This window comes from Humulus lupulus, chromosome 9, assembly GCF_963169125.1.
Source record: "Humulus lupulus chromosome 9, drHumLupu1.1, whole genome shotgun sequence".
Classification (NCBI taxonomy): domain Eukaryota; kingdom Viridiplantae; phylum Streptophyta; class Magnoliopsida; order Rosales; family Cannabaceae; genus Humulus; species Humulus lupulus.
In genome coordinates this window covers 4,300,965-4,370,453 of record NC_084801.1, presented here as the reverse complement: position 1 = coordinate 4,370,453, position 69,489 = coordinate 4,300,965, and the positions used below count along the sequence as shown (strand labels likewise).

The 69,489-nt window shown below is 35.6% G+C and overlaps 5 protein-coding genes and 2 pseudogenes across 8 annotated transcripts; 4 read left to right on the top strand and 3 right to left on the bottom strand.

Annotated features, from left to right (window-relative positions):
• Nucleotides 1–13,730: 13,730 nt before the first annotated feature.
• LOC133801192 (dynamin-related protein 4C-like) lies at nucleotides 13,731–16,007 on the top strand. The gene has a single exon (XM_062239360.1). It carries the CDS (start codon nucleotides 13,782–13,784, stop codon nucleotides 15,924–15,926), a length of 2,145 nt encoding a protein of 714 aa, XP_062095344.1. The 5' UTR covers nucleotides 13,731–13,781; the 3' UTR covers nucleotides 15,927–16,007.
• Nucleotides 16,008–17,558: 1,551 nt separating this feature from the next.
• Nucleotides 17,559–22,040, bottom strand: LOC133800524 (protein WHAT'S THIS FACTOR 1 homolog, chloroplastic). 3 transcript variants are annotated; one of them, XM_062238517.1, is made up of 3 exons: nucleotides 21,889–22,040; nucleotides 19,874–20,161; nucleotides 17,559–19,079 (listed from the first exon to the last, which is right to left on the bottom strand). In XM_062238517.1, the coding sequence occupies exon 3, from the start codon at nucleotides 18,985–18,987 to the stop codon at nucleotides 17,812–17,814; it is 1,176 nt and encodes a 391-aa protein (XP_062094501.1). In that variant the 5' UTR covers nucleotides 18,988–19,079; nucleotides 19,874–20,161; nucleotides 21,889–22,040; the 3' UTR covers nucleotides 17,559–17,811. The 3 variants fall into 3 exon arrangements, with proteins under 3 accessions (XP_062094501.1, XP_062094500.1, XP_062094502.1); XM_062238516.1 differs by having other exon boundaries at nucleotides 17,559–19,065; XM_062238518.1 differs by having other exon boundaries at nucleotides 17,559–19,065; nucleotides 19,874–20,142; nucleotides 21,889–22,026.
• LOC133799297 (putative dynamin-related protein 4A) lies at nucleotides 19,860–25,502 on the bottom strand (annotated as a pseudogene).
• Nucleotides 25,503–26,758: 1,256 nt separating this feature from the next.
• On the bottom strand, nucleotides 26,759–28,984 carry LOC133801311 (dynamin-related protein 4C-like; annotated as a pseudogene).
• Nucleotides 28,985–33,025: 4,041 nt separating this feature from the next.
• Nucleotides 33,026–36,066, top strand: LOC133801581 (acyl-acyl carrier protein thioesterase TE1, chloroplastic-like). Its single transcript, XM_062239825.1, has 2 exons — nucleotides 33,026–33,370; nucleotides 35,991–36,066. Exons 1-2 carry the CDS (start codon nucleotides 33,031–33,033, stop codon nucleotides 36,032–36,034), a joined length of 384 nt encoding a protein of 127 aa, XP_062095809.1. The 5' UTR covers nucleotides 33,026–33,030; the 3' UTR covers nucleotides 36,035–36,066.
• A 2,335-nt stretch (nucleotides 36,067–38,401) lies between these two features.
• LOC133802448 (acyl-acyl carrier protein thioesterase TE1, chloroplastic) lies at nucleotides 38,402–43,544 on the top strand. Of its 2 annotated transcripts, none has more exons than XM_062240758.1 (4): nucleotides 38,402–38,775; nucleotides 42,069–42,178; nucleotides 43,159–43,254; nucleotides 43,364–43,544. In XM_062240758.1, the coding sequence occupies exons 1-4, from the start codon at nucleotides 38,436–38,438 to the stop codon at nucleotides 43,469–43,471; spliced, it is 654 nt and encodes a 217-aa protein (XP_062096742.1). In that variant the 5' UTR covers nucleotides 38,402–38,435; the 3' UTR covers nucleotides 43,472–43,544. The 2 variants fall into 2 exon arrangements, with proteins under 2 accessions (XP_062096742.1, XP_062096741.1); XM_062240757.1 differs by having other exon boundaries at nucleotides 43,361–43,544.
• A 4,339-nt stretch (nucleotides 43,545–47,883) lies between these two features.
• On the top strand, nucleotides 47,884–50,353 carry LOC133802447 (dynamin-related protein 4C-like). The gene has a single exon (XM_062240756.1). It carries the CDS (start codon nucleotides 48,077–48,079, stop codon nucleotides 50,117–50,119), a length of 2,043 nt encoding a protein of 680 aa, XP_062096740.1. The 5' UTR covers nucleotides 47,884–48,076; the 3' UTR covers nucleotides 50,120–50,353.
• The last annotated feature ends 19,136 nt before the right edge of the window (nucleotides 50,354–69,489 follow it).

Sequence of the window (69,489 nt, the reverse complement as noted above, 5' to 3'; positions counted from 1 at the left end):
CCAGCTTTCGAGGTCACAATTTTCATGGCTCGAAATCTAGGTATAACAGAAAGATTAAAGTGAAAATAATGGATTTGAAGATAATATAGCAATATTGGAAGCCTTGGAACCACATCAAAACTTGAAAATATTATACATCAAGAATTATATACCCTAGATGGCTATGTCATTGATTAAATTAAGAAGTGTATGTCTTATATATATTGCCAAAATTGTGAAGTCATACCTTGTTTTGGGAAATTGCCATACCTTGAATCAGGGCCTGGCCAAAATAAATGTGGGGCTAAGTAAAAATATAGATATGGGCCCTTTTTAAAAGAAATTATGATATTTTCAAACAAAAGTTTTTAAATTGTGTCATTTGTCTAATACACTTTTATTTTTTGGGGGGCTTTTTATATGGGAAATTCACAAAAATACCTAAGGTTTTAAAAAAAAAAATACTAAAAATACAAAATCTGTAAATAATTACAAATTTTGGCTTAATCGTAAATCCAGAGGCTTTTTTTTTAAATAAAGTTTACAAATTTGTAACAATATAGTTTTTTTGTAACTAAAGTTTACAAACTTGTAGCTAAAGTTTACAACTTTGTAATCATAAGTTACAATTTTATAAACAACATTGACAGACTAAATAGAAAATTGTAACAGATGATTCTAGAATTGTAACAAACTATTATCCATATTTTTGTAATTTTTGTAAAATTCCGTATATTTCATTTTTTAAAAAAAAAATTATAGTGCTATGTGTAATTTTTTTTTTTTTTTGAGAAAATTACATTTTATATGAGATCCTTAATTGAGTTTGCAAAAATAAGGCTTTTTTCAAGAAAAGTTATTCTATGGCTTTTTTCAAGAATATTCACTTTTATGGGTTTAGATTCCTATATTTTTGTATAAAAGTTGGTTTATGTCATAGTTTTATTCTTAATCAAGTTATTCTAGTAATTGTGTTTCACATCCTTTGTTTTTTTCTTTAATAATTTTTCACATACAAATTAGGAAAAATATAATCCTCATATTTTTGCACAATAATAGCATAAAAGCCATATTTTTTAAAAATTACAATTTTTTTATTGGGGACCCTAGACATAGGCCTAGCCCTGCCTATGCATAGGGTCGACTTTGCCTTGAGTCGTTGTGAGTACTTGACATGAAGAGTGTGAAAAAGGTGGGTCTTGAATTTTTGGGAATAATCAAGAAAAGGACCAAGATTATGGTAACACTGAGAATGACATACTTATAAATTCTCCTAAAATTATTTCATTTCCAAAATTGGAGCAATTAGAAAAGTGGGAAGGGAGCATTACATCAATAATTGATGTTGCTGCTAGTTCTATAATTATAATGCCATCCTCTTCATTTATTTTGTTAGGCATTAGAAGGAAAATTTATATTTATCTTCTTTCGTTATATTATATATATGAAGTTACTAGAGATCTTACTGCAAGAAAGAGTGATTGGTAAAAGTTTTCAATAAATATTTATATTCAAGGCTAATATAATTAAACTAATATCAAGGCTAGGAAGATGGGCAAAAGTTTTCAAAGTGAACATATTTGCATAATTTAACTAAGCATTGCTTACACACAAAAAAAAGTGTTTAATTTATGTTATCATTACCTTTCAAATTAGTGCTGTTTGATAAGAAATTTGTTATCATAAAATCTCTTATTTGGTGTTCAGGCATTTAGGGGTGTGCCATCCTCTAGTGGTGCTAATTTGATGAGTATCTCTGTCAATGAGGTTGTCTCTACAAAGAAGAAATTCAAGTAAAAAATCAATTGGTTTCTATTGGTCTTTTTCTCCTTATAAGTATTGGTATGACACTATATTTTATGGTTCTCTAACTAACTTTACTTAAGTCCGAAACTCCATCTCAAGATGGATATTATATGGTCTGCAATCCCATCTTGTTCTTCAAAAACTTGATCTGGTTTGGATACAAGGCCTTCGTAAACACATCTGCAATCTGCTCTTGAGATGTAACATGAGAAGTCTTGATTGAACCAGATTGTATTTTTTCCCTCACCAAATGACAATCTATTTCTATATGCTTTGTCCTTTCATGGAAAATCAAATTCGCAGCAATGTGTAAGGCAACTTGATTATCATAGTAAAGTTCTATAGGTTGTTCATGGACTTGCTTTAATTCCTTCAGCACAGAAACCGTAACCAGCAAAACAATCTCACAAGTTGCATTGCTATTGCCCTGTATTCAGCTTCAGTTGAGGACCTTGAAATGATTTGTTGCTTCTTACTCTTGCACGGTATTAATGAATCCCCAGGAAATACACAAAAACCAGTAGTTGGTTTTCTAGTGTCTTGACAAGATCCCCAATCTGAATTCGTATAAGCTTTGAGCTTGATTTCAGATTATGCTTAAAAGAAAATGTCTAAGCCTGGGCTTTCTTTGACATATTGCAGCAACTTTTAATTGGGGAACTCGTGGCGTAGTAAGAAATTGACTTAGTTTGTTGACTGAATAAGACAATAATAATTATTTTAAAATAATAAATAATTAAACGAATTAAAATATGATATTTTTGAGGTATTTTACAATGATAATTATTTAAAAGTAATAAAATCATATTTTTTACAACTTAAATAAAATTTAATTAAACTTAAACTTACTTATTATAATAATATCATATTAAACATATAATATAATCTACTATGAATTAGCAACAAATTGTTTTTTCTTTTAAAAACTAGCAAGAAACTTAAATTTAAAATCCACGTATAAGATTTAATATTACATTAAACATATAATATATAATCTCTTGTTGTCACTCCGAAATTAAAAAATTAAAACAAACATAAAATTAAATAAAAATAAATTATTTAATTGAAATAAGATATTTATTTCAAAATTTATATGATATTAATATAAATTTAAATAAAATAATTAATAAATTCTATAAATAAAACTAAGCACGTTATTTATATTTAGTATATATATATATACATGAAATGATAAATCATCATAATTCTAGCAATCCAAGGGAACACATATAATTTTTTTAATAAATATTGATAAAAAAAAACTTAAAAATTTAGAAATGTGGGTGTAATTATAATTATTTTTTAATAATATATATTTTGAGAAAAAACTTTCAATAATATTTAATAATACATACAACCAAAATAAAAGAGAATTATAGAGTCCCGTATTGTTTAAAAAGTGAAATTTCTTCTTAGTTATTTCTATATAAATGATTAAAATTATCAAATTTTGCAACCAGATAAATGATTGTTGAATTAAAATGAGGAGCTGGGTTAAAAGGTGTGCTTGTAGTATATTTTTAGAAAGGCCTCTAAGAAGAAGAAGTCGGTCTGTTTCGATTCCTCATTAATTTTCAACTTTGCAACATTCTAATAAAAAAATAAAAAATAAAACTTGATTATATAACAAACCCTTTGGTAGAAAATCTACTGCTATATTATATCAAGATCAAACCTTTGGTTTAGAAGAAGTTGAAGCAGCAACAGCAATGGTGGTACTTGAAGTTCTTCTGTAATTCAGTTGTAGCAAAATACAAAAATAACAAAAAAAATGTGGGCAAATCCAAAATAATAGCCAAATATAGTTAAATAATAAATCAAATTTATAACCATAAAAATATGAGTAAATCTACAATTAAAAGGGGAAATTGTTTTTTTTTTAATATATATATTTTTAATTAATTTTACAGTTTCAATATTTTTCTCAAAAGAGAAATTATGGTTTCATATGTTCTATTTTTTTGAGATATTATAAATTATTAGTAATATTCTAACATTTTTCTTAGGGTTGGTAATTTGTGTAAATGTGTCAGATTCGTGTTGATACGATTATGACACGACACGATTAAGGTAAATACAAATACGATACGATTATTATACGTGTCAAAAATTCAAACACGAACACGACACGATTATTAAACGTGTCGTGTTCATATTTACATTAATCGTGTCATGTCGTGACCCAAATTACCACCCTTAATTTTTCTGGTCAAAGTTGAAGTACTATGTCCTTATTTAAATTTAAATTATATAACAAAACTTTTTATTTTGCATATAATCTTTCAAAAATTCCCTCCAAAAAAGTTGTTAAGCAGATAATCACAAAGAAAAAATCTTGGGATCTCATAAACAAAACTCTTTTTACACTAGCTCGTTTCATTTTTTAATTTATAATTTCAAATATTTATTGATGGTTTTTCCTTTATTAAAATAAGTAAAAAACATAGATCCCGATCCTTTAAATTTCTTAGACCTTAGTTATGATTTTTAATAATTAGCTCTAATACTTGCCTCAGGAATTAAACATAAAATTTAAAAAAAAATCCCCAAAATATTTAAAAACAGCGTTTAAATATATGAGATTTTTTTTTAAAAAATATATTATTTTTGGTTTTTTTTACTTTTTTTATGGTTGCTGATTTTTTTTCTTCAAAAATACTACCTTAACTTTTCAGAAAATACGTTTGTAAAGTTTTATATTTACAAAAATACGGTATCAATAAAACAACTAAAAAACAACAACTAAACATTAATCCTATTTTTTTAAAAAAAATCAAAATATATCTGCAAACAACGAAACAACAAAACAACAGAACAATTATAAATAAACTTAAACAACTAAAACCAACATAAAAACAACTATACATAAAATCTAAACATCACAAAAACAACAATAAGACAATAACTAAACAATAATTTATTGCATACTACACACATTTAAAAACAACAAATGAAAAACAACTAGAAGTCAACCTATTGCATACTAACATATTTTTTTTTGTAAAAAAAATCAAAGTATATCTGAAACAAATAAACAACAATTATACATCAACACAACAACATAACAACTATGTATATACATAAATCTAAACAACGTGAAAACAACTATACATAAATCTAAACAACTAAAAAAACAACACAAAAACAACCCAACATATATTAAATATAAACTAAAATTACAAGTATACTTAAAAAACTTAAATTTCCTAACTCAAAAAATTAAATAATCAATATAAAAGGAAAAATGTGCTTTTGCCTTATGAAAAGTGGGTCACAATAGAGACCCTAAAGAAAAGTGGGTCCCAATAAAGACTTCCCTTTGGAATAAGACATATGAAAACTTGCTAGTGGAATTATAACAACATAGGCAATCTCGTTTCTACTAGTTTTCTTCTTCTTCTTCTTCTTATTATTATTATTATTATTATTATTATTATTATTATTATTATTATTATTATTATTATTATTATTCGTAGCATTATAGAAGAATAGAAACTATCTATTATACTCTACTTTTCCATTTGGTTTTATACATCTCCAGGAAATGCACATGGAAATAAAAGTTATGGTAAATTCATCTTAGTTTACTGTTGTACACTCACGCTTCTTCTCCATTCTGCCATTACCAACCCACCACTTCAACATTTCATTTTCTATCTCTACCCTAAATTTATCTCTCTAGGCGACTCGTCTCCGACCACAAGTTCACTGTCACATTCCTCATCCCTACTCATTTTCCGTCATCTCAGGCTGAGAAGTCAATACTCTAGTCCCTTCCTTCCCACTTTGTCGACCACATCTTTCTACCACCTGTCAACATGGACGACCTCCCTAGAGACTCCAAGTTCGTCACCCTCGCCGCCACTCGCTCTCTCCTTGCCGTTTGCGACATTTTCAAGTCCTTGGTGTAATGCCCCACGTCACTATGGCTGCTTCTTGGAATGACAATTGGCCCTACAAACCAACACGAGTCTTTCCAGTGTGCTTTGTCCTCACTCGCACTTAGTGATGGGCTACCGAAAAGGAGATGCATCTTGTTGGCATAGGTAGTACCCATCAATCCATTTAAGCCCTCTTCAACTGTGTAGTCCCATACCTACACAGTCTTAGAATCATCATACTTGACCTTCCCAGGCGGTGTGGGATTGCACAGCTTTACCCGATCTTTCCCCTTACGGATCACGGGATTTTGACTGTCACAATCACCCCCCTTTACGGGCCCAACGTCCCCGTCGGCCACACTTCCGGTTGGGTCAAGGCTCTGATACCATTTGTAACGACCCGACTTCACTATGGCTGCTTCCTGGAATGACGGTTGGCCCTACAAACCAACACGAGTCTTTCCAGTGTGCCTTGTCCTCACTCGCACACTTAACTTTGGAGTTCTCAAGTGATGGGCTACCGAAAAGGAGATGCATCTTGTTGGCATAGGTAGTACCCATCAATCCATTTAAGCCATCTTCAACTGTGTAGTCCCATACCTACACAGTCTTAGAATCATCATACTTGACCTTCCCAGGCGGTGTGGGATTGCACAGCTTTACCCAATCTTTCCCCTTACGAATCACGGGATTCTGACTGTCACACTTGGTCTCTTGTTTCAAGCTCATCAACCTCGCTGTCGACCTATTCGGCATTTACACCTTTGATATTGCACGAGAGTTTAAGGTCGTTGCCTACATCTTCTACACTTCCACTGCCATGCACTTGATTTGTTTATTCACATGCCTGACCTTGACCGAACGATGCCATGTGAGTACTGAGAGCTGACCAAGCCAGTACAGCTCCCAAGCTGTGTTCCGATCCCAGGTACAGAGTTGTTTGATCCACTCCAAGATCGAACAAACGATGTTTCGTTTGGCAGCGGCGGCACCCACTTGTCGGAGCAAAAGGAGATTGATGTAACGGTACCTGGGTGTAATGCCCCGAATTCTCCGATATGGTTTAATGGCGGGATTAGTAGGCCGGGAGGGCCATACTTGTTTAATTAAGCCATTAAATGATAATATGCATGTATATATGAATTATATTATGATATGATGTTATATTCATGCATGTGGGTCTACATTTGTGTTAATTGAACTGATTTGATAATTTGGCCCATTAAGGGTAAATTTGTGTATTTTGGTGCATGGTGTGATTTGTGAATGAGATTCCATTATTATGGAGATATATTCGAGCTATTCGGCATGAGATGGTTATATTTAGTGGATTTTTTGTCATAACAGGGTCAATTTTGGGGTAATAGGAATGTTTATTTGATGATAAATTGGGAATATTTGAGATCAGGGTGAAATTCTGGGAGTTTTGACTATAATGTCCGCGGGGATGTTTTCGGGACCCCGAGCACTAGGTTTTATTTGAGGTTACTTAAGCTTAAAGTAGCTTATCAGATAGAACGTACGATAGAAAACCTCTCGTTCTCCCTTTCCAAAGTCTGTTTTACCGTTTAAGCTTTTTCGAAGAAATCGTGAGTTCTAGGAGTCAGAATCGAGCGAGGATCGAGGCATAGCGATCCTAGGAAAGATTAGAAGCTTCTTAACCGAAGGATTTGACAGAAAACAACCTAATTGAAGGTAACCGCTAAAGGACTAAAAGCTAAACCGTTCTCAAGGGTCGTTCTTTTGTTCGTTCTAGCTCGAATCAGAGGTAAGAAAACTGCACCCCATATGCGACATGCATGGTCATTCATGAGGCATGTTGGTTGTGCAAATGTGGACATGGAATGATCATTGAATGCTTAGCAAATGTTGCTCACTTGTGCATGGTACTGACTCATTAGTCAGATTTGGCAAAGGTGCTAGTATCAACTGTGAAGCTGTGACTTATTAGTCAGGTTCGGCAGTGGTACTGAGCACTGGTCACATAGCGCTGACTCACTAGTCAAGACGGCCTTAGCGTGATTCACGCAAGCCAATAAAGATTAGATCTAATCGACTTTCTGCATTGAATGACTCAAAGAGCATTAATGCCGGACCGACCTCAAGTTCGATGAATATTATAAGCGCTTGTGTGGCTTACCCATCAGTCACTCACTTGTTAAAATAGAGACTTACCCATTAGTCTCTCATTTTTTGAAGGCTAGTGGCTTACCTAGCAGCCACTCTTCCATTTGAATTAGTGACCTGCTTGTCAGTCACTCAGTATAGTTTATCAGAACCTCAAGTGATATTCACTCACCTGTTTGAGAGCTATGAGCTATGTGTGATTATAATGATAATCATTTGATAACGTTTACATATAATGTTATGTTTTCTTGTTGGGCTTTGGCTCATGGGTGCTATGTGGTGCAGGTAAAGGGAAAGAAAAGCTCACCTAGCCTTGAGTGGAGAGCTTAGGTGGTGATGTGTACATATGCGGCCGCTTGACCACCACGGCCAAGGAGTTCTCAGAGGAACTAGGGGGTTTACCCTATTTTTGCCGCTTAGGTCGGCGGGTTTATAATTTTGGAACAGTAATGACCTTTTTGAGCTGTAAATAACTTGTAAATATTCTTGTGGGCCCATGAACAGTTTTATGCTTCAAATAAAACATATCATTTCCTTTTTATCGGTTTTCACCTTAGCCTGTTAATAATACTAAGAACACGTTTTTAACCAAAGGACTCAGGCAATGAGTCAAATTTCCGGTTCACCGTAACTGTTCTGGGGTAACCAGGGCGTTACACTGGGAGTCCGTAAAACTGAAAAAACAAAACATATACACTTTAATATTTATATTTATATAGAGAGAGAGAAAGAAGAAGAAGAAGATGAAGAAGAAGACTAAGAGAAATGGTGACTATAGAAAGATGAAGCTCACTGATATGGCTCATCCTAGGAACCAACCATGTTTGCACTAGATGTCTCTTTCCCTTTGTATTCCAACTTCATTCCTAGTCTTTGTCTTTCAAGCTCAAAGCATTTTTCTTCGATCATCCTCTTGCCAAAAAAATAATAGTCAAAAGCTCACTGCGCTCCTGTTCGTCATCAGCAGTGGAACGGCTACCTCGGCAACATGTTTGTAACTTTTGGTTTTTCTGCAACATGTTCGTTAACCTTGGCGAAATGTTTGGAGACTTTTGGATTGACCTTGGAGCTCTGCTTTGAGTCAATCGGCTGTTGTTCACGAAATATTAGCCATTGCCATGTCTGCCGTTGCCGAGAATTCAAGTGGGTTATGACTCTTTGCTGGTGAAAATGGCATCGTGGATAGCAGATTGAAGACAACGTAAAAAAGTAAAAATACAACAAATTCGTTAGTCCGTATAAATGATATTTTTTAAAGTAATATAGTGTATCTTGTAAATTTCTCTTTAAATTATTCTTATACTGACAAAATTCAAAGTTATGAAGGGATACATTTCATTCAATTTTAATTTGCCATGCACTTTGTTTTATGTGGATTAATAATTTAATATTCAGTCCTACCCCTTTATTATTCTTTTTAATAATATTATTATTGTTTCTAACTGATGAGAAAGACAAATTAAACCAAAATAATTATGAAAAAAAAACTGGTTAAAAATTGAACATTGCTATGAAATATTTGTAACGGTGAAGTGTTTAAAATTAGATAAATTTTTCCATATAAATTTTGAAAATCTCAGAACATAAATCATTCATCATGTATGATAACCAAACATAAATTTATAAAAAATTATGTTCATGTCGTTAACTGTAATTTTTGTCATTATACGAGGTTGGTGTCGTTTTTATGTCACGTTTCTTTAATTGATGTCGTTTTTATCGGAATATGTCGTTTTATATTTTCTTCTTTTAAAGCAAATGCAACGTCTTTGTTAAGGTTTGAGTGTGTGTATCGAGGAGAACTTCATACGAATGAACCATTTGCTCCGATACCAACTGTAATGACCCAACTACTCTAGACTTTTGGACCATTAACGAAAACTATACATAAACACTAATTCTTAATAACACTTACAAGTGATAAGATCATAACTTTATTAAAACTTTGAAAAAAAACAAAGGTCAAACTTACATAAAATTTAAGTTAAGGATATGGGATCCCATTGTTTTAAAACAAAAACATGACATAATGATAATTAAAAAGAGATTACATAATAAAATGCGAAAAAATACATATAAAAACCATAAGAACAAAAACTACATCCTCGAATCGAAACTCTCGGCTCTTTGAATCCATTCCGCCTCAATACACATTCCCCAAGCTGCCAAGAACCTTACCCGCCACTAAAACTATTTTCCCGCACATATAAACAAAAAGGAGTGAGCCTAATGCCCAGCAAGGAAAATCTAACATATAGCCATATACATAAAAATTCATAATGCAACATAAAACATACTATAACACTTATGTCACATACATACTATAATGGCCATTATTACTTGGGGTCCCATAAACTAAACAAGTCATATGCCCATTAGATTAGTGTGGTCTTGCTAGCTAAGCAAGTCATATGCCCACAATCTATTTGAGGCTTGTTAGTTGTATAGGTCATATGCCCAAGTCTACAAGCATACTTAACATAACATTTTACATAACACATATTCATAAGATAACATATAAAATCATATAGCATATAAATCCTATCCTATTTTCCTTACCAAAATAATCGGGATATGGGAACTGATTTGGGACCTTGGAACACTCCTAAAAACCATTTACTATATGGTGAGTATATTGAAGAAAAGGGGTGAAAGTGAAAAAGGGACTATGCTATCAAAATATACTTACCAAAAACCTTGTGTTTAAGAACTTGGATTTCCTAACCAAGAATAAGAATAAGGTTAGAATGAGTAGAAGACTATGAGAATTTTTAAAGAACATAATACAGAAATGGACTAGAGTTTGGAAATACCTTGAATACTTATATGACCAATCTAAACCTTGAACCGAAATGTGAATAAACCTTACTTCCCCAAGTGTTTGATAAGCTTATAATGGTCAAGCTTATAATTCCCAACCCAAGTGTTTACACTCTCACACTCACCTAGCAACTTGCAGCCTCTGAACTTAGAGTGATAGATGAATAAATGGCTGGGTACTAGGTCCTATTTATAGAGTTTAGGAATGAAAAGATCTTCATTTAACTTGAATAAAAATAATGGTTTTTTAAGTGAAAATAATTTGAATTATCGTTCAGCAGAGGCTGAAGACTCGTTCAAACAAATGTTGGACTCATCAAGAGGTTGAAGGTTTGAATGAAGAACGTTTTTGAAAACTTTCAAAATATGCTGAGAGGGGCGATATATCGCCCCCTGTAGACGATATATCGCCTGGGCCAGTATGTCCGAGGCAATCGTGCAACGTTTCGTGTTTTTCGTATCTTCGTGCTGCGATATATCGCCCCCTATAGCTGTGATATATCGACATACGCTGATTATTTAAACACGAAATTACACATTTTTAGCTTAATTTGAATTGAGTAAACAGCCTTGACTAAGCCCTCTAACGTTTTCAAAGCTGCTGACTGACCTTAGAGTATTCAAATTTTAACCTTAATAAATTTAATCATCAAAATACTTAATCATTAATAAACCCATACATAACATGTGCTATTATCTAATTGGTTCTTATCTAAACCTTATAGTATAATAAATATTATCCTCAATATCAGTCATATTAATCAAACCTTAGGTTAAAATTAATATTCTTAAACTATAGGTTAAACTTAGAAAATCTACAAGTACTACTATGAGTGTCCAAATAAATCCCGGTCTGAACCAAAAATCCACAGTCATAAAGATAATACTACTATTACTATTATACTACTATCTAACTTAGCTAAATAAAGTTCTTGGACTCTACAAACCCATACAGTCATCTGAGCACATTCAATACCATCATGCGAGCAAGCAGTGTTGGTTATGAGCTTCGATGCATGTTGTTCCCATCTACTCTGACAGGACTAGCAAAAATTGGTTCGAGAAGTTTAGAAGACATTCGATCTCGTCTTGGGATCAGTTAGCAAAGGAGTTTAAGAAAAAATTCAAAGTCATGGTAGGTGTCAGGACTGAAGCCTTGGCTTTGACTAATGTCAGACAACAACAGGGAGAGTCACTGAAGAGTTACCTTACAAGGTTTAATATAGAAGTGACTCGAGCCCGCAACATCGATGACAGTGGCCGCCTGATGGCTGTTAGAGCTGGTATAATAACAGGGAGTCCCCTTTGGGAGGATATGCAAAGAAAACCCATAAGGTCATTAACCAAGTTCAACTGGAGGGCCCAGAGATTTGTTAATGTAGAAGAGGCGAGGTCAGCATTAAATCTGACCTCTCAGCCTGTAACTACAACGACAAATGTTAACTCAGCCTCGACCTCGGTGGCCCCATCGACGTCAAGACCCTTTGGGGATAACCCTTCAAAAAGGAAGAAAAATGAAAGGAATAACTCCGACGCTGAAGGGGGGGAAAAAGAAGAAGGGAGACAAGTATTTCTCCATTTACATAGTGTACACCGAGCTCAATGAGACTCGGGATAATATATTTCTTGCCAATGAGAATTAGGTCCCATTTAGACGACCTGACCCAATGCGGAATCAGAAGACAAAGAGGGACTCCAATAAAAATTGTAGATTCCACAGAGACGTCGGATATACAACTGATAAGTGCCGACAGTTGAAGGATAAGATCGAAGGCTTGATCTCGAGGGGATATTTCAGACAGTATGTGAGAAACCGAAATCCCAATCAAACCTCGACAGGACAAAGGGAAGCAACTGCGCAACCTTCCCAACAAAATAACTCCCGAGCACGGGAGGATTATCGACCTCCTATATTATGATGGGGAGGATGTGGTAATCATCTCTGGGGGACCACATCTTGCAGGATCAGGCAGAAACGCCCAAAAGAGATACGTTAACAAGCTAAAGACTGGGGACGGTTCTCCCTATGAACCCGAACTACGAGCTCCGAAGCAACAGAGGGTTGAAACTCAACCCATTACGTTTACAGAAGAAGATGCGTCACGCGTCCAGTTTCCTCATAATGACCCCCTGGTCATCACGCTTTAGCTCGCGAACAAGAGGGTACGCAGGGTCCTAATTGATAACGAGAGCTATGTGAATATCCTTGAAATTCATTTGAAATTTTCTTTTTACTTACTACAATTATTATTCGCCATCATAATATATATTAAAATAACAAATGTGGGGTTTGTAACCTAGACAATCCGCTTTAAGTTAGTTGGAGAACGCAAGTATGCAACTTGAAGCTAGAACATTCTTTACTTAAAAAGCAAAATATAAATGGATTCTCTTAGTAGAATTATTGGCTTTAACTCTAATTTATTACTTTTACTCAACTCTTTCGAAAGAAGACAAACAGCCACATTGGCCACTTTAGCTTTGGTTGATATTTCCTACCATGGAAGTATGGTATATATATATAAATATATATATATATTTATAGGATAATTTTTTTTTTAAAGGGTATTCACTTTAAGTTCTATTAGTAGGGTTTTTAGTACTTTTCGACTCATGAACAGTTTTTGACACGATTTTATTTTATGACCGTATATATTGTAGTTGTTTAGAACATTCTACAAATTTTCAGAAAATTTCGAATAGTTTACAGTATCGAAAACTAGGTTCAAACATGTTACTTTCCACGCGCAAAAAAAATTAGTCACGCATGCAAAAACATGTTTGAACCTAGTTTTCAGTACTGTAAACTATTCAGAATTTTCTAAAAATCACACCGATGCTCTAAATAGCTACAATATACACAGTCATAACAAAAATCGCTCCAAAAACTGTTTAAAGGTGGAGAGCACTGAGAGCCCCACCGATAGAGCTTAAAGTGAAACTTATAAAAAAAATTTCCTATATATTCTAATATTCTTACAACATCATCACGATATCTCATGCACCTTACTTTTACCTCAAGTCAACCTTTCCCTTCTCTCTAAGTTTTCTTTGATACTCTCAATATTATTTATATATATATATATATGTATACACTAGGCCTCACTACCCATTAATTCATATACTAACTCTTTATTCTGTAAATAATAGTGTGCACATTACCAAAATATGGGAGATGAAACACAAAATCATGATCTTGGTCATCATGATGATGAAACAGGCTTATACAAGAAAATTGAGTTTGATGATCAAAACGAGTTACCTCTCATTGCACCAATCTTTTCATCCTACAACGACCAAATCCGCCCCGTTCTCAACGCCATCGACAGGCTCCGACAACTTGACGTCACGAAGGAAGGAATCGAGCTTCCCACCATCGTCGTCGTCGGCGACCAGTCCTCCGGAAAATCGTCCGTCCTAGAATCTCTCGCTCGTATCAGTTTACCACGCGGGCAAGGCATATGCACAAGGGTTCCCCTCATAATGAGACTCCAAAACCACACAAGTTCTCATCCCGAGATTTACTTGGAGTACAAAAATGGCGATGTCATTCCCGTCGAAGAAGATAAGATATCTGAAGCCATTAATCTAGCAACAAGGGACATTGCGGGAGATGGGAAAGGAATATCCAAGACCCCTTTGACTCTCGTGGTGAAAAAGAAAGGGGTTCCGGATTTGACAATGGTGGATCTTCCTGGGATTACTAGAGTCCCCGTTCAAGGCCAGCCTCAAGATATCTACGACCAGATTAAAGATATCATCATGGAGTATATTCAGCCTGAAGCGAGTATCATACTCAATGTGTTGTCTGCAACCGTTGACTTTCCAACTTGTGAGTCAATCCGAATGTCTCAGAGCGTTGACCGAACTGGGGAGAGGACTCTTGCCGTGGTCACCAAATGTGATAGGGCTCCCGAAGGGCTGGTGGAGAAGGTCACTGCTGATGATGTTAACATTGGGCTTGGTTATGTTTGTGTTAGGAATAGGGTTGGTGATGAATCCTATGAAGGAGCTCGGTATGAAGAAGCTAAGTTTTTTCAAACACATCCCGACCTTTCCAAGATGGATAAATCGATTGTGGGCATTCCTGTTTTGGCGAAGAAACTCATGCAGATTCAAGCCAAGATCATAGCTAGAAACTTCCCTGAGATTGTTAAGAAGATCCAAGATAAGTTGAACCAAAATCTTGCAGAGTTCAGCAAGCTCCCCAAGGAAATGAACTCGGTGGCTGAGGCCATTGATACTTTCAGGAGGATTATTGGGTTGATCAAAGAATCACTCAAGGAAATTTTGTTGAGAGGAGAATATGATGATTACCCAGATGAGGAGATGATGCATTGTAAAGCTAGGTTGGCTGAGATGCTGAATGATTTCTCAGATGAACTTGTGAACTCTCCCGAGAGTGATCGAACCAGGAACTTCTTAATGGATGAGATCAAGCATTTGAAGAAAGCCAACGAGATTTCTCTCCCGAATTTCCTTCCCAGAAAAGCTTTTCTTACTCTATTACAAGAAAAGGTAAAACGGGTTTCTATTGTCCCTATAGCTTTTGTGGGAAAGCTATGGGATTACATAGAAAAGGTCGTGATGGCTGTTTTTATCAGCCACGTCGAAGACTATCACCAGCTACAGTTCATCACCAGAAGAGCAGGGCTTAATCTGATAGAGAAGATGAAAGAGAGGTCTATGAAGTGGGTTATGGAGGCTTTGGAGATGGAGAAGCTGACTGATTATACTTGCAACCCGGAATTCGAAACCGAATGGAACATGTTCATGGATCGGAAGGACTCATTCATATATGATATCAATTACTACAAGCTCACGGAGGTTGCTCCGTCAGCAGTTGCTGCGGAGTCACCAAGAGAATATACAGAAGATGCCATATATACCATTCACAACAAGTATAAGGCTCAGACGGACTCATGCACAGAAGATACCATAAATATTATAGGTTTCGGTTTGGTTAAGGTGGGGAATGCGAAGAAGTTTCCACATCTTTTGCATCAAGCTTATGATTTGAGGATGAGAATGGTTGCTTATTGGAGAATTGTGCTGAGAAGATTGGTGGAATCCATGGCTCTGCATATGCAGCAGAGTGTTCATAAGCTTGTGATTGAGGAGTTGGAGAAGGAGCTTGAGTGTGAGTTAATAGCTTCATATAATGGAGATGGGTTGGAGAGATTGATAAAGGAATCGCCTTCTGTTACCACAAAGCGAGTTAAGCTCGCAGCAAGTATTAAGAAGCTCAAGGAGTGTAAGGAGATTTTGGCCACCATCCTCGACCGAATTTCAATTCCTGACTGTGATCAATGAGAATATAAATGTATATATATATATATGTGTGTGTGTATACTAAGGTTAGCAACAGAATAAAAGTGGGGAATAATTACTTTATTTGCTTTTAATATTTTTATTTATTATTTCAACTATCAAGTGTTCAATATTATAAAAGACCAAAAGTCAACAACATAACAGTTCAAAAACTAATATTACATCAACTGTTCAGTAAAACTAGAAGAAATTGTGACTAATATTTACTTTTGTTGCAAGTGAATTATTAACCCCAATCGTGTGTCACTACAAATAAATATACCATCGCACATATATTTTGTTTCCCTAACCAACAAAAAGTTATATGGGATTAAAAAGTTACATTTAATCCCAAGTTGTTACTAATGTAGTTTTAGTCACAGTTTTTTATTTTAGTGATAAATTTTATTGTGACTAAAAATACATTTAGTTATAACAAATTATAATTTTTGTGACTAATACGTTTAGCTTTAGCTAGAGACTTTTTAGTTATAGCACAAATAAAATGATTTTTCTTTAGTTTCAATTTTTTTTTATTTGTAATTATAAATTTTATTGTGACTAAAACTAAGATGTTTTGTAGTGTGTCAAATTTGTTTATTAAATTTTTTAATATTCTACTTAAATAATTGATAGGACTAGTGGCAACTATGCCCTACTTTAGCCTGGAAATTTTATTATCACCATTGTCTCAGACCTTTTCACATACTAAGCATTGCTTACACAAGAAAAGTGTTTAATTTATGCTATCATTACCTTTGAAATTGGTGTTGTTTGGTAAGAAATTTGTTATCATAATCTCTCTTATTAGGTTTTCAGGCATTCAGGCCTAGGGTTTGCCATCCTCTAGAGGTGCTTATTTGATGAGTATTCTCAGTCAATTAGGTTGGCTCTACAAAGAAGAAATTAATTCAAGTAAAAAAGTATCAATTGGTTTTTATGTTAGCGAATAGAGGGCTGCAAAATAGGATTAGTCCCATGGTTGTGGTGATCATGAACGTGGTGGGCCAATGATCAAAAGATTTCTTCCAAGATTTGTTCATGTTAATTTGGTTGAGTGTAGTCTATGTTGAATTGAATTATTGATCAGAACATTTATATATATACATATATATATATATATAAAAATATATATATGCTAGTAAACTTGGGTTCTAATAATTAGATTTTTTGTTCTTAATTTATTTTGCTTTTTTCATAAATTACGTATCGGGTCCCGTAATTCTTTTCATTTAATGATGATAAAGACAAATTAAACCAAAATAAATCTGAAAATAAAATACTAATGAAAAATTGAACATTGTAATGGTGCAGTGTTAAAAATTAGATAAATTTTGAATGTATGATAACCAAACCCCTAACTAATCAATGTAGATTTACAAACACATTGGTTACATCTGATTCTATTTTCTTTTTGTTGCTTTATGCATAGAGAGTTCTTAAACTTTAATTAAGGTGGCAATAACTAACTTTGATACAATTCACTATAGGCCTCTTTGAGTTTCAAGCTCCTCTCACCATAAAAATAAATGTCATATATGGGTCCAAGTTGATCTGCACATCCAATCTTTATACTTTTAGTCTGCAAATATTGAGAACAGAGCAAATACAATGAAAAATGCTAAAAGATGCCACTAGAGTACAAAGTATGGTAACATTTTCATATCAAAGGTTTGAGCACAACACCATTCTCTATTAGATCATTCAGAAACAAGATACACCCATGTCAGGACTCAAGTTAAATTACCTATTTTCATGTCCAACATAGCATAAGACTGTGATTTTCATCAACTCAGTTGGCCCTGTAGCTCCTAAAACCGCAAGAACCAGAGTCCGAACATGAAGATTACAAAATGAAACTACTTCACAGAGAGTCCAAAGAATGGGGCTATCTTTCCTGCATTTGAGCATGCTTAAACAGCTTCTCAGTGAAAACCACTTGTGGATCTTTATTTATCAACACACCATTTTCATCGTAAGCATCTTTCAAGAAAAGAACCCAGTTCATCTCAGTTCCTGCAAGATAAAATGTTCTGGGTTGCTTCAAAAGCATTTGATAGGTATGCTTGGTCAAACTAAACTCTTCCTTGAACTCGACAACATGGTGTATGGAAGCCCTTTTCTCCAATGTCAAGCTCAGAAACTCGTGAAGGACCCCAACCCTGTACTTCTCTGCTTCCAAAGTCCAAAGATCCAATTTTGAACCATCTGAGTAAGGAGACACCAGAGGAAGTGTATTCAACAAGTTGAGCTTCCTCGTATCGTCTTCATCCAGATCCAAATCCTTGCCGTGCTTCACCGCAAACTTGAATGCCCTCTTAACCTTATCCTCATCCAGCATAAACTCTTTCTCGAGTGCGCTCACAGCCAGCATTGGATCCCAATTAACTAGTTCAAGAACTCTCTTCCCACCATCTTCAACCACAACACGAAAGTAATTTGGGTATTTTGCAACTCGATCCCTAAAATCATCAGGAATCCCAAACAACAACCTGCAATGGTAAATCTTGCTCAAAGGAATCTTCTTCTCAGCAGACATCATAAGTAATTTGCGTACCTTATCGACCCTATCCAACTCCATGGAATCCATAATAGCTCGCTCCTCTTCCAGAAGCTCCTCCATGAAATCAGTGAACCCGAGCCAAATTTTGCCGTCGTCGTGGCGATAAGTCTCGAAAATCAGAGGATGGCGTTGTATGAATCGGGCAACCTTTCGGCCACGGGGAAATCCAAGCTCGCGATAAAGCTTCCCGGCATCATCGAGGCGGAGAACGTGTTGGGGTTGCTTGGAGAGGAACTCCTTGGACTTGATGAGGAATCGAAAGAAGGCATCGCGCTCGACAATGTGTTCCAGTGCTGGAATTCGGTTGGGCTCTGTTTGGACCAATGTAGTTCTAGGGCTCTCCTTCTTCTTCCGCTTCTTAAATTTTTGTGGGGTTTTAGTGATGAGGAAGGAGGTGGAGAAATTGGAAGTGAAGATGGAAAGGTAGGGTCTGAGATTGAAGATGCTGAAGGTTGAGGTGTTTAAAGGTCTCGTCTTGGAGAGGACAAAGCTCCAAGCCATAGTTAATTTGGGGATTAGGGTTTTCTATGAATCACTAGTTATCACACAGAAGCAGTTACATGTTTTCGCGCCAAAATACTGCAAATATAAATCTATCAAAACGTTAAATTTCCATTTATATATACATATATTCTCTGTCAAAAATTTTGTTGATTTGGATTGTAATTTATTATATAACAATTTTAGCCTTATATATATTCTAGAAAAATCTATTATATATACTCTACAGTCTCAAACACTAAACTATATTATTAGACACAAAAATTACAAAAAAAATACGAAGTTATCAAATTGGCAAAAATCCAAAATCAATCAATTAAATCCTTAAAATCATAGATATAAACAATATTGGAAGGCATATATACATATCATATGTATTTATATAAGAAGAAAGAAAAAAGTGCAAATTAAGTAATGAGGTGGTACAAGGGACTGTTACTAATTAAACATAACCAAAAGCTGAATAGTTTAAACCAAGGTTGTAAGAAATTTATTTGCGAACTTAGGCATTTGCTTCAACTTGGCCAAGCACAAGTCTCGAGACGTGACAAAGAAACTTCATAAAACAACATAAAACTCATTAAAAAAAACATATAATTTCATTATAAACGTCATAAAATTCATGAAATTACTAGATCTAAGTCATGAAACCACAAACTAAATCAATAAAAGTTCAAAATAAAAAACCCTAATTAACAGCATAAAACTAGAACTAAAACTTAGAATATAAAGACAATTTTATAACTTAAAACCTTAAGAGTGATGTAAGAGAAAATATATAGTTAGCACATGTATTTAATGTCTTTTAATAACAAGGACATAGAACCACAAGCAGTAGATGTAATATTTAAACCAATATGTGAAATGGAAAGCTAAGAGCCATTACCAACAGTGAGTTTTGGCTTGCTCTTGTAATCAACTTTGTTGGTTAGATTATGTGACTCAGCTGTAATTGCACCACTATTCAAGTACCAAGCATCTTCATCACCATGACAAGCATCAGTAACAAAAGCCAGAGGAGAGCCAAGCTATTCTGAACCTTAAAAACTCAGGTCAAAACGAGGGAAACATTTTATTGCAGTGTGACCAGCTCTACCACACAACTGACAAAGTGGTTTGTTGCCACGGCTACCACCACGACCATTGTCTCCACCTCTGTAGCCACCACAAGCATCTAAATAAGACCATATAAGCAAAGTTAAGATAAATAGTTTAAACTTTACTGATCTGTGTAAGGGTTAACTCTGCTATCTACATGAAACACTCATGGAAAAACATAGAGATGACAAGGCAATCCACATGTTGCATTATTTAGCCAATAACTCATGGTATGCCAAGGAAAGGGAATGGCCATTCACTACAGTTGATCATTTGTGCTTAGCTCCTAAAAGAAGGCTTACAAGTGAGCAAATCATAATCATAAAAACTAGATTTAATTAGTTAAGCATGAAACCCATTTTTTGTTAGTGAGAGTTGTTGAAACAAGAATAAAGAACTAAGTTGTGAAACACACTTTAATGTGGAACAAAAATATGGGTTCTAAGGAAGTGTTGATTGTTAGCTTGGAGAAAAGGTTACAACTTATAATTGACTCACCAAAACCAAACCATTTTAGCAGAAGTTAATCTCCACGAATACATGATATGAAAAAAGAACTTTATCTCAACAATTACAAAACAATTAAAAAGAAACAAAAACAAAGTAGTTAATCAGATGATGTCCTCTAAACACTAGCATATTTTATTCAGTAGATGGACATAAAGGTTTGAATTTCATTTTCTATTAACCAACATATAGAATCTAGAATCTTTCATTTTTAAAAGAAAACACCAAATATATAACTAGTCTTTCTTTGAACTGCTAAGATTAAGAACTATGACAATCACAAAAAAAATCCCTGCCCTGCAATTTTGAATTGCAATGATCTTTCTTAAAAAAAAAATTCCTTTCCACAATAACCAAAAAAATAAAAAAACACTGAAAGCATTTCAGTTCTCATGTGTGTTAAGCATTGTTTGTATATTCAAAACTTGATGAAATGGAGGATTTGACAAGCCAGAAAGGGCTCTTTTTTAATAGCCGAAAATAAGAAGTATCAAATTATTCCAAGAACATAAATGAAATGAGAATTGAAACACTAAATTAAATATGGGAAGAAATATATAGTATTCTTACAGATTTGGAGCAGAAAGGGATGTAAACAGGGTCGGTTTTCCTTGCCCCACATAAATCCAAACAACTCATATATATAGTTTCCCCTAATCATTGGTCAAACTAGCATATATTTTACATATATAGTCTATCCTCTTATTGAAGAGAAGACAAGCATGGCATTTCAAAGGCATTTGATCTCATTCCACTATTTGATTTATAGCCTCTGTTGTATCCATGTTCATTATGAAGTAGCGTTACATCCCTAACAGGCATGACTGCTACTATACAGTCAATCACTGTAATCAAATTAGGTGTGTAACAAAGCTTTTCTGTCCTTTTAACTTAAACAGATGCATGCTAATTCTCCATTCTCACTGAGACCAAAAATCAAACACATTGACTACATGAATTTCCACCTTAACCCAACTACACACTAAAACATATGCTTCCTCTCAATATGTTCCAAAACCATAATATCAGTAAAGCAACTCATTTATCAATCTTAGCCCAATAAAGAAAAAAAAAAAAAAAAAAGAGTGCAAAAAAACACTGAGAATTCGTTTAAGAGAAAATACAAACACTGAATTTTTATTCGGCAGATCATATACCATAATACCAATACATCCGTGTAAAAAGTGCTTTTGAGAATGAGGAACAAGATTGAGTCATTCGACCATTTGGGCACAAAGTAAAATCAACAAATATTACCCGATAATATTTAAAGAAACGAACATTAAGAAAACTCACTTATGGAACCAGAGCACTGGAGACCGGCGGAGATGAAGTCGGCGGCAGCGTAGCCGGCGGCGATTGTTCTAGGAGTTTCAGGACCTACGGGTATAAGCAGAGTGAGGGTCAGTCGGACTCAAACTGTCATAAAGCGTCGTCGTTTTACTTTGGGGCAGGTTTGGGTCGTTCATATGGACTGGATCTGGCCCATTTCACTTTTAACGGCCCAATATTTGTAGGAATATTTACACCTTATCTTTCTTTCAAACTTTATTTACAAAATTCACCTTGGAAAGTATTTATAAATATATTTTGAATATATCTTAGTTCAAAATAATACTACCTGAAATTAGCAAAAGAGGTACCAATTTTATTGCCCAGATTTTTTTTGTTTTTCTAGATTTCCAAAAGTAACATTTTGATTACTTTGCAGAAGTGAAATGGTTACATATCATCAACTTTAATATTATGAAGTGTGAATGTATACCTTTAAAAAAATATATAGATTAATCAAAAGATTATACAGAGGCCTCTTGATGGGAATTGATTTTTGCATTATGTAATGAACTCTTTTGAATGTTCTATAAGGAGCAATATTTTGTGTTTATTAGCATATGTACAATTTAGGTTGATAGATCAGTTGATGAGTTCTTAGCTAACAACATGCATGAGTATGTGGGATGTTGTCTAGTTATATATGTAGCTAAGGTATATAAGACTAAATTTAAGTATATGGAAATTGGCTACCATAATATAGGTAACTGGTTACCCTTAAGATGCTAACAAGTTATCCTAATAGTAACCGTATAGGTAACTGGTTTCCCTTAAGTTCATAACAAGTTATCTTGATGGTAACCGGTTACTTATAATATAGAAAACTTATTACCTGTAAGATAATAACAAGTTATCATGATGGTAAGTGATTACTTATAATATAGGTAACTAGTTACCATTAATATAGTAACAAATTATCTTGATGGGAACATCCTAATTTGTAAAAAAATATATATGATAGACAAATGTAAAAGGTGATCTATTAGGTAACTATTTACTTAGCCTAACATTAAAAAAAATTATGTTTTTGAAAGAAAACAAAAAGGGAACAATGTAAAATGAAAAGACTGAAAAAATTAATAGAATAAGAAAAAAGTACTATAATAAAAAATAAATAATAAAATAATTATGAAATATTAAAATATATATATATATATGAAAGAAAAAAGAAAAATATGAAGGACAAAGACATGATATGTGTTATCTAGTTAGGAGGATTATGTCCGGCACAACTTTTTTCACTGAGCGTTAGCTCGCAGGTACTCTGTATTGCAGGTAAAGACAAAGGCATGCAGTGAGGTGGCCGCTCAAGGCGATGATAGTACATGTTAGTGGAAGGGCCACAATTGTTTTATGTTTTTAAAGAGGGAAGTTGAACATTTCTTTGTAATTTATTAGTTTGAATGATTTTGAGCTGACAAGTAATTTTGTTGGTTAAAAACCATGATTTGTATTATTGTGCATCAAATAATTTTATTTTAAATAATGGGTACCCATGCATAATTTTAAATTATTAAATGATTCTTTTGTGTCTTAAAGAGTTTAATGTTTTAAAACGGACTTGTAAGTAACGTCTCAGAAAATCGAGGCTTACATAGTGACCGAATTTTCTTAAGCTTGCTTCAAAGCTTTAATGAAGTTTTCTTCCCATAGAGAAAGAGGGAGAGAGACCGAATAAAGGAAGGAAGGAGAGAGATAGAGTCTTTGAATTTTTGGTGAGTATAAATGAAAACAAGAGAGAGGAGTGAAGGGATTTCAGGTTTAGAGAGAAAGGAATAGAAAGAAAGAAACTCTAAAAACTCTAAAACTTAAACTTAAATTACTTTTGATTGAGTTGTTTTCCGTCAAGTCCTTTGGTTAAGAAGCTTCTAATCTTTCCTAAGATCGCTATACCTCGATCCTCGCTTGATTCCGACTCCTAGAACTCGAGATTTCTTCAAAAAGGCTTTGAACGGTAAAATGAGCTAACGAAGGAGAGAGGAAATGATTTCTAACGTACGTTCTATCTGAAAAGCTACTTCAAGCTTAAGTAACCTCAAATAAAGCCTAGTGCTCGGGGTTGCAAAAAAATCCCAGGGGACATTATAGTCAAAACTCTAAGAATTTCCTCCTGATCTCAATAACTCCCAATTTATCATCAAATAACACATTCTTATTACCCATTAATTGACCCCGTTATGACAAAACCGCTAATCAATAATATAAGGCCGTCTCATGCCGAATAGCTCGAATATATCTCCATAATAATGGGATCTCGCTCACAAATCACAATATGCACCCAAATATACAAATATGCCATCAATTGGCCAAATTACCAAAATGCCCTTATAATTATAAATACACCCATATGCATGCATATAACATCATATTATAATATAATTTACATAAACATGCATATAATCATTAAATATCATAATAAATCAATTATGGTCATCCCGTCCTCCTAATCAAGGTTCTAACCCTTATTAGGAAATTCGGGGCATTACAACTTTACTCTAAGAACTTCATAAATATTTCTATCATACTTGACTCTAGAACTTTCTACATATTTGTAGAATAAGCTAACTAGAATTTCCTATAAACATTTCTAGAAAACTTAAATCTAGAACTTTCTAGTTATACTTGTGAAACAAGTAAATTTGTGTGTTAATATTTTTTATAGTAAAAGAATGATCTAAAACAAGTAATTCTAGCCATAAATGCAAAATGGGCTAGCCATTATAAAATACCCCATCATGGGTAGCAAAGTAATGGAACAAGAAACAACATACTATCCACTCTACTCTCTAAAATACAAACCTTAATCCTCCAAACCCAAATTCTATCACTTGTCCACTCAACAACAATAGCTACAACATACTAACCCATCATACTTACTCTAGCCACTATTACTACTCATCAAATATTCAAACTATAACAAATCATCACTATTTTCTTTATCCCAAAATCATAGACCAACATAGGGTGTATATACTCCATTATGATATCCTCAATTTAGTCATAGATATTTTCAGGTTGACCATGAATAGGAACTCTAGTGATCCCAGGGAGATCAACCGTTGTCAAATCAAGAACTCCTTTCTTTTTTACCACAAGGGTCAAAGGGGTTTTAGAGATCCCATTTCCATCTCCAGCATTCTCTTGAAGTCGCCATGTTTATAGCTTCTGAGACATGTTCTTCGTTGGTTGAAACTTTTTTCTCGCTGAACTCCAGGTAAAGCTCCGGTCGAGGACTCGAGTGGTTCTGCAGTCTCATGATGAGAGGTACCCTAATACAAATGCCTTGGCCATGTGGAAGATTAAAATTCGAGAAAGGATTCGAGCACATACGACTTGCTGAAGGACTGGTCGCCAACAACAATGATGGTGGGAAGCTGGATTCCTTCCTCCATGAAAACGAGGTTTCTAAGGTTGTCGACGACATCAAGCATGGGATGAATCCTATCGTTGTAGGAGGAAACTATTGGTGACTCACTGCCATGGTGATGATCATCTTGTTTTTTAGTTAAGTTTGCAAGCAAGTCTTTGCTTTCATGGTGACTGAGATCAGAAGTAGAGCATTTTTTCTTACCACCCATTTTTTCTGGTAATGAGCTTTTCAGAATGATTGAGTGATTAATTCAAAAATCATTTATATAATTTCATTAAATTGTAATTTTACTTTCTTTTTTCGTTCATCTTTACAAAACAGCTTAAGAGAAACTTATTTAATTTTCTATCTCTCATTATTTTTATTTCGGTAAGTACTATACAAAGTGTAAAACTTAAGTATATGTTGGCCACAAATACTCTTTGTTTTTATTATATGACTTAGATAATTGGATTTATAATATATTCACATATTTCATTTTCTCAAGAAGAAGAAGAAGAATCTTCCATATTAAACTATAATCAAATAATAACAAGCTAATTACGTTTTGGAATGTAAGAATAAAATTATAAATGATAGTGTAAATGTTAATTATGTACGGGTCTTGTATTGTGTTACTAATACTATATAGAGTTTTTATAAGAGTTCCCCAAATTTTTGTTAGCATTTAGGTTCTCAAACTTACTAAATGTGTCTATTAGAAAACAATTTTGAGAATGCACAACGAAAAATGATCTATGAACTATTTAGTTATTTTATAATTAATTTGATCATAAATCGTATTCTGTTGAGCATTCTGTAAATTTTAAGAACTTCTTAATAATTATTATTAAAAAAATATTTATGTAAAATTGTTTTTCACATTTATTTATTCTTTAGACTTGTTACCACATCGTTATATACAACTAATCTTTAATCTTATACACAATAAGTAAGGATCAGAATGACACTTGATTGTACATATAATTATTCATGTATAAATATATATTTCCACGGAACTTAAAATATTTATAAATAATTACAATTAATTGATTATTCTTATTTATAATTAGCCTAAATTAGAACTAATTTTTTTATAATAAAATAAAGATTAGAGTATTCAGAGATTTTCCTGTAATTACATTATTGGCTAGCTAAGTAATTTGCATACATATAGTTATTTTGTTGTAATCATATATCAAGGTCATATATAGGGCATGGAGAAAAATTCTTGTCAGTATATTTGGAAAAAGAAGCTATATATGTCAGGACTTTTGAGAGAATAAAATATAGAGATAGTAGGATTATATTTATACGTGGATTTAATTTTAATATTTCTGCATTTCATCATATTATAAGTTGAAATAATAGTTGTATATATATATATTTATTTTCAACATATAGTTGCTTGTATGCCACTCCCCAAATGATCCATCATACTTTCGACTAATACAAAGCATAGTTAATATACCACTCCTCAGCGTATATAATTAACAATTTAACATAGTTGATTTAGGGTCCAATAAACAACATTACCCAGTAATAAGATCACGCTCGCCTCCCCAACTTCAAATATTGCTTAGAAAAACGACAAAAGGCTACCAATTAAAACTAATACAAAGCACACACTAATTAAATATACTTAACGAACTACCATTAAGCTAATTATTACATACAAACCCCTGATCATTCGCCACGATAATTCGCATCAGTTCGGTCCATAATTTTTGCCAGAATTTCCTTGCATTCCTTGAGCTTCTTAATGCTCCCATCAAGCTTGGCACGCTTTGCTGCAACGGTCGGCGACTCCTCCAACATTCTCTCCAGACCATTTCCATTGGGAGCCATAATTTGGGACACAAGCTCCCTTTCCACATGCTCATTGACCAGCCTGTGAACACTCAGCTGCAAGTGCAGAGCCATGCAATCCACAATTCTTCTCAGCACGATTCTCCAGTAAGCCACCATTCTCATCCTCAAGTCAAAAGCTTGAGGTAGTAGATGGGGCGACTTCCTTAGATTGACCAAGTTAACCGAGCCAAAACCTTCAATAGTCTGCCGTAGAACTGAGGTCGTTGACTTTTTCATGAATTCATCCTTTTGAGCCATGAGCTTCTTCCATTCGGTTTCGAACTCCGGGTTACAAGTATAGTCTGTCATCTTCTCCATCTCCACAACCTCCATAACCCACTTCATGGAGTTCTCTTTCATCTTCTCAATCAGATTAAGCCCTGCTCTTTTGGCCGATAGATGGAGCTGGTAGTAGTGTTGGACGTGAGTCATTAGAACAGTCATCATCACCTCCTCTATGTAACTCCATAGCTTTTCCACAAAAGCTGTTGGAATACTCGATATCCCATTTACCTTTTCATGCAACATTGAGGGAAATATAGTCCGGGGAAGGAAGTTGGGAAGAGAAATCTCCTTGGCTTCTTCCAAATACTTGATCTCATCCATCAAAAAATTATGAGTTGGATCACTTTGAGGACATCCATGAATCTCATCCGAGAACTTGTTCAAAATCTCAACCAACCGAGCTTTACAATGCAATTTCTTCTCATCTGGGTACTCCTCAAACTCTCCTCTAAGCAGAACTTTCCGGAGTGACTCTTTGACTCCACCAGTGATCCTCATGAACGCACTCATGGCTTCAGCCACAGAAGACATGGCCTTGGGGAGTGCTTTGAACTCAGCAACATAAATGTTCAGCTTATCGTTTATTTTTTTTGACAATGTCAGGCAAGTTTCGAGCTATACTTCTAGCTTGAATCTGCATGAGTTTCTGAGACAAAACAGGAATGCCCACAATAGATTTATCGATCTTGCAAAGCAAAGGATGGGTTCCAAAAAGCTTAGCTTCCGTTACCCGAGCTTCTTCGTAGGATTCATAACCAAGTCCAATGTTAACATCATCAGCCGTTACCTTCTCCAAGAGCCCTTCGGGTAACTTATCTGACTTCGTGACGACGGCGAGAGTCCTTTCTCCGGTTTTGTCAACGCTCTGTGATAATCGAATCGACTCACAAGTGGGAAAATCCACTGTGGCAGACAACACATTGAGAATAATACTAGCTTCAGGCTGTATATACTCCACTATGATATCCTTGATTTGGTCATAGATATTTTCAGGTTGACCATGAATAGGTACTCTGGTAATCCCAGGGAGATCAACCATGGTCAAATCAGGAACCCCTTTCTTCTTCACCACAAGGGTCAAAGGGGTTTTCGAGATTCCCTTTCCATCTCCGGCAATCTCCTGAGTCGCCGTGTTTATAGCTTCTGAGACACGTTCTTCGGTGGTCGGAACTTTTTTCTCGCCGAACTCCAGGTACAGCTCAGGCTGAGGACTCGAATGGTTCTGGAGTCTCATGATGAGAGGTACCTGGTGCAAATGCCTTGGCCACGTGGAAGATTGATCCGAGCGAGGGATTCGAGGACGGAAGACTTGCCGGAGGACTGATCGCCGACGACGACGATGGTGGGAAGCTGGATTCCTTCCTCCATGACAGCGAGGTTTCGAAGCTTGTCGACGGCATCAAGCACGGGACGAATTCTATCGTTGTAGGAAGAAAGTATTGGTGACTCACTGCCATGGCGATGATCATCATCTTGCTTATTAGCTAAGTTTGCAAGCAAGTCTTTGCTTTCATGTTGACTGAGATCAGAAGTGGATTGCTTTTTCTTACTACCCATTTTTTCTGGTAAGGAGCTTCTCAGATGATCGAGTGAGTAATGAGAATGTGAGATTGAAGAGAGAAAGTGACGAGAACGAAATCGATCGATGTGATTATATAAAGGGAGAGCTCTCGTCAGATCTTGGAACTCAAAGTTGTACGTACACAGTTCCGATTGGTCATGTCAATGCGTGATGTTGTCAGTGTTGAAGAAATCTTCTCTGTTATTCTTTTCATCTAGGAAAACTGTTCTCCGTACGTACCAAAGATATGCCGAATCTTAAGATTTATATATATAATTTACTGTTGAGAAAAGGTTTAATTTGATTGGTTGAGAGGTACGTACATACGTTCGCGCGTGTTTCGTTCAGTCTTTCAATAATGATGAAATATGAAAAAGTGACATGATCAAATCCAAGTTAAGTGGAAGAATCACGTAATAGACTTCCACTATTACTTATATGATTACAAATTAATTTAGTTTTAAATTATAATAAAAAAATGAAAAATGTTTTAGAAAATATTTTATTTATGAGTAATAATTCGTGGCCCTAGTTTAATATTTTGGGTATTGCTATATTAGACATCATAAGTAAAAAATGTGGATTTACTATATGTGACCTAGTGCATGTCATAGTTTGTTTTGAGGTCATATCACACCATCCTTGTAAAGACAAATCACTATCTAAGTGAAGCAAAATTTATTAGCATGGGGCACCTTTCAAATAACGAACAACTTGAATGGCTGCGTCCTAATGCTCCTGTTTAGGATGTTACATAAATTGAGATAAAACAGGAAGGAACAGAATAAGACAAATCTGGACGCGTGACAGCCAAATATATGAAAGGACCAATCAATCATCGAAAGGATTCAGGATCCGCAATCAATTCTCCTTTAGCATGAGCAAGTCAGTGATTTTGTTCGATTGGAGAACCAGCTGGCTTGGCTCCCAATAAACCAGCCTTTGAAATAATGTCAAGAGCGTACTTGCGTTGACACAAGAACAAGCCATGAGGACTTCGAGCAACCTCAATACCCAAAAATATTTTAGTACGCCGAGATCCTTCATATGAAAACAATTACTGAGATAGGTCTTACAACCATTCAATGCAGCGGAATCATTACCAGAAAGGATTAAATCATCAACATAAACAAGCACATTAATCTTCACAATACCCTTGGTACATGTGAAAAGAGAATAGTCTGAACAAGATTGGAGAAAACCATAGCTCTTCAAAGCTTAAACCAGTTTTGCAAACCAGCAACGAGGAGTCTGCTTCAATCCGTACAAAGATTTTTGAAGCCTACACACAGTGCCCGGATCAAAAGTTTCAAACCCAGGAGGAAGTTTCATATATACCTCCTCATGAAGATCACCATGTAGAAAAGCATTGTGAACATCCATTTGATGAAGTTCCCAATTCTTTGAAGCAGCAATGGACAAGAAAGCCCGTACAGTGACCATTTTTGCTACTGGAGAAAAAGTCTCATTATAATCAATCCCTTCAATTTGATGATTCCCAAGGACAACTAACCGTGCCTTCAATCTCTCAATCGTACCATCTGAGTGATACTTGATTTTGTACACCCATTTACTACCAAGAGCTTTCTTTCCAGGGGGAAAAGTAGCCATTGTCCATGTCCCATTATCTTCTAATGCCCGGATCTCCTTTTGCATTGCACTACGTCAACCTGCATCCTTGACAACCTCCTTAAAAAACCTTGGCTCCACCCCAGTAGTTATAGTTGCAAGAAAATTTCAGTGTTGCGCAGTAAATTTGTCACAATTAACATAATGTGCTATTGGAAAAGGTGTACCTGAGGGAGAAGTGGAAGCGGGTGACATGGGAGATGGACTTTTCTTAATCACTGTATGTGTCACAAAATCCTTCAATTTGGAGGAAGGAATTTTAGTTCTCATACCTCGACCCAAAGTGGAATCAAGGGAATCAATGGAAATAGAAGGTGAGTCTTGGAGATCATTACCAGGTGGAATAGCCCCATCCATTGATTGAGAAGGTAGCGTTGTCAAAGATGAATTGGGCTCACTAGTAGCCTCGGTCATGCTTGCTTGTGCCACACCGTCATCCTCAAAACTAAAACTTGGCACGAAAGGTTTATCCTCCAAAGTTTCAAGAGATACGGTCGTAGGAGGATCATCCTCCAAATAGGGAAACTTATCTTCATAGAAACGAACATCCCTAGAGGCAAAAAAAAACTTTTGTATCCACATCATATAATAACCATCCCTTTTTCCCAAAAGGATAACCAACAAAAACACACTTTCTACTACGACTTTCAAATTTATCACCTTTTGTTATTTGATTATGAGCAAAACACAAACAACCAAAGACACACAAGTCATCATACAAAGGTGGGGATCCAAATAAAATTTCATAGGGGGTTTTATTATGAAGCACACTAGATGGAGTTCTATTTATAAGATGTGCCGCCGCTAAAACACACTCCCCCCAAAATAGAATTGGTAAATTTCCTTGAAAACGCAAAGCTCGAGCAACATTTAAAATATGTTGATGTTTTTTCTCTACTTGCCCATTTTGTTGAGATGTGCCAATGCAAGAGGTGTGGAATAAAATACCATTAGCCAAAAAATAATCCTTCATACAATGAAACTCAGTACCATTATCACTCTGCACTATCTTAATGGTCTTTGAAAATTGGCGCTCAATCATAGAAATAAAGGGCATGAAACATCTAAAAACTTATGTGTTATCAATTAATAAATAGACCCAAATAGCACGAGAAAAATCATCAACGAGTGTCAAAAAATATCTTGCTCCACAAGATGACGGAGTGTTATAAGGACCCCATAAATCACAATGTATTAATTCAAAACATCTTGATGCTTTGTTCGTACTCAAAGGAAAAGACTCTCTAGACTGCTTAGCACGATGATAGATTTCACATGCTTTATTCAAATGTTCCTTACAACTACTAATAAAAGGAAGCGATTTTATGACTTTCTCAGAAGGATGTCCCAAACGCTTATGCCATAGATCTATCGAAGATGATCCCACAACCAACGCAACTTGAACGCTTGACATCCGCCGAAAATAATAAAGTCCATCTCGTCTCTCACCCATTCCAATCAGCTCCCTCTAGTGTAGGTCCTGTATAGCACACATGTTAGAAGAAAATTGGACAAAACAATTCATATCATCATCCAGTTGCAAAACCGAAATTAAATTACAATGTAATTTTGGAACATAAAGGACATTATTAAGATGAATCGTGTGTGATAGTTTCACAGTGCCTTGCTTAGTTGCTACAACTCTTTGTCCATCTGGAAGACCCATCTTGAATGTCAATCAAAAAAGAAATATTTCCCGTTACATGATTAGAAGCACCAGTGTCAATTATCCAAGATGTATTATCAAACTCACCATTCAACCGATTTATTTGATTTTGAGGATTACCAAAGGCAGCAACCAACACTTGCCATTGTGCAACACTAGTAAAACCAGGAAGAGTTTCACTTGTCGCAGAGGAAGGTGAATTAGCATCAATCTTTGCATCTGTTTTCAATGATGGTGTTCCATCCGTGGTGGTCATTATTGTGATATTGTAGGTGTTGGATCTATGATAATTGAGGTGTTGGATCTTGATACCATGACAATATTTGGGAAACTCTCATTCTTATTGATATTCATAGATGAATATATATACACGGTACAATAATACAATCAAAACATGCAACTATAAACTATGCCTTAAATAGAATATCTTAACAATATTGCAATGCATGAAATCAAATCAACCATTCAATTCCTATATCAATGCATGCCAATCCATTTCCTTAATGCATGCCGTAATAAGACCATATATAGTGATTCTTTTTTCTATCGTTCTAATAAATACTCTATGGTAATTAATTACATGTAATAAAAAGATGATCTGGAGGACCATTGACATTATTAAAGAATGACTTACTTGTGATCTAATAACATTAGGCCTAATAATTTTCTACCCTAAAAACCGACCCTATGTTACTGGAAGAGAAACCCTTATAAATAAGTCCCCATTATCATCTTTATTTATAGGGACAAAACACTAGTTCAAACATGTTGCAGACCATCTCATTATTACCAACCTACAATAAGCCACACGTGGCCATGTTTCTCCATCCACACCATTCATCTTCATCGTCGTCGTTACCATGTGGCCACGTGTCTCCAGTGACTCATGGCGGGCTCATCATGAATCCGCAGAAGCGTCTCCGGTCATTCTCGACCAATATGAAATGCAGTAGAACTAATAGTATGACTGATGATATCATCATCAGAGATGGGCAAAGAATAGTGATGAGTGAATATTTCGATGTTCAGCTCAAAGTTCGTGATTATGAGTTCGATCAGTATGGTGTCGTAAACAACGCTGCTTACGCAAGTTATTGCCAACATGGTACGTGATATATATCTATATAGGAAAATTATTCTATAGGGGCTTCACTTTAAGCCTATTGGTGGGGCTCTCAGTATTTCTCGACCCGTGAACAGTTTTCAATGCAATTTTTTTATGACCGTGTATATTGTAGCTATTTAGAGTATCTGCAAATTTTCAGAAAATTCTGAATAGTTTACAGTACCTAAGACTAGGTTCAAACATGTTGCTTTCCACGCACATAAAAAAAAATTAGTCACGCGTGCAACAACATGTTTGAACTTAGTTTTCGGTACTGAGAGCCCCACCGATAGGGTTTAAAATGAAGTCCCTATAAAAGAATTCCCCTATCTATATGAGTAAAGTGTTGGATTGAGAGTAGCGCAATAAATGGAACTTTGTTCTTTATTAATGATAGAAGATTACAATTGGAATTGTGAAAAACAGAATGTTTACAACTCTCTAAACAATTGGAATCAATACAAGACTCATGAACTAAATTGGATTGAAAACATGATTCTGTGACTTGGGCTTTAACTGGGTTGCTAAATTGCACTTCGAAGAAAGACTTTGTGGAATTTTAGGATCCTCTCCAATCATATACAACCCATCTCTACCTCTCCCTTTGAACAAAACATTCCCTGTTTGCTTGTCCTTAACAAAACAACATGATTTGTGAAACTCAAGAAACACATCATTGTCTTTGGTTAGTTTAGACACACTAACAATATTTTTAGTTATGGCATGGGACTATTGAAACAGAGTTTAATTTTAAGGGAGATGAAGAAGAGGAAGGAAGAGTGGATTTACCAACATGAGAGGTGAAGAATTTCTTACCATTTCCAACTGTTAAAAGTGTCATGACCATTATAAGGGACAGCCGAGTAAAGTGAATGTATGCCCTTGCTTATACCATTTCTTTTCGTACATTTTTTGTGTCCTTTTCCTTTTGGAGTTTGGTTCCAACTTAGAGACATGTACCATAGAGCTCAACCCACATGCAACCTAATAATTAATAGAGAATGGCCCACAACTTATATTCATAATTCATGCCATCAATGTTGATCGTAGTCTTGGCTTGGGATACTCTCCTTCGGCCTCCAATTAAAACAGAGATCTAGCATCAGGAGGTAGTTAATATTGCCAACAAAACAATTAAAGGGTTTTACTTTGAAGAAGAAAGGAAAGAAAAGTAAAGTAAAGGGTGTTTGGACATGATACAAATGAGCTAGTTTTCAACAACAACATGAAAGCTTTTTATATTATGTTAGTTTTTATAATATAATGAAAACAACTATATTGGGTATTAATTAGAGCCCAAGAAACAATGACCAAATTGGACAACTTGTCCCTTCATATGCATTGACATTAGACATAGTTCTCTATAGTTATTGTTATAGTTATAGATGGTGTGGACTTTCTAAACAAATAGTCTATTGTATTGGCTATTGGGTTTGGTATTTCTTTTTGGAACTATAATAATAAAAATATTTAGGCTAGCTAGTAGTATTGAGGAAAACAGGATCACCCAGCCCATTTATACAATGTTAGTCCAATTTCATGTAATTAATACAACATGTTTAAGCTATAGCTACCTATAACTAGATTGATATTTACACATATTTAGTCCGATTTAAAATAATATATTTGTGTTTTATGAAGAAAAAAAAGTCTTACTATTTTTACAAGTTTTGAGTATATGAATGGTAACATGGCAAGAGTACAGAATAATATGTACTCAAATTACATATCTCAGAATTAGATATGTAACATGTTATGGCTAAATCCTATTAGGTAATTTATAGAATAATAAAGAGAGCATATATATTTATATATGTGTGATGTTTCATGACTATTTTAGATCTCAGATTTTTTATGGATTATTAGTTACAACTCAAACTAACCAACATAAACAGACATGAATTATGTTTCCCAAGTTTTTGATTGTTTAACCTGTATTTAAAGATCTTTTGAGACAGAGAGAAATAAACTAAGTAAGATAAGGGTGAAACAATAGTATTACTGTGCAGTTTATATATATGGTGCTAATTTTGAATTTTGGTCATCTGAAATGTAAGTTGTTCTTTGTGATGTTATTTTTCTTTAATTACTTCCCATCCTTTTGTAATACTCTATCCATTTTCTTAATGCAACTATTTTTCCTCAAAAAATATGGAGTCAGGTTTACAATTGAATTTAGAAATAATCATTATATATTCATTCGTACTTAGCGTAAAATTTGATAAATTTGATTTCTGAGTATTGATTAGAACAACATTTTGATTTTCTGAATATATATACATACATATTTATTAGAAAATACCATATCATATCATGCATCCTAAAAATTCACTTGATTAAATTTATGTGTGTGTTTTTTTTAGAGAAATTTATGTATATATGTACCATACATCAACTCTGAGCAAGCAATTTGCGTTCATTAAAAAAAATTAAAATTGAAAGAAAAAAATAGTAATGAGTGAATCAATCAAATTATAGAATAAATAATAACCATAAGATTTATGTTATTCATTTTGTGATTTTCTCTTTCATAAATATTTTATAAATGGTCAATATGCATAAACTTATATGCACACATATATATCATTATATTTAAATTTATTAGATATGTCTTCTGCAGTAATGCGACATCACGAAGGTGATGGTGGGGCAGATCCTCCTTGAGATCCAACACATATAGAGGCTGACTGTGAGAGAGGTAATTCGTGCACTATCTATTGTTTTTATTCATAAATTAACCTTATAACTATAGATGAATAATTTAATATTATGCACTTGTAAAATAATAGTGTCTGCAATAAAAAGGCGTGGCATCAACAAAGGGATATCAACCCGAGAGGTTAGAGCTACCTTAGGTAGACCATTACCCCTTGAGTGGGATGTTCGAGGAAAGACGTACAAGGAAATTGGTGAATATTCCTACCATTTGTCTCGGGAGATCGGCCTTCTCATTCGACAATATGTCGATCCTGACTACGATCGATGAGATAAAGTACCAAAGGAAGTTAGGGATCGAATATTTCCTCGTCTACAGGTAATTTATTTCTTACTTTTTAAATTTTGTTGAATTTAATATTAAATTTGACTAATTAACTTAATTTATTTTAAATTAAGATGATTTATTCGATATTGGTCTCACTCGCTATGGGGCAGAGCACCAAAGTGGCATTCTTCTCGGCATTCAACGATCTTGGCTGATCGTTACTCAGAATGGAAGAATGACTTATCTACTCACATAAAGAAGCATGGTCAGAGACATGCTCCTGATGGTTTGGTAGAAGAAAAACGGAAGAAGGTGCTTGATTATTTTGATCGGCCTGAAGTGAAGGTAAAATTTCTTTTTAATTTAGTTTTGTTAATATAACATATATATAATTAACACAGTGTCATTTTGTAGAAGCGCTCTGAGATTAATGCTGCGAATCGAGCAAAACAAAAACAAAATAACTTCCAAGGATTGCAGTCTACGCCAATTCTTCGTTATAAGAAGGTAATTTTTCTTGTTAAATTTAAAAAAAAATCATATATTTTTATTAACTTTCTCAATTATTTTTGTATATTAGCGTGATATGCAAACTAGCCATCTCTCAGGCGTTCCAGAAACTTGGATGGATACCAAATATAAAGAAGGGAGAGGTTGGGTCAGTCAAGTAGCGTGTGATAACTATGTAAGTAATTGTATATATTTTATATTTTTCTTACTTTGCATGTAAATTTGTAATTGTTATATTAAAAATTCAATAATACAAGAACCGTTGATGGAGGTACGTCAAACTTATTAATAGACACAATCTTCTACCACCACCTCCAGTGCGAGTACTGCCACAATAGAGGTGGACGACATTGCCCTTGTTGAGACAGTCTTTGGACGCCGTTGGGGCCATCAAACAGGACTTGGTCGTATGATTCGCTCGAGGGCGGAACGTGAAGTGATTGACACACTTCAACCACTGTCACCACCCCCTACTGCACAAGAGATGCGAAATGTGGTCCAACGTCTCCGAATTGTTGAGGAGTACATGGCTAGGCTTGGTGGAGCTTCAGGTTATGGATCTTCTCAGCCAGGTGATGGTCATGATCCGACACCTCCTACTCAATAGGATTACTTTCTATATTTTGACTGTTGGAGAACGTTATTTATGACTTTATACTTTATGTAATTTGACTTTAGGAAAATATTATTTATGACATTCTAATTTATTTAGATTTGACTTTATATTTTTAGAACATTATATTTATAAAATTTTATGATTATTAGATTTATTTATGTTTAAAAAAAAAGATCAAATAAATATATAATATTATAGAAAAAGCAAATTAAATAAAAAATATAGGAAAAAAAATAAATCTGAGGGGCTGACATCTGAGGGCTCTAGCGACGACATTTTCAGGAAGTTGTCATTAGAGCAAATGCAAATACAGTAAAATGAAGCCCTCCGGTGACGAAATCTAAGGGGCTCTAGCGACGACATTTCTAGAATCGTCGCTAATAAAAAATAATTAGCGACGACCATGTCGCTAAAACCTCTAGTGACGACAACATCTCTTCTAGCGACGAAAAAAGTCGTCGCTAATACCCATTTTTCCTATAGTGGCAGCTCCTCTTTCCAGTTGTACAATGTATGTACGGAAACTCTGCTCCATTGTTCAACAATTATGTGTGAGAAAGAAATAAACAATGTTATTTTTTGAATTAAGATGATAAAAGGGAGCCATATGTAAATTTTCCAAAAGACTTTTGCCATCAAAATCCTTTAAACATTTTTTTTTTCATTTGCCTACCTAAAAATATAAAAGTATCCCAACTATATCTTATCCTAGTACGTACAATAGACCATATATAGTGATTCTTTTTTCTATCGTTCTAATAAATACTCTATAGTAATTAATTACATGTAATAAAAATATGAGGAGGACCATTGACATTATTAAAGAATGACTTACTTGTGATCTAATAACATTAGACCTAATAATTTTCTACCCTAAAAACCGACCCTATGAGAAACCCTTATAAATAAGTCCCCATTATCATCTTTATTTATTGGGACAAAACACTAGTGCCAACATGTTGCAGACCATCTCATTATTACCAGCCTACAATAAGCCACCCGTGGCCACGTTACTCCATCCACACCGTTCATCTTCATCGTCACCGTTACCATGTGGCCACGTGTCTCCAGTGACTCATGGCGGGCTCATCATGAATCCGCAGAAGCGTCTCCGGTCATTCTCGGCCAATATGAAATGCAGTAGCACTAATAGTATCATTGACGATACCATCATCAGAAATGGACAGAGAATAATGATGAGTGAGTATTTCGATGTTCAGCTCAAAGTTCGTGATTATGAGCTCGATCAGTATGGTGTCGTAAACAACGCTGCCTACGCAAGTTATTGCCAACATGGTACGTGATATATATATCGAGGAAATTTTTTTACCGGGCTTCACTTTAAATTTTATTGGTGGGGTTCTTAGTGTTCTCAATATTTGAATAGTTTTTGGAGCGATTTTTTTTTATGACCGTATATATTGTAGTTATTTAGAGCATTAACGCGATTTTTAGAAAATTCTAAATAGTTTATAGTATTGAAAACTAAGTTCAAACATATTGTTGCATGCATGACTAGTTTTTTTGTTTATGCGTGTGAAAATCAACATGTTTGAATCTAGTTTTTGGTATTATAAATTATTCAGAATTTTCTAAAAATTTGCAGGATGCTCTAAATAGCTACAATATACACGGTCATAAAAAAAATCGCGCCAAAAACTGTTCACAAGTCGAGAAATTCTGAGAGCACTACCAATAAGGCTTAAAGTAAAGTCCCTATAAAAAAATTATCCTATATATCCATATATATATATATATATATATATATATAGAAAAATAGAGGAAAATTATTTTGAGTAAGGGCATCATTTTTGTTATTACGAATAGGATGTTTCTATTTTCAACATATAAATGAATTATAACCGAAGAGAATTTTAAATAGTAATTAAGTTTCTGTTTTGTGCCCAAAATCTTGGTATGATACCCCACATATATATTAGATATTATTACTTACTTTCTACCACCACCCAACTCTGACCTGAAAAAAAATCTGCTGTCCCTAATTCTCTGTCTCTTTTATGTCCCACCAATTATTTTAAGACAACACATTTATGTATAGTTGGGAAAAGAGAAAGTTGTAAATAATTTAAATATATATTAAATAAATAAATGAGGTGTCTTTAAATAATTGGTGGGACATGGAGGAGACAGAAAATTTGGGCACAGGTGATTATTTTTCCTCTGACCTATCCATTCTCTCATAGCCTTATTATTATTACCTTATTAATTATAACACTTCTCTGACTTTCATAGCTGTTTTGTAATTACACCTTTTTTTTTAATTTTTATTTAAAAAAAAAAAGAAAAAAAGAAAATGAAAAATATCTCAAAAATATTTTATTTTATTTTAATTTAAGTTTAAATTATGTTTACAATCTACCGTTAAATATAAGAATATTTTGTTATATATAAGAATATTTCGTTAAAATTAACGAAAAAAATAAAAAATTATTAAAACTAAGAATTTTCGTTAACAACATACTTATTATATAGAAGAGATATAATTGATTTGTATATATAGTAGGTACGAACTATGTTCATGTTGCTTATATTTTAATAATATATCCTTGAAAAATATGTATTAAAAGTTTTTAAAAAAATTGAGATTTTAAAAATCAAAAAGTTAAATTAATTTTTTTTTTCTACACTATCTCTGTCCAAAAATTAAAGGGTGATTTTTTTTAATGTATGAATTTTGACATCTTAAGAGATTGAAAAAGAAAAAAAAATTATAAGAGAGAAATTGAATGCAAAATTAATTGGTTGGAATTAATTTTTATAACAAAAATTAATTTTGAATTATAATTATATATGATATATTTTAAGGGTGTATTTTTTTTAAAAAAGAAATAAACTATTATTAAATTATGATTCAATGATTAGAAACAAATAATTACATATATATATATATACAGTAATTTTTTTAAAAAGGACCCTTTATTATACGATTGATTTGCAGGAGATACACATGTTGCCCTCTATGTTTGTTTACCATATTTTTATATATTAACTACATTGATGCTTATAATATAATAGCTATAGTGTTTCATATATTGGCTTTATAGAGGACACAATGAAGAGTTTGGGGATTATTAGGGGTGAATATTCCTTAGGGGTTGTTTGGTATGCAGGAATCTGGACGCGGGGATAAGAATCTGAGTTTCTCATGTTTGGTACGGGGTTTGAGTTTTTCAAACCTGAGAATCTGTACTCTAGTGGTTTTAACTTGTCCTGATTCTAGATTAAAGTGAAACTCATCTGATAAGTGGTTTTCAGATACTCAGGAATATGAAATACTTCAAAATTATTATTATTATTATTATTTAAAAAAAATCTTAAACCAATAATTTTTTAGTTAATGACTTATTTTATTTTTGAAGCTTATAATATAAAAACAAATATACATATATCAAATTATAAATGATAAATAATATTTGTTTATTTAAAGAAATTGATTTGTAAATCCTTTATCATTATTTTAGTTTAAAATAACAAATGAAATGTTATTAAAAATAAAATAAGGGTATTTTTGTAATTTAAAAAATTATACTTGATTCTAGTATTCAATATATGTATTTTTTTTTAATTATGTTAAAAAATATTTCATGAGTAAAATTGTTTATAAATTATTTTGATGAAATATATTATTATATTAATTTTATGAAAATATGAAAACTTAACATATTCCTATGCACAACCAAACACAGAAAGTGATATTCCCAGGAATCATAGATAAGATTACAATGCACAACCAAACACAATAATATAAGTTTCCAGACTATCAGATTATCCTCTTCAACTTTCTCAGTAATATAAAAATTGTAAACTCCTCATACCAAACGGCTCCTTAGTTTTTTTTTATATTATAATAAAATTTATTTAAAAAAATAAAATATATATAAATTAAAATAGGGGGCATTTGTAGTACATCCCTTAATAAGATGTACCTGTAAAGTACATTCCCATAAATAACCCAAAAATGACATGCAGGGCATTATGATTCCAATTTTCCTTTTTCATGACTGTGTTAATTATAATTATACTTATAGCAAATCTCTTGCAAGTTTTCAAATTTTTTTGAATAATTTATATTACCGAAAGCACGAGTTCAATTAGAGTTATAAATACAAGCCAAAGTTTTTAACATGACACGAAATTGGCACGAGTGTGGAGGCATGAGCACAACAAGTCATGAAAAAATATGGCTTGGACTAGACACGACACGACACGAGCCTTAGCACAGCATGACACGGCACGACAAGCCCGAAAGCACGAATAAACTAGTCTGAAAGTACGACACGGTAAAAAACACGAATATGAACTTGAATTTGGGTCCGAATAAAAAAAGTGGGCAAGTCCGATTAGAACCCGACACGGCACGAAGCACGACTCGGCCTGAAAATATGGGCCTAGCCAGGCCAGCCCACATTTACTATTCTAAGTTCTAAATAGTTACTTTTACACACACGTAAAAAAAACAACTTAAACCGCCTATAATATATTTATTTCTATTAGTATAAATTTTATTAAATTATTTTTGCCCCCTTTATATATTAACTAATTAATCCTCGCTCTCATTGTATAAATAGGTTGCATTGAGCTTATGGAAAGTATTGGTGTAAGTGGTGATAGAATTTCCCGCACTGGGGACGCATTAGCAATCTCAGAATTGTCAATCAAATTCCTTTCACCTTTAAGAGTATGCATATATTCTATGGTAGAGCTTTAAAAAGAGCCCTACTGGTGGGACTCTTTTGTGTTATCACCCATGAATAATTTTCGGCGCAATTTTTTTTATGATCGTATATATTGTAGTTATTTAGAGCATCTTGCAAATTTTTAGAAAATTCCGAATAATTTACAGTGCTGAAAACTAGATTCAAACATGCTATTTTTCACGCGCATAAAAAAATTAATCTCGCATGCAACAAGCTGTTTTAAACTAGTTTTCAGCACTGTAAATTATTCAGAATTTTTTGAAAATTTACAAGATGCTATAAATAACTACAATATACACGGTCATAAAAAAAATCGCGCTGAAAACTATTCACGGGTTGAGAACACAAAAGTGTCCCACCGGTAGGGCTTTTTTTGAAACTCTACCATAGAAATTTCCTATATTATTATTATTATTATAGGAGAATTTTCTTATAGGGGCTTCACTTTAAGCCCTACCGGTAGGACTCTTAGTGTTCTCAACCCTTAAACAGTTTTCAGCTCAATTTTTTTTATGACCATGTATATTGTAACTATTTAGAGCATCCTGCAAATTTTCAGAAAATTCCGAATAGTTTACAGTACCGAAAACTAGGTTCAAACATGTTGTTGCACGCATGACTAATTTTTTTTATGTGCGTGGAAAACAACATGTTTGAACCTAGTTTTTGGTACTGTAAACTATTTGGAATTTTCTGAAAATTTGCAGGATGCTCTAAATAGCTACAATATACACGATTATAAAAAAATCACGCCAAAAACTGTTCACTGGTCGAGAAACACTGAGAGCCCTACCGGTAGGGCTTAAAGTGAAGCCCCTAAAGAAAAATTGTCCATAATATATATATATATATATTTTTCACAAGTCTCACAAATTAGTCTTTGTTTTTTTTTCAAAAGTGACATTATAGACAAGTCTATTTTCATCAATTATTATTATTATTAATATTTTGTGCTTGTTAGGGTGGAGACAAGTTTGTGATGAAGGTGAGGTATTGTAGAATTTCAGCAGTACGCACATACTTTGAGCATAAAATCTTCAAGCTTCCCAATCGTGAGGTAATTATAGGATTTTCTTCATTATCCACATTAAAAAAACACAAAGTTAGTTTATTTTGCTATATATATATATATAGTTAACTATTTTTATTATTGAACAATTAAGCAGCCTATTTTGGAAGCAAAGGCCACAACAATTTGGTTGAATAAGAAGTATCGCCCTACACGTATGCCGTTGGAGATAACATCTTTACTTGATAAATTTTTTACCCGATAAATATATATCTATCTATGAAAGAAACGAAAATGACTGTATTCAAATAATAATAATAAATTTAATCTAATTTGTACGATCCTATCTATTTAATTAACACTTTTGCATAATGGAAATGATTTTTTTGTTGAAATTAGTTAATCTAATTCAATCCACACTTTATCTATGTAATTTATATATATATATATATATATATACATAACTAATCACTACGTTTGATTGGAGAACAAATAAGAATAATATATAATATCAGCAAATGTTAATAATATATTAATAAGGAGTTATATATTTATACACCTTGAAACTTTATTGAGAAACTATAATAACATCTGCACGAACTCCATCATTTTCTATTTCCAAAAATTTGGTCTTAAACTTTGTACATGCCTTTAAAAAGAATATACACATGTATTCATTAACTACATACAAGGCAACGTGCAGTATGCACGTTTGCTTAGTCTTATTTATAAAATTTATAAATTATTTTGTTTAAATTTATATTAATGTCATGTAAAGCTTGAAATAAATATCTTATTTTAATTAAATAATTTATTTATTTTTGTTTAAGTTTATGTTTATGTTTGTTCTATTTTTTAAATTTAGGAGTGACGACAAGAGATTATATATTATATGTTTAATGTAATATTGAATATTATACGTGAATTTTAAATTTAAAAAAAAATAATTTGTTGCTAATTCACAGTAGATTATATTATATATTTAATATGATATTATTCTAATAAGTGAGTTTAAGTTTAATTAAATTTTATTTAAGTTATAAAACGTATGATTTTATTATTTTTAAATTATTATCATTATAAAATATCTCAAAAATATCATATTTTAATTTGTTTAATTATTTATTATCTAAAAATAATTATCATTATAAAATATCTAAAAAATATTCTATTTTAATTTTTTTAATTATTTATTATTTTTAAATAATCACGGTAAATATCTCAAAAATATCTTATTTCAATTTGTTTAATTATTTATTTTATTTTATCTAAGTTTAAGTATTTACAAACTACCGTTAAATATAAGAATATTTTGTTAAATATGAGAATATTCCGTTAAAGTTAACATTAAAAAAAAATAAAAAAACCGTTAAAACCAAGAATTTCTGTTAACTACACACTTATTACATAGAAGAGATATAGATAATTATTAAGGGGCATTAGTGGTGTCTAACACCACAAAAAGATATCGTATCGCTATTGATTTAATTCAATATTAAGTCTCACATACTTAAATTTAATAAATATTATAATCTATTATTAACTAATTATAAGGTACTACCTCATGTAACACACATTAACATGTAACACACATTAAGATCTCAAATAACCAAACTCATTAATGTAATATATAAATACATCAATTAGTATATAAATTATGCAATGAGCATGAGACACATGTAATGTTTGTCTCTATTGTATTTATGAGTGAGGACATTTATTTTAAATCAACTTGTAAAATACGCCTTATAAAAGAGGGAACAATTAATTCACTTTGTTGTAAAGGGTTGGAACACAGTTTCTTTAAAGGAAATGCACAAGTTATTTCTAATATTTTTCTTGTGCTCTCTTTTTTTAATGAGTATTGCTAATCGGCACTACATCAATTGATTTAACTGTCAAAAAAATCATTTTAACTATAATTTTATATAATAATTTATTTAGACCTACTTAGCAATTAATGCTCTAAAGTCCTCACTCCCTATTTCTACTGAGAATCTTTTTTTTTTATTTTCATTTTGTACTTTACTTCTTATTAATTAAATGTTACAGGGCAAAAATAAATCTATTCATTTCTATTTTGTTTTGTCCAAACTCTTTACAAAGTATGTATCTCACATAGATATATTTATATCATATAATATATTTTATTATAATTTTTTTTCCAAGTTCTTCTATATCTACTCTTCTTACTTTTTTTCTTTTTCTAAAACTAGATTATTTTCTCTTTACTATATATTTTAATCTCACAGTTTTTATTTCTTGTAACTTAGTTACTATTTTAAAATGTATTTATGTTATACAATTATATATTTATTTATAGGTTTCATTCTTTTTTTAATTTATAGTCTCTGAATTATATACAACATATTAAAGACATTATAAAATAAGTAGTATTATAAAATTACTACTAGAGACCAAACACAACTATGAAGTTTCTAAAATTTTATAATTAAATGTGAAAAACAAACTTCAAAATTAAAATTGTATTACAATAAACATGTACTAAATATTTTTACTTCATAATTGTGATAAAATTTGTTCTTTACATGTATTTTATTTTTATTTGTCGCCATTTTCATTATGAGGTATTGTTCGATCTTGGAAATATCTTGCTTGGCTTGAAGCTCATTGATATTGTTGGTTGAATGTAGAATATGATTACAACAAAAATATTATAAAATATATTTTGCAATTCCATTTTTAAACATATGTATGTATATAACATACATAACAAAAATAATAATTACTTTGAGTATTGTACATAGTTGGATTCTAAATTCTTGGTCTAAAGTTCAAAGATTCTAATGACTCAAAGTAAACTCCATCTAATTGTTTGACACCTATTACCTCACTTAGAAGTGATGTATAATAAGGTGTAGCCGTTCACAAATGTTGCTCCTAAAAGAGTTATATTATAAATAAATTTTGATGTAAATATATATATTGAAAAATGAATTTAGAATAATTATTCACTTTCAAGGTAATTTTTTCTTGTTATCATCCACAACACTTTTTTTTTGGTAGAAATTGAGGAGACTTCTTTTTCTTTTTTAGTTATATCATCACGAACCCCTTCTTTAGTTGTAATAACCTTTAAAAAACTTATAAAACAAAAAATGAATGTATTTCAATTTATAAATATAAACTAAAAAGTTGAATAATACATTTAAATTAGTAATACCTTATTTCTATTTCTTTAGGTCTTGACATTCTTGTGTTGTCCTTTTCTCTTAATAGAAATAAGTTTCTCAATACTTAAGGCTTTACGCTTTTTCGCTGGTCGCCCATGTTTTCGTATACCCACAGGACTATAAATTGCATTACCTTCTTGCTTATCACATTCTTTCCCCTTGATTTGTAATTCATTCATCACATGCTGCACAATTTTCATCATATTCAACAACCCAATTAATTATCTACCGGTCTTGTATTGTGTTACTAATACTACATAGAGTTCTTATCAGCAGAGTTCTCCAAATTTTATTTTTACTACTTAGGTTCTCAAATTTAATAAATGTATCTATTGGAAAACAATTTTGAGAATGCACATCGAAAAACAATTTATCAACTAGTTACTTATAGTGAAAGATTTGATGTAAACTCATAGACGTAGTGATCATAATATGGTGAACAACGTAAATATTGTGTCTTCTTATTCACTTTTTTTAACGTGTCAAAGGGCCGGAAGCCAATTTCTCCTAACACTTACTTCTTTGAGGGTCCATTTTTATGAACAAAAAATAGACTGTTATATACAACTGGAAAATAACAGTGGCAATAGTTAGACAAATTAACTGATACTAACTTCTTGTTAGTTGACCATGCCAAAGTAGTAAACATTCATAATTTTACTAAAACACTTGAAATTTATTTGACAATTTGTTTCAATTTCCAACAATAATTAATTTTCAACTGCTCCATTTAGCGGAAGAATGCAAACTTTCAACTTTAAACAGAAAAGAATCTCCAAAAAGAAGAGTAAATTATCCAAACATTCTTTAATTAATTTTTTAGCTTCAATATAAATATATAATTGTATTTTATGCTCAAATTAAATATAGCTAGAACATTCTTTTCTTAAAAACACAAATGGATTCCCTTAGTAGAATATAATTGGCTTTTACTCCACTTTATTACAATGCAATATTTACAGACTCCTCATCGAGAAGAAAAACAATCACATTGGCTACGTTTACCTTTAGTTGAAGCTTTATTATCTATAGATATTTATATTCTAATAATATTCCTCATGTAAGTACACGGCACGAATATATATATATTTATATATATATATATATATGAGTTTATATATTTTTTCTTATTATTTGTTTGAATTTTGTGTTTTGAAAAATTTATTTTTGGACCATATATTTTATAAAATGGTTCAAATAAACCTTTAGTTTCAATTTTGATAAAGAGAAAATTGAATAAAATAATATAATTTTTAAACAAAATAATTTTATTTTTGTTATGAATTGTTAGTTTGATGAATTATTTGTAATTTTAATTGAGAAAATTTTGACCAAAATCAAATTTATAGTTCTATTTGAACCATTTTATAAAATATAAAATCTAAAAAGTAATTTGTCAAAAACAAAAGAGAGAAACACGTAATTATATAAAACATTAATACAAAAAATTTATATATATATATATATATGCAACACCAACATTATCACGATATCCCCTACAACTTTCTTCCACCTCAAGGCAACTTGTCTCTTCTCTCTAAGTTTTCTTTGATACTACTAACAATATATATATATATTTATATATATATGTGTGTAAACTCATCTCAGTACTACCCAATATTCATATACAAAACTGACTACTTCTCTCTAAATAATAGTGTCCGCATTACCAAAATATGGGAGGTGATGAAAAGCTCAAATCTCAGACACAAAATCCTGATCTTGATCATCATAACGATGGAGCAGGCTCAAACAAGATCACTAAAAAGTTTGATGATCCAAGCGAGTTTCCTCCAATTGCGCCAATCTTTTCCTCCTACAACGACCGAATACGTCCACTGCTTGACGACATTGACAGGCTCCGAAACCTCGGCGTCGTGATCGAAGGAATCGAGCTTCCCACGATAGTCGTCATCGGTGATCAGTCCTCCGGCAAATCGTCTGTTCTAGACTCACTCGCTCGTATCTCTCTTCCACGCAGAGAAGGCATATGCACAAGGCTTCCCCTCGTATTGAGATTCCAAAACCATACAAGTTCTGTTCCCGAGTTTCGTTTGGAGCACAATAAATCTAAAAAATCCGTTGACATCGAAGAACATATTACATCTGGAATGATCGATGGGGCAACGGAGATCTTTGCCGGAGATGGGAAAGGAATATCCAAGTTTCCTTTTACTATCACGGTGAAAAAGAAAGAGGTTTCTGATTTAACAATGGTGGATCTTCCTGGGATTAGTAGTGTCCCCGTTCATGGCCAGCCTGCAAATATCTACGATCAGATCAAAGATATCATAATGGAGTATGTTCAGTCTGAAAATAGTATCATACTCAATGTGTTGTCTGCAACCGTTGATTTTCCCACTAGTGAGTCAGTCCAAATATCGCAGAGCGTTGATAGAGATGGGGAGAGGACTCTTGCGGTGATCACCAAGTGTGATATGGCCCCACAAGGGTTTTTGGAAAAGGTTGCTGATGATGAAATCAACACTGGGCTTGGTTATGTCTGTGTTAGGACTAGGGTTGGTGGTGAATCCTATGAAGAAGCTCGGTTTGAAGAATCTAAGCTTTTTCAAACGCATCCCGAGCTTTCCAAGATCCATAAGTCGATTGTGGGCATTCCTGCTTTGGCTCAGAAAATCATGCAGATTCAAGCCAATATCATACTTAGAAATTTACCTGACATCAAGGATATCAATTATGGTTTGAATAAAGATCTTGCAGAGTTCGACAAGCTCCCAATGGCTATACACTCGGTGGCTGAGGCCATGGGTGCTTTCATGAAGATCATGGGGGTGGTCAAGGTATCACTTGGTAAAATTTTGTTGAGAGGAGAATATGATGATTATCGAAATGAGAAGAAGATGCATTGTAAAGCTAGATTGGTTGAGATGCTGAATAGTTTCTCAGACGAGCTTATGAACAGTCGTGAAAGTGATCTTACCAGGGACTTCTTGATGGATGAGATTAGGCATTTGACGGAAGTCAAAGATATTTCACTCCCGAAATTCCTTCCCGGGACAGATTTTCTGGCTCTATTACAAGAAAAGGTAGAAGGGGTTTCTATTGTCCCTATAAAGTTTGTGCGAAAACTATGGGATTACATAGAAGAGCCGGTGATGACTGTTTTTAAGAGCCATTTTGAAGACTATCACAAGCTTCAGCTCTCCACCAAAAAAGCAGGGCTTAATCTCATAGAGAAGATGAAAGAGAGGTCTACGAGATGGGTTATGGAGGCTGTGGAGATGGAAAAGCTGACTGATTATACTTGCAACCCAGAATTTGAATCGGAATGGAATAAGCTCATGGCTCAGAAGGATTCGTTCATGGCAAATACCAAGTACCATAATGCCATAAATATTGAAGGTCTCGGTATGGTTGAGGTGGGGAATAATGCGAAGAAGTTTCCACATCTTTTACATCATGCTTATGACTTGAGGATGAGAATGGTTGCGTATTGGAAAATTGTGGTAAGAAGGTTGGTGGACAACATGGCTCTGCATATTCGGCTGAGTGTTCATAAGTTTGTGAACGAGGAATTCGAAAAGGAGATTGTGAGTGAGTTAATGGGTGCACATAATGAGAATAGGATGAAGACATTGATGGAGGAATCACCCTATGTTGCTACCAAGAGACTCAAGTTGGTTGCGCGGGTTAAGAAGCTTACTGAGAGTAAGGAGATTTTGGCCACTATCATGGACCGATTCGCTACTACAAATTAAGGTCAACGAGACCATACAAGTATAAATACATAAGTTATGTGTGTAAATCTGTGTTTTCATGATGTGTTTTTATGTAATATGCTATAGGATCATAAAAGTGAGGATAATGCCCTCACCCTTAGGTAGTGAAGTGGTGGGTACTTGGGTTAGGAGTATTCAAATCCTCCCTATTGTATATATTGTCTATATTATTGTATGTTATATATTATATCGTGGGTTGAGTGTTGTGTTGCATTTGTTGTGTCCTAATTTGTGATGGTGTTTACGATTCTCTTCTTGTGAATTCTACGATAATCATTCTCTTTAAAGATAAGCTATATATAGTTTTTCTTTAAAAATAAAAAAATAAAATATCACCACTTACGATACTGATAAGATAGACTGGTTACTTTTTCAAAAAAAATTCTTCATTTTTATTAGATCATGTTATTTTATATATGTTGGGGATTAGGACATGCACAATACAGTCAAAACAGTGCACAAATAACAACAACGAAGAAGAACAAGTAATAGACAATTAAACAAACACAAAATAATCAAAAGTAAAATATAAAAGAAAGAACACCAAGAATACTTGGTTCGGATACAACCAGTGTAGTTGATCCTACATCCAAGGCTAGATAGCACGCTTAAGTCGAATCCAATATATCATAAAAAATATTACACCCTCTCACTTGAGTATTACAATACAGTTCTTGCTCTCAACTAAAACTCTCAGAAATTGAATTACCCTAGGTTGATCAGGCCTAAAACTATATATAGAGTCGATATACAAGAACTAAAGAGCCAAACAGAAACTACCAGTAACTAACAATAATCTGTTATTCTGTTATGAACTACTGGTGTCCACGCAGATGCGATTGGAGAAAACGTAGTTGCAATTGAAAACTGCAAACTAATGTGAGTTGTTATTATGAGTAATCTTTCGATTGATGAGGAAAGAAGTCACAATATTCACAATATATATTTAATTTTATGAAATATTATAGTCCAAAAAAATGAAGCTTTTATAAAAAAATATTAAGCAAGTAGGATCTTATTGATATTGTAAGTAATCAAAATGTTACTTTTGAAAACTAACAAAAAAAAAAGAAAAATTAGAAATTCCATGAATTTATATATATATATATATACTAGATATAAGTAACGTGCAATATGCACGTTTGCTTAGTTTTATTTATAAAACTTATTAATTATTCTTATTAAATTTATATTAATGTCATATAAATTTCAAATAAATATCTTATTTTAACTACATAATTTATTTATTTTTGTTCTAGTTTTTGAATTTGAGAGTAACAACAAGAGATTATATATTATATATTATATACTTAATGTAATATGAAATATTATACGTGGATTTTAAATTTAAGTTTCTTGCTAGATTTAAAAAAAATAATTTGTTGCTAATTGACAGTAGATTATATTATATATGTTTAGTATGATATTATTCTAATGAGTAAGTTTAAGTTTAATTAAATTTTATTTAAGTTATAAAACGTCTAATTTTGTTATTTTTAAATAATTATTATTGTAAAATATCTCAAAAATATCCTATTTTAATTTGTTTAATTATTTATTATTTTTAAATAATTATCATCGTAAAGTATCTAAAAAATATCATATTTTAATTTATTTAATTATTTATTATTTTTAAATAATTATCATTGTAAAATATCTCAAACAAAAATATTCTATTTTAATTTTTTTTAATTTTAAGTGTTTACAAACTACCGTTAAATATAAAAATATTCTGTTAAATGTAAGAATATTCCGTTAAATTTAACATTAAAAAAATAAAAAACTGTTAAAACTAAGAATTTCCGTTATCTACACACTTATTATATAAAAGATATATATATATATTTATAAATAGGTTGTCATGAGCTCATGGAAAGTATTGGTGTAAGTTGTGATAGAGTTGCTTGTACTAGGAATGCATTAGCATCTCACAATTGTCTATCAAATTCCTTTCACCTTTAAGTGTACGTATTTTGCCTTTTATCTCTCTTATTAATTATGCTTTTAATACATATATGCGCATGCATGTACGTACGTGCGTTTGCATACATTATTTATATTGTGAGAAAATACACATTAATAGTGCTGCACGCATTCTGAATACATTATTCGTTGCAGCATATCTGGTTTGAACTCTTTCATCCCACAACTCCATCAATTCGTCTACCACAGGCCTATAAAAGACATCCATGTCCTTCCCAGGTGATTTTCGACTGGAAATCAATAAGGTCAGCATGAATGATGACTCTTTCATGCATAACCAATGAGGCATATTGTACGTGCAGAATATTGCCGGCCACATGCAGTAAGATAAACTCATGTTACCAAATGGATTAAAACCATCAGCAACCAAACCCAATTGAACATTTTTGGGTTCTTTGGAAAAATCAGGATATCTGGAATCAAATTGTTTCTAAGCACCCCCATCAACAGGATGGTGCATCACGCCATATTCTTTCGACCGTCCCGTACTATGCCAGTTCATATCATTTGTTGTATGCCTTGAGCCATAAGACGCTTCAGCCTAGGAGCCAAAGGGAAGTACCACAACACTTTGTGGGCGAATTTTTTCCCCTTTGTGTCTTTGTCAACCCATCGGCTCTCACCACATACAGGACAACTTTGGTTTTGGGAATTCTCCTTCCAGAACAAACAACAGTCATACTTGCAAGCACGGACTAATTGATAACCTAACCCTAACTTCCTCATTTTTTTCTTAGACTCATAGAATGAAGTCAGAATCTTATTCTCCTTCGGGAATGCAAATTTCATAAACTTCAAAAGTTCATCAAAGGAACTATTTGTTCATTTATTCATAACCTTCATGTGCATCATCTTCGCAAATAAGTTCAAGGAAGACAACCATGTACAACTAGGGTATAACTCAGCTTCAACCTCTCGATTAATGTCATCAAATTGATTCTCCGCACTATTGCCACCACCATTTTAAATTCCTTCATTTATGCCTTCTTCGTTAGTGTCACTACAAGAAATTCAGCCTTTACCTACAAATTTTATTTGTGGGTAAAAATTATGCATTGGTAGGTAAATCCTTTTACCTACCAATTTTGACCAATAACCTATTGGTAGGTCATAGTTAGTCGAGAAATGTATAATTACCTACGATTAGTATATTGGTAGGTAAAAATCATGTGGACCCCACAAAAAATGAGTCAGCGTCATTGACTTAGTGTTTGACGTGGCATTATACGTGGCAAGTGATGTGGCACTCCACATGGCACTAAATGATTGGGTTACTTGTCCCTTTTCATTGGTTACGTGGCACTAAATTAATGACTAGTCCACGTGGCATGAGTTGGTATACCTATTTTTACCTACACTTAATTATTTGTGAGTAAAGATAATGTTTATATATAGGTAATTTTAATTATATCTTTAAATTTTATTTAATATAAACAATAAATGAAAGTAATTAATTTTAAAAATATTTACCATTATTCCTCAAATAAATGATTTAACATGAATAACAAAATAAACAAACATATAATGTAAAATATTCATTGCTTATTAAATGATGAGTGTTACACTAATTACATTTCATAAAATAAAATATCAACAATTCTCTTTTCTCTAACTACATTTTTCTTGATATTCTTCTTATTCTTCACTTTGGAATTATTGCACGAGAGCCTCCTTCCTCTAACTGAACTTTGAGAATGTCGATGATGGCTTTGAGAGGTGAGGTTTGGGTTGGCAATAGTGGGAATGACTGTAATTAACTTCAACATAATAAATATCCCCAATTTAATCATCATAAGGATTTAAGATTATATATGGCTTATTATTATGGGCATTTATGACACTTGACATACCAACATATATTAAAAACAAATATATGAGCACATCAAGTCTCATAATCACCAACATAGAATAAGTACACTTATTCTTGAACATCATAGGCAAAATAAATTCAAAGTAACAATGGCAAAAATCCACAAACTATAAAAATCAGATTATAGACACAGAACCAGACCCTACAGCCTAAAATATATTCCTTCCTCAAAACAGACCACACCCTACACTCAAATAGCAACACTAAAGCTAAATAAAAATATCATAAACAAAGTACCAAACAACATATATTAAACCAAATCCTTACTCAAAACAGATCTCTTCATATATAGACATATTAAAATAGATTGCTTGCTCAAAACAGAACTAGTAACACAAACAAAGATTAATGCAAAATTTTGGAAATAGTAACACAACACAAGAACCAACAAAACGAGAATACTAAGGACAAACTAAGTTGTCAAAGAAGTAGACCCTATAAGAAAGTTGTAATTAGAACCAGAAACAAAGTACCAATCTGAATATTTATACTTGTCATTCTTCAAAACATAATACAATATTACATCATTATAGTAAGTTAAACAAATAAAATATCCCCACTTTGATCATCACAAAGATTTCAGAAAATTATATAATATGAATTATTAAGGGCATTTACATGATTTGGTGTTAGGACTAGTTTTGGTATGTTTTTAGGGCGTGTTTTAAGATGCAATTTTAGTCTTTTATTTGGTTTTGTGCGATATTATGCCGGTGTTTATTGTGTTTTCAGGATTAAGTGTGGTTATGAAGGAAATAGCTTGAAATTGGAGGGAAAGCGCGTAATTCTTGAAGAAATGACATTAAACGGGTTAAGGAATGGAAACTAGGCGAATTTGGGGCTCAAATTGATGATTTGGCGAAAAATTGGAATTAGAGCCGCAGCTCTATGGTGTAGAGCCACAGCCCTAAGAGTTTCAGAGAAGAGAAAAAAAATCTGTCAGCATTAGAGCTGCAGCTCTATCAGATAGAGCTGAGGCTCTATTAAAATCTGAATTAGAGCTGCGGGTCTATCAAGTAGAGTTGCGGCGCTACAAGAACCAGAGACGAATTTCGGATGGCAAAGTGGACTAGAGCTGCGGCTCTATCAAGTGGAGCCGCGGCTCCAGTCCGTACGGAAGCCGAAGTTAGGGCATTTTTCAAGGTCAATTTTGTCATTTCGCACATAATTAATTAGGGATTATAAAAGCTTTCTTAATGACATTTTTAAGAGAAGATTAACCCTAGGAGATGGCTGAAGGCACATTGTGGAGGATTGCAAGTGGAGTCGAAGAATTCATTACAGTTTTCTTCTTTTCTACTTTGAATTTCTATATTTTGGATGCTTTTCATTTCTTCTATGGTTATTATGAATTTGATCATGAACTAAACTATTTTTCTAGGGTGTTAATGGATTCTCTTGAACCTTTATTTTAAATTAATGCAAGTTTTATGATTTCAATTTTATCTTGTGATTTATTCAATTTGAATCTAATGCTTGTGAATGATTGATCACTATTGACATGAAATATATGATTTTAATTCGAAATCTGAGAAGTGAGAATTGAATATGCTGTAATTGAATAAACATAGATTTCATATTAGGACGAGAGTACCTATGTGGTCTGTGTAGTTTTAAGGTTGTTAATCTTAATGCCTATCTTATGTTTATTTATCACAAAGATGTAGAAAATTTGCATAGGATTGAGACTTATATATCCTAGTATAAATATAAGTTATTATTGTTGACCTACTATCACAAGAGAAGAATTGAATAGTAAGATTTGTGTTAATAAGAATTAAAGAGGATGGTTGATGAAATTGATTGCCCTAGTTTTTAATCCATTGAATTTTCTTAACGTTGTTTATTTTCAGTTCTCGAAGTTAATTTCAGATTTTTGTTTTATAATTTTAGTTAATTCTTGTGACTCAATTATCGTTAGCTAAATAGAAATAGGAATTAAGTTTTGGTACTTAATATACAGTCCCCGAGGGAACGATCTCACTTACTTTTTATTACTTGTTACGATTACGTGCACTTGCGTATCGATTTCAAACAACACTTGGTATACCAGCATATATATATATATATATATGGGCACAAGAAGCCACATAATCACAAAACTTAACAATCATAATAATTTTTAAACATCATAGGCCAAAAAAAAAAAAAAAAACAAGACAGATAAAAAATATATAAATCAAGACATATCCAAAAAAAATGAACATAGCAAACAAGGCAGATAGATTTCCAATTTAATTCCCAATTTTTTTTTTTATAAGAATGGAAAAACTAGCAAAATAAATAACTAAGTACCTAAAAAATTACTAATTGAATAGACAAAGATACAAATTTTATACAAGTATAAATAAATGTTCAAAATTTTATTCAGAAACAATAAACAAGATTTATATACACAAAGTAAGGTAAAAAGCATTTCTCATCAAAATATGAAAGGATAGGAGAACTCTCTGAGCTTAAAAAAAACTGAAAAACATAAACCAGATTACAACAATGACACATAACTGAAAAACTCTAAAAAAAATCACAACTAAATAACAGTGAAACAACTCAGACCTGAAATAGAGTAATAATCAAACCAAAATTTTCTCAAATCATAACAATGAAAACATAAACCAGATTACAACAATGACACATAACTAAAAAACTCTAAACAAAATCACAACTAAATAACAGTGAAACAACTTAGACTCAAAACACAGTAATCATCAAAACAGATTTTTCTTAAAGCATAACATTCACAAAGCCTCGGAACAACAATAACAAAGCCTCACAACAAAAATAACAAAGCCTCATAAAAATGAATCATCATTTATCTTTCAGATCAGTAGGGATTTAATTAAAAAAAAATCATAGATTTATACCTTAAAGCCACCAAGCCAATTTGTCCGAAACTCAAAGCCACCAAAAATCATACTTCCAAAATTTTTACAGCCACCAATCCAACGTAAAAACCACCAGAAAAATCTCAAAGCCAGGCCAATCTACCCAATTAAAAATAATCAAAGTCTCTAAAGAAACCAAAATCAAACCTTAAACAAAAAATCTGAGACATTATGCAAAGGAATTACACAAATCTAAAAATGAAAAATTACCCAAAGAGAACTGACCAACAATGGTGGTGGCATAGAGAAATCAACAAAGATGGAGACGACTCAGAGAACTCAACAACGATGGAGGCAGCTCAGATAACTCAACAATAATGGCAGTGGCTCAGAGAAGTGAACAACGATGGTGGCGGCTCAAGGGTTCGAAGGATGATGATGGCAGCTCAGATATTCGAATAAAAATGGCAGTGGCTCAGGGATTGAAGCAAGCGTCGATGACCACGGATAGAGGTCCGAAAATTCCAGTCAACCACAGAGAGAGGTCCGAAAATGGGAGAGAGATGTTGAGAGGGAGTCCGAAAATGGAGAAGAGGTCGTGAGAGGGAGGTGAGAGATCTGGTGAGAAGGAGTCAAAAATGGAGGGAGTCGAAATGGAGAGGAGATTGTGAGTGAGGGAGTCGAAATGGAGAGGAGATTGTGAGTGAGGGAGGCGGCAGATGAGTGAAAGAAAGAATGAGAGTTATGTTAGGGTTAGATAGATTTTATTAGGTTTATATAAAAAATATATTAAATTAAAAATAATATTAATTAAATTTTAATTTCTATAATTTTATAATTTATTTTTTTAAATATATTATCAGTGACACGTGTCACGTAGTGATACGCCTTCATGTATCCGTCACTTGACATGTCACCATATTCATCACATGTCAGCAGCCATATCACCTTTTTTTAATTATGTAAAAATGGGAGGGAAAAATAAGCGGGAATCATTAACAAATTTCCCTCCAAAAATAATCGTAGGTAAATATAATAGCTACCAATACTAATGGTAGGTAATAATAAATTTTATAGCCCCACCCGTTTTCTTAAGGAATCCCCTACCAATAGTCGCTAAAATATAATCGTAGGTAAAAGAATTCTTTAGCTACCAATAAATATATGTAGGTAAAAAATTGGTAGGTAAATGCAGAATTTCTTGTAGTGTGTCTTGTTCACCAATAACATCATTGATGATGTCAATCATCTCATCAGTCACTGGAGCCCCGTCGTCCATTACTGGAGGCATATCAACTTCACTGTGGTAGGTCCACTTCACGTATCTTTGCAAAAAACCATATCTGCGTATGTGAGCGTCCACCACATCCAGTTTCTGATTCAGCATATTGACACACTGAACGCATGGGCACTTGACTTCTCCCGAAGCATTCACATGATTCTTGACCATTTGTATAAATGCTTGAAGACCATTCCAAAACTCATCAGCCTATTGGTTATCCAACTCTTCTCAATCATCATAACTGATTCAAGTGGAAATTTTTTATTTTATCACAATGTGATAATCATAAAAACTACCTTTATTTGGTAATAAATTTTCTATCACCAAAGCACTATTTTTTTTTAAGTAATTTATGATATCTTATTGAATGTTATGATGAATAAATTATTAATTTTTATGAATATCTTATCAAATTTTATGAACATATATTATTGTTAGTTATGAATGCATTATAAAGATTCATTATATAAAAAAATAATATTTAATTATACTTATTATTAAATTATTTAATAATTATCAAATTCTTTTTATAATTTTAATTTTTTTTAAATTACCAATAAAGTTTTATTATTTTAATTTTAAATTAGAGTAAAGTTAACTTAATTACTTATTCTATCTATATATATTATTGTATTTTATAAATATATTATATTTATTAATTTACCATTAAAGATTACTATTTTAATTTCTACTCATTTTACAAAAAAATATTAATAAAGTTTTATATATTTTAAAAATTTTTATTATAATTTACACTTTATTATTTTTATAATTAATTGTTTTAACATTAATTAAAAATTAAATTGTAATGTTTAATATTTCTAAAACTACTAAAATTTCGGCAGCATAACAACTATAATCTAACCTGTACGCCCTGGATTTCCTACGGGCTGTTTAGCAGGACGAGCCTCGGACTAATCAGGTTTAGTCCAGGACGGACCCCTATCAGCTCGGGTGGGGTCCTGTTTCCAGGACGGACCCTTACCAGCTTGCACTTGTTGTCCAGGAGCTGAGTGTGATACCCGAGGGCCACTGATGGAGAAGCTCGGGTATGAACTGCTCGGGTCACGAGCTTCTCGGGGAACTCTGACCCTATGGGAAGTCAACACGCAAGATAAACGTGCATATTCCTGCCATCACGTGCCTGATATCCCCCTGACTTTTCGGACACGCAGCAGGAACGTACATACTCAGACACCCACGGACGGGTTGGGCCGTGCGGCCCATTATCTCCTTCCATGCTGATTAGACCACACTTGTGTGTCAGGTTTAGGAATTAATCATGAATGTCACAGATTTGATATGACAAATGGTAAGGTCACGGGATGACCTCCCTACCAACTTCCAGGGGCCTTCTCCTATAAATAAGGAGACCCTGGGAGTTAATAGGGGTTGGGAAAAAATAGTCTTGGAAGAACTATATACTTTGTAAGCCCAATACCCAGAGAATATCAATAATATTGACTAGTGGAGTAGAAGGATTTAAACCTTCGAACCACTTAAAAACGTGCCTCGAGTCACCTAGTTCTTATACGAAGATTTCATATCTGCGACGGTTCTACTTTTAGTACTAATCTCTCTCTCATTCTCTTAATTATCTGTTGCCGAAGAACCGCGTCAACAGTTTGGTGCTTTCATTGAGAGCAAGTCCGATTAGTACCACCACAAACGTACAACTATGGTGACCACTCGATCCAAGCATGGCAACGAGACAGAGAAGCGTGATGGGCAGGAGGCCCACCATGTTGCCCTCCCTGATGAGCAAGTTCCTGAAGTCCAGCAGAGGCTAGGGAAGCAGCCGGCAGGCCAAGACGACACTGGTAGTTCAGCGCCCCGGCCGCCTAATCCGAATCCATGTTATTACACTGCGGTGGAAATGGAGAATGCTCAGCTGAGGAGCCAGTTAGCAGCAGCTGGTCAAAAAATCCAGGACTTTCTGAGCCGACTACCCCCTCTCACAACCAACGGTAACGTTGGAGAGAGGAAAGGCGAGGCTCCTAAGTCTCGCCGGAGTAATCGGTCCAGGCGTAGCCGTTTGGGCAGACTTCCTGCAGCCAGCTCCGCCCCTTCATCACACCATCAAGAGGCGAACTTCAGGGAAATGCCTCGGACCGAACAGCAGCAGTACAGCCGTTCGGTGAGGACGTCAACCCCTAGCTCTCAGCCTTCCTCGAGGACGCCCAGAAGAGATCGAGGAAATTCCCAAAGAAGGGTCGTCCCCGAAGAACGTCCAGTTCCTTGTCCAGATCGCCCAGCGCGAAACCAACAAGCTGGCAGGGCCGAGAGGCCCCCACCAAATTTAGTCCGACCAGACGGTACGAGGATCGCCTCCCCGGTCAGGCATCCTCCTTCTCCCATCAGATATCCGTCTCCTCAGCCCATCAGAGACATCCCGACCTACGGAAATAGCAGAAGAGACCCGCCATCAGCCGGGCCCTCCCGGCGCAGCAGGATGCCGGGGGAGGGATCAGGTCGGAGCCGCCAAAGACGCACCCCGAGCCTGTCCAGCAGAAGTCACTGGACCGGCAGTGCACGGAGTGATCTCTCGGGAGGAGACCTGCGCCAGCGACTAAGTTCGGCACAAAGTCACCATACTGCCCAGGGAGGCGACCTTCGAGATCGCCTCAACTCTCACAGAGAGGATCGAGTTAGGGATGGTAGCCAGGCCCGCTCAGGTGGGGTCCGATCCGAAGTACGTAACGGCGGAAATGCCCCAAATGACCTATCTCAAGATAGGAGGGGCAACAACCCGCCTAATATGTACAACGGGTCCGGAGCTGTTGAACAGCACCGAAATAACCCAGGATCTCAGGACAAAACCCTAGAGCGCTTAACTCAGATGGAGGAGCTGATGAAGAAGCTCCTATCGGAAAAAGAAAAAGATGAATATGATTCAGGGGATGAAATGGAACTCTTCGCCCCCAATATAGCAGCGACGACATACGCTTCTGGCTTTCGTATGCCCCACTTGTCAAAGTTCAACAGGGATGGAGACCCGTCTGACCACTTAGGGATGTTCAACACCCTAATGATGGCCCATAACATCGGACCGGATCTTCGTTGCTTGATCTTTCCTTCCACCCTAACTGGGCCCGCCAGGCAATGGTTCAAGTAGAGTAAAAGGCAGTCAATCAGCTCCTGGAAGGCATTTTCGGCTGACTTCAAAAGGGCATTCCGAGCCTCCCAGGCCGCCCGAGTCCAGGCCGACTCCCTAGCTAACGTGAGACAGCAGCCTGGTGAGACGCTGAAGGCCTACTTGAGCAGATTTGCAAATGTCGCTGCTCGAGCCAGAGACACTGACGATAGCTCAAAACTCATGGCCATGAGGACCGGGATCCTAGTCGGTGGAGACCTGTGGAAGGATATTCAAAGGAGGGGGTTCAGCTCGGTTAGCGAATTCCTTAATAGAGCCCAAGAGTGGATAAACTTGGAAGAAGCTGAAGCTTCAGCCGCAGGGACCAGCCAGGTCCTCGAGAAGCCCGCTGGGATGGGAACAGAAATCGTAGTGGCAGTTCCTGACGTTGCGCAGAATAACCAGCCCGGTGGTGGCAAAAGAAAAGGAAATGGTGAAAACAGCCAGCACGGACACAAGAAAAATAAGTCGGTGGATAAATTCAAGCCCGTGTTTGCAACGTATACCGAGCTCACCCAGACCAGAGAGAATATTTTCCTGGCCAACGCTACGCGAGTCCCCTGGAAGAGGCCGGAGCCATTAAAACACCCTAAGGGAAAGAGGGACGCTTCCAAATTCTGCCGTTTTCATAACGACGTCGGGCACAATACCGACGACTGCAGGCATCTCAAAGATGAAATCGAGACTCTCATCCGAGCAGGTCCATTGGCGCAATACTCGCGAAACAGGGTCCCGGCAAGTCGACCCGCTCCGGAGGTCCTAGCCAGTCAGCCCGGACCTCGGGTAGGTCAGGACGTCCTTCCCCCCGTGGTCGAGGGAGAGATCTCCACCATCTCTGGAGGACCACACATGGCTGGCACGAGTAGAGGCGCCCAGAAGAGGTATGTGAACGAGTTGAAAGCCCACAACGGAGCAGAGTTCGTCCCGGAACAGCGTCAATCAAAACAGCAAAGATTAGAGAAACAACCGATTACTTTCACGGAGGAAGACGCAAGCCATGTCCAATTCCCTCATAATGATCCTTTGGTCGTAGCAGTCCAGCTCGCCAACCGGAAAGTAAGGAGAGTGTTAGTGGACAATGGGAGCTCGGTGAAACTCCTATTCCGGTCCACCTTAGAAAAAATGGGTCTGACCGTATCCGAGCTGAAGGCAACCTCGATGATGCTATATGGTTTTTCAGGAGAAGGATCAGCAGCGATAGGGACGATTGAGCTGGTGATCACCCTAGGAGAGGAGTCCCGAACAGTGTCCAAACTACTCGAATTCGTGGTCATTGACTACTCCGCTGCTTACAATGCCATTTTGGGCCGACCAACGCTCATTGCTTTCGAGGCTATCACTTCCATCCGGCACCTCGCCATGAAATTTCCTACTTCAACAGGGATATGTACTATCAAGGGCGATCAGCTCGCTGCCAGGGAATGCTACAGCATTTCCATGAAGGGAAAATCTAAACTCGGGCAGATGACAATGGCCGTTTAGGACGAAGAGGAATCTCGGGGACCCAAGGCGGCTCCCGAGATTGAGAAACCTCAGATTCCCGAAGGCGAAAAGCTCGCCCTAAGCGAGGACATCGACCCCCGAGTAGGCGAGGACAGGTCCGAGCTCCAAGCTATTGAAGAGCTCGAGGAGATAAACATTGATGAACAAAACCCGTCGCGGACGGTAAAGCTCGGGAAGAACCTCTGCGATAGAAGAAAGGCGGAACTAACTACGTTTCTGAAGAAGAACCTGGACGTGTTCGCATAGTCGCACGAGGACATGATAGGGATCAGTCCGAGCGTCATCATGCACACGCTCCACCTAGATAAAAGCGTTCCTGCCAAGTCCCAAAAGTAGAGACGTTTAGGGACAACCCGAGTCGAAGCCCTTGAAGAAGAAGTGGCCCGGCTCAAAAAGTGTGGCTTTATCCGCGAAGCCAAGTTTCCCATTTGGGTTGCTAATCCCGTGTTGGTTCCAAAGCCCAATGGGAAGTGGCGGACCTGTATCGACTTCTCCGACCTGAATAAAGCCTGCCCTAAGGATTGCTTTCCATTACCGAGGATCGATCAACTTGTGGATGCCACGGCGGGGCACGAGCTCATGTCCTTCATGGACGCGTACTCGGGCTACAATCAGATCGCGATGAATCCAGCAGACCAGGAACATACTAGTTTCATGACCCCGACTAATGTCTATTGCTATAAGGTCATGCCGTTCGGTCTTACGAATGCAGGGGCTACCTACCAAAGGCTAGTAAATAGAATGTTCGCAGACCAGATCGGGAAAAACATGGAAGTATACGTCGATGATATGCTTGTGAAGTCAAAGATTGCCAGCAACCACGTCGCCGATCTGGAAGAATGCTTTAACATACTGCGAGAATATGGCATGAGGCTCAATCCTCAGAAGTGCACTTTTGGCGTCGCATCGGGGAAATTCTTGGGTTTCATAGTCAATACCTGAGGAATCGAGGCAAACCCCGACAAAATCAGGTCACTGCTTGAGCTTCCTTCCCCCAGGTCACGGAAAGATGTCCAAGGCCTCAAAGGAAGAGTGGCAGCACTGAACCGGTTCATTTCCAAATCGACCGATAAGTGTTTGCCCTTCTACAACCTGCTCCGGGGAAACAAGAAGTTCGAATGGACAGTAGATTGCGAAAGCGCATTCCTCAACCTAAAGGCGCACCTGGCTGAGCCGCCTGTGCTATCAAAGCCCAGGGTAGGAGAGCCTCTTTTCCTCTACATGGCCGTCACTGAGGACGCAGCTAGTGCCGTTCTGGTGCAAGAAGAGGACCAGGCTCCGAAACCGGTCTATTACATCAGCAAGAGACTTCTCGGAGCTGAATCTAGGTACCCTTTGATGGAAAAATTGGCGTTCTGCCTAATCACGGCCTCGCGAAAACTCAGACCATACTTCCAGTCCCACTCTGTACACGTCATGACCGATCAGCCGTTAAGGCAGGTTTTGCAAAAGCCTGAAGCATCGGGACGCCTACTGAAGTGGGCGGTCGAACTCAGTCAGTTCGAGATTCTTTATACTCCCCGAACTACCATAAAAAGTCAAGCCTTGGCCGACTTCGTGGCGGAATGCGCGGGATTCCATGAGATTCCATCAGAAGACTCACCTCAGGTCGCCTCCTCAAGTTCATCGTGGAAGATCTTCGTTGATGGCTCATCTAACGAGAACGGCTCCGGGGCCGGGATCATTCTAATATCCCCAGAGGGGCATAGATTCCACTCGGCGCTAAGGTTTGGGTTCAAGGCGTCTAACAATGAGGCAGAGTACGAGGCCTTGTTGGCTGGACTTAGGATAGCTGGTGAGCTAAAGGCGAGCTCGGTCCAATGTTTCAGCGACTCCCAGCTCGTGGTGAATCAGGTTCTAGGCGAATATCAGGCGCGGGGTCCCAAGATGGCCGCCTATTTGGCAAAGGTAAAGTCGCAATTGTCTGCGTTTGGGCAGGGGTCGATCGAACAGATACCTCGGGAGCAGAACGCCAACGCAGATGCTCTCGCCAAGCTCGCCACCTCGGGAGAGACGGAAACCCTGGGGTTGGTACCAGTTGAGTTCTTGGAGAAGCCTAGCATAGATGGAGATCGGGCAGATATTGAAATGATTGACATCAGGCCGACCTGGATGACCCCCATTATTGAGTACCTTGTCGAGGGTAAATTACCCGAAGGTCGCAACGACGCACGACGAGTCCTTTATCAAGCTCCGAGGTATACGCTAGTGGAGGGGGTGCTATACCGACGTGGGCATTCCTTACCTCTCCTCCGGTGCGTCCTTCCAAGCGAAGCGAAGGCCATTCTACAAGAGATTCATGAAGGATTCTGCGGAGATCACACTGGGGGGCAAAGCCTGGCCTTGAAGGTCCTCCGGCAAGGTTATTACTGGCCGACTCTGTCCAAAGACTCGATCTCATATGTAAAGAAGTGCGACAAGTGTCAGCGTTTCGCTGCGGTTGCCCGAGCGCCTCCGGTCGAGCTAAAAATGATTTCGTCTCCCTGGCCATTTGCCGTGTGGGGGATAGATCTAATAGGCGCCCTACCTACCGGAAAGGGCGGGGTCCGTTACGCCGTAGTAGCCATTGACTACTTCACCAAGTGGGCCGAAGCAGAACCGTTGGCGACAATAACATCGAAAAAGGTGCTAGACTTCGTGGTTAAAAGCATCATATGTCGATTTGGCCTACCTAAAAAGATCATCTCCGACAATGGTACTCAATTTGACAGCGATCTGTTCACCGAATTTTGCAAAGGGCACGGAATTGTGAAAAGCTTCTCGTCCGTGGCCTATCCCCAGGCGAACGGCCAGGTCGAAGCTGTCAATAAAACTCTGAAAGCAAGCCTCAAGAAGAGGCTAGATGAGGCAAAGGGGATCTGGCCAGAGCAGCTCCCCCAAGTTCTGTGGGCCTATAGGACCTCACATCGGACTCCCACGGGTCACACTCCTTTCTCCCTAACCTTTGGGAGTGAAGCAGTCCTCCCCGTGGAGGTGAAAGTCCTGTCACATAGGGTCCAGTCCTACGACCAAGAAGGGAACCACGAGCTCCTATGCCATTCCTTAGACTTAGTGGATGAAAGGCGAGAGGTGAAAGTCCTGTCACATAGGGTCCAGTCCTACGACCAAGAAGGGAACCACGAGCTCCTATGCCATTCCTTAGACTTAGTGGATGAAAGGCGAGAGGATTCACAACTCCAGCTCGCCCATTATCAACAGAAGATCACTCGCTACTTCAACACCAAGGTCAAAAGACGTGCCTTTAGCGTCGGTGATTTGGTCTTGAGGAGAGTTTTCCTGGCCGGGAAGGATCCCAAAGATGGGGTTTTGGGACCAAGCTGGGAAGGACCATACCAGGTCATCGAAGTAATCAAAGAGGGAACTTATAAGTTAGCTCGACCTGATGGAGGGGCGGTCCCGCGGACTTGGAATGCTATCCACTTAAAGAAATACTATCAATGATCCCGTTGTAAGGCCTAAAAGGTCACCTTCCATGTATAAATAAAAATCAAATGTTTCCCTTTATTTGCAAGTGTAATTTTAAAGTAACCACAAAAGACCCATTCCCAGTTACTTGGGGGGCATATGGTACCTGGATATAACCAGGCCTCTTTAACGACTTAGGTGTTAATTTTTATCTATGGATAAGAGTTATCACAAACTAAGTCCTATCCTGGTTTTAACCAGGTCGCAAAACTTAGAAGTTAACTAAAATTTGTTGACCGTGGCTCTTATTTAAAAAGCCCGGGATATGGATAAAAGTTGACGCGAACTAAGTTTTTTGAAAATAAGTTCCTGGTTTTAACCAGGTCGCAAAACTTAGAAGTTAACTAAAATTTGTTGACCGTGGTTCTTCTTTAAAAAGCCCGGGATATGGATAAAAGTTGACGCGAACTAAGTTTTTTGAAAATAAGTTCCTGGTTTTAACCAGGTCGCAAAACTTAGAAGTGAACTAAAATTTGTTGACCGTGGTTCTTCTTTAAAAAGCCTGGGATATGGATAAAATTTGACGCGAACTAAGTTTTTTGAAAATAAGTTCCTGATTTTAACCAGGTCGCAAAACTTAGAAGTTAACTAAAATTTGTTGACCGTGGCTCTTATTTAAAAAGCCCGGGATATGGATAAAAGTTGACGCGAACTAAGTTTTTTGAGAATAAGTTCCTGGTTTTAACCAGGTCGCAAAACTTAGAAGTTAACTAAAATTTATAGATTGTGGTCCTTCTCTAAAAAAGCCCGGGATATAAATAACGGTTAACCCGAACTAAGTTCATAAAAATAAAGAGATGAATTGTAGCAAAATGCATAAAAATATATATGTTAAAGTTGCCGAGCAAATTGTCTCGAGGTGGAAGCACCTCATAAAAAAAATTATTATTACAACGCAAAGGATTCAAAATGCCCTTAGAGAAATCTCCTAAGCCCCATCAGTTGGCCTTTTGGAGGTCGCGGTATCGTCCTGCTCCGCCGCGGCAAATGCCTCTCCAGTCTCCGAGGGAGGAGCCTCCTTATTGAGGCGGGCTTGGAGCTTCGGCAACAAAAACGCCCAGAGGTCCGGAGGCATGAAGGAAAAGTCCGCGTTCGGATTGTGGGACCAGCAATAATAGAACAGGTCCTGTAAGGACTGCTCCGAAATGGCCCGCTCGGCTTCCAGGGCGGCCTTCGCGGCCTGGGCCTCAGTCTTCGCTGCCTCGAGATCCGTCCACGACGCGGTCAGGGAGTTTTTAAGCTCTTGGTTCTCGGAACGAATCTTCTTCAGCTCGTCTTTGGAGGCCGCCAGCGCGTCTTTTGCCTTCTGGGCCTCCTGAAGAGCAATTTGGCGCTCAGCCTCCATACCCTCGAGCTGGGCCTTGGTCCTGGCAATGCCTCTGTACGCGGCAGCAATGCCCTGCAAGAAGAGAAGGATAAATTAACTAATTGAAAAAGAAAAAAGGGACGGCGTGTGAGTGTTTAAGCTTTAAAGGAATGGAACAGTTTACCGTTAGGGTCATGCCCATCGAGGACTCCATAACTCGGACCGGGCTCGTTGATTCAATTGCCCGGAGCTCCTTCTCCTTGAGCTTGTAGAAATGACTGACAGCATAGCTCGCCGACTCGTATACCATTCCCCGGAATGCTTCCGGCATCCTCCCCAGGTCCTGGCGATCGACCGGGATGCGCACGTCCGGGATTTCCGTGGCCGGATCCCTAATCTCCATTACCCCGTCCTGGACGACTAGTGGAGATCGTTGGGGTGGAGGGTGCATTGGTCCTGTCCTGGCAACAGGAAGGATCGCCCCCGCGCCCTGGGATAGAGGGGCTTTCTCCTTCTCCTTAGCCGGGGATTTGGTGGAGGTCCCAGCCGAGCTCTTGGACTCTCGGAGCCTCTTTAACCTCGGCCCCGCTGAGGGGTTCCCGCCGAAGACCACGCCCCGTAGACTACCTTCGGGCTGAGACATCTCTTCTGCTAAGAACAAAAAACATGGTTATTACAAGATAGCAATCATGCAGAAAGAGACAAAAATTTTAAAGGCAATAAGTAAGCGAGCACTAAGGGAGCCCTACCCCCCGAGCTGGAGGAGCCTAAGACGATTATCTCGCGAACTGTCGCAGGTTCTAGGTCCGGCTCTGACTCGGGGCTGGACTCTTCTACATACTGCCTAGTCCCCGGATCATAGACGCCCCTCTGGAGCGCTGGCCACGTGCGTAAGTTGGTCCCATACTCCTCAAAGAGGGTCGACCTAAAAGCTAGGGTGTTATCTACTACTACTGTACCCTTAGGCCGACTCTCTTGGTTGTCCAGCACGAGCTGGTCAACGCAATGGAGTAAGAGCGTATCCAGGTCCGGATTCCTCTGATGACGATGGACGATCTGCCTAGGATTGAACCTAACCAGCCGGGGGTCTGCAGTGGCCCTATCTATATTCCTAAATAAGTAAGGGTTACCTTGGCCGGAGGGACCCGCGGCTGCTCCGGATTGGACCCTCTCCTCGCCCATCCCCTGGGCGACCTCCAAGGTCCTCTTTCTGTTCACCACGAGAGGAATTTCTTCGCCCTCCTCCTCGCCTTCGTCGTCTGCGACCTCCTCCGCGACGATCGGTCTGTTGTCGCGAGCTGGGGGAGGCCCCCGGGGCCTTTTCAAATTCAAAGTCTGATTTGGGAAAATCAGCTTGCAGAATACCATCGTCTCGTCCGTCACGAGCGCGCGGTAGTCTTTCTCACTGGGGGGCAAGTTCGCCAGTGTATCGTATTGACCCCCGAGGGTCGCAGACTTTTCGGTCCTCGCGTAGATGGCTGCAAGGTTGGTTGAAGTCAGAAGTGGAGAAGGGAAGAGCTAAAATAAGATAACCTTTAAAAGGCGAGCTAAATCAAAGATCACTTACGAGGACGGTTGAAGTAGTGATGGTCACAATTGCGGAACCCAGTTGACATTAAAAACTGGTCCTTGAAGTCGTTTGGATGGCTCGGCAGCTCGATGACTGCTGCTGTGTTAGGGAAGCGGGTTAAATAATAGAACCCGTCGCCTCGCCCCCGCTGGTCCGGGCTGGCTTTGAGGCAAAAGAAGTATAAAATATCAGCAGGAGTGGGGACCTCCCACTCATGCTTTTGAAACAAATACCTCAATCCCGCCAGCAGACGGTATGAGTTGGGAGGGAGCTAAAATGGGGCCAACCCCACATAGTTCAGAAAATCAGCAAAATACTGATCCAGGGGGAGGAAGGCCCCTGCCTTGAAATGTTCACCACTCCAGGCCGCGAACGACTCGTCGAGCGGCGTGCAGCTCCGTTCCCCATCCAC

Excerpts from the sequence above, each read along its gene's own strand:
- LOC133802448 (XM_062240757.1), top strand. The coding sequence starts at position 38,436 with ATGTTGCAGACCATCTCATTATTACCAGCCTACAATAAGCCACCCGTG. Across the intron at positions 42,179-43,158 it reads AATTCCTTTCACCTTTAAGA|GGTGGAGACAAGTTTGTGAT; the intron begins GTATGCATATAT and ends TGTGCTTGTTAG. Across the intron at positions 43,255-43,360 it reads TCAAGCTTCCCAATCGTGAG|CAGCCTATTTTGGAAGCAAA; the intron begins GTAATTATAGGA and ends TGAACAATTAAG.
- LOC133800524 (XM_062238517.1), bottom strand. The coding sequence starts at position 18,987 with ATGGCTTGGAGCTTTGTCCTCTCCAAGACGAGACCTTTAAACACCTCA.
- LOC133802447 (XM_062240756.1), top strand. The coding sequence starts at position 48,077 with ATGGGAGGTGATGAAAAGCTCAAATCTCAGACACAAAATCCTGATCTT.
- LOC133801581 (XM_062239825.1), top strand. The coding sequence starts at position 33,031 with ATGTTGCAGACCATCTCATTATTACCAACCTACAATAAGCCACACGTG. Across the intron at positions 33,371-35,990 it reads CGCAAGTTATTGCCAACATG|TAATGCGACATCACGAAGGT; the intron begins GTACGTGATATA and ends TGTCTTCTGCAG.
- LOC133801192 (XM_062239360.1), top strand. The coding sequence starts at position 13,782 with ATGGGAGATGAAACACAAAATCATGATCTTGGTCATCATGATGATGAA.